Source organism: Bombus pyrosoma, linkage group LG12 (assembly GCF_014825855.1).
Source record: "Bombus pyrosoma isolate SC7728 linkage group LG12, ASM1482585v1, whole genome shotgun sequence".
NCBI classification, from domain to species: domain Eukaryota; kingdom Metazoa; phylum Arthropoda; class Insecta; order Hymenoptera; family Apidae; genus Bombus; species Bombus pyrosoma.
In genome coordinates, this window is record NC_057781.1 from 8,424,425 (window position 1) to 8,478,991 (window position 54,567).

Sequence of the window (54,567 nt, forward strand, 5' to 3'; positions counted from 1 at the left end):
TGCGAAGTTAATGAATTTCGCTGACGACCCTCACTCGCATAAGAAGCGAACGAAATTGAATCGAGCAACGGGTACTAGCAACCGTATCGTGACCACAATGCGTAGTCGCGGTGATCGATTAAAACTGTAAGGTAATTAGCAATTAGCGGGCTCTTCTGCTACGGCTAGACAGGAGGAGACGACGACTGGTCGTTAGGTCCGCAGGGGTTTGCATAACGAGCATGCCAAGAGTTAAAATGTCAGAGGGTTGAGGCACGTGCGTACGTCGATAACCCTAATAAAGTCGTTATTGCATTACCTCGAGGTCCGTCACTCGAGGAAACTCTGCAGCTCTGTCGCTTCTACTTCTTCTCTCTACCGTCCTTCCTATTTCTTTCTCTTTCGTTCTTCCAACAGAGGCCATAGACAAGGGAATCGAACTCGTCGGCCGGTCAACAAGATAAACTAGTTTATTTCAATGACCGCAACGTAGGTAGCCCTCGTTTACTGTCTCGTATTATTTAGTGGACGACACGCTCCATGGTGGAAGACCTCCGATTGGGAATGCTGCAAATAAGAATCATGTGGCTGGTTTAGTAGAAATTGAAATACGTTCGATGGAAACGTGTATTGCAAGCAGGATATCGCGCGTATGATTGCTCGCGAAAGTATTGGTGCGTAGCTCGCCCATATGATTTTTTTCTTTTTTTGGATATATTGGATGTTGAAATTTCATTGGTACTCTAATCACACGCAACTGTCGTGACTATGTTGGTAAAATTCTTGACGATCCCGGGAACGTATATGGAAGTTATACGGGATATCATATGGTTAGCACTGGAACTATCACACCAGTCAAATTGACTGGTTTTATAATTTTATTTTAAAATTCCTACTTCATGTTATATTTTTTCCACAATGATGTAATGACTTTTGTTTCTTATGTATGAAAATAATTTTGTATCAGGGCTACTTATACCAATACCAGTGAAAATGACCGGTACTTGTCAAAGTGTAAAAGGATGCCGCAATCTGTTCATCGAACCCCAATTAACCAGTTTTACTGCAAATTACATAAATAAAGTCTGTCGGCAGGGAAGAGAACATATCGCGAATGAGTTTTGGGAATGCATATTCGTTTCAAATATCTTGACGAGAAAAATAACGATAGGAAGATCTGAGGAAATGAAAGTAAATTTTGTTCGATATCACTGTCGCTACTGTAATTCAAAACAATCGACATTTTCTTCTTAATCCGAATTTGAGAAAAGGAATTTAAATTCCATTTAAAAAACCGAAGGGACTCCAATATCTCGCTAAAAAAGCAAGGTAATAAGAAAAACAGATTAGAACACTGTACACCTCCCTAGACACCGTGCAACTCTTGTTTGAAACGTTTTTTCCTACAACAAATAACATACGAGTTATTTTAAATGATCGTGTCGGGAGACTCACGTTCTCTGTACGTTCTCCAGTTGGTTTCAAATTTCCCTGTTTTCCAGCCACGAAATTTCAATATGTTTCGCACGTAATGCGCGCAACGATACATTCGTAAAAATTTCTCGCCCCGAATGTTCGAACAATTTCACCAGCCATTGAGTGTAATATCACGTTGTATCAGGTTTGTCTCGATTTCGTTGCTCGCGATAGACGATCGCGTCCGAAAATTGTCCCAAAATTGAAACCCAATGGATCGCTTATCCCTTGATTATCGCAACGATATATCGCCAGCCCTAAACACCGATAAACACGTTACACTACGAAATACAGGGATTTCTTTTCGTCTGTGGCGCCGTCGATTCCATTGGACGAGCGTGACGGAAATTCGTCGTCGAGCTAGACACGTTCGGTTCGCGTGCAGAGCGTTGATCGAGAAAATTAATTGCGGCGCTGCGAGGGAATTCGCCTGTCGCCGATGCGCGCCACGACGACTACAATTAAATATCGCGAGCGTTCGATCTGCCGGCACGCAAAATCCCGCACATTCGCGTTAATTCTAATTAATATTCGCCGCGTAAAGAAATGCCACGATCCGCCAGAAAATAGAACGGTGAACTTCCGACCGAAGGATTTACCGGATGATCGTATCTCGCGATCGAGATATTGAAATCTCTGGCTTTGGTTAGCGCAACTTTTATGGAAGAGAGGGCAGGCGGTGTTTCGTTTGAATTCGACTCGTTGGCCGCGGTTTCGCTGACATTTATCAATGGGCGAATCTCTCGGTAGAATTAGACGGCGGATATTTACGCGAACCCGCGGTCCTACGAACGTACGGCGTGAAAAATGCGTGCACCGAACTGTTTCATCTTGTTAAACGTTATAACGAGCGCTATGAATGTTTTATATTCATCGTATTATACGCGTCTATTCTGCATCCTCAGATTCTCCATCTAAATGTAATTTTTATTCGCAATATTACGACGAACCACCGCTCGATCCTTCACAATGGGTTAAGAAAAACAGATATAGAGGCTGGAAGCAAATAAAATAGAGAACCCGATGAAACGCAATCTGTGATGAAAGAGAAATTTAATAACTGCGCGTAATAGATCGAACGATGGATGCGAATAAGAGCAAGACGCGATATGCAATGTACGATGAAACGCGGATCTAGTAACTCGCGTTTCTCGGTGCACATGGTCCTCCACGTCCACAAACTTCCTGCATTACAGGAACGCGTACTGGTTATATATCCGGTTACACGAACCTCGGTTCGTTTGCTCGCCGGTCCAGTCACATTGACTCGGAAGTCTGCAAGTAGTTAGAGGGGAAAAAGAAATAGTTTCCCGTGCTACGCCACTGCACGGAATATTGATCGACGGGGTGCAAAGAGATTCTTATACTCGACACCAGTCGTCAGCCAACCCTTACGTAGGCCCTCGCACGCTCGCGGCATACCTTGCAAGACACCGCCGATGGAGTCACCATGGAACATTAATTTTTCGGCCGTATTTCAACCTCGCGGCTAACTTTGTCAATCGCGACGGGCATAATGGCCCGTGGAACTCGATGATCCTGCAGAGGGCCATCGACGATGTTGAACAGAGAATTTGCCCGGCATACATTGAAAAACGACAAGAACGTTCCGATATCCATCTTATCAGTGCTACTTTACACGAGAACGCGACGCAATTGATAAATGGTATAGTATCGTAAACTACAATAATTAGTTTATCTTTTATTATAATTTTATTATAATTTCTTTTATTATAATTAGTTATAATAAATGAATTAAACAGATGCTAGTTAAACAGAAAACAATGGTTATTTAACATGAACTAAACCAAACAACGTATTATAATTAAAACAACTAGATAATTAATTAACAACACAGATTCAACTCTCTCTCTCTCTCAACAACGCTAACAACACTATCTTGACAACGCAATACACGCTCTTTGGCTTCTCGACTCATGCTGCTGTTAATTCGTTTATGTCTCATGGCAACCTCTTGTCTTTCGTCTTAGCCTCATATCTTTCTCAGCAACCGCTTCTTTATGATTTGCACGACACCCCCCCCCCGGCCCCTCGTCCACGATACTACAACAGTTTTAGGCGAAGTGATCGTTATTGTAATAACAATCTTTTTCGCTTTTCCTGCAGGATCACGATGTTCCGCTTCCACTCGGATATTCCACGTACCATGGAGTATGATAGAATAGAAATATAGTAAATTCCATTTGTATACATCGGGCGTCCGGGCGAATAACATGCAAAAGCGTGCAGGACGCGACTCGTAGAAAGATAAGAGAAAATATAGATAATAAAAATATAAATACTTTTCGCGTATTTTACGGACTCTAAGACCTTTTTGTAGCACTCGTTCTAGGACTCTTTTCGCATCCACCAACGAGGTTCGCTCCGTATTTGCCGTTGGCGAGAAAAGTTTCAGGGTCGCAAAAAATCGTAATTTTGATTAATGACAGTTTGCTGTCTCGTTAAACGCGCTTCCGTTCCCAAGAAGCGAAATTTTGCAACGGAAAGAGCGAGGCTTCCGCGTCGAGGCCACGGTCTCCGTACCGCCCCCGGCTGTTATTAATTTTTTCAATTAAAAATGCCGGCAGTGAAGTCGGCTGCACCCGTTGCGCAAGAGTTTTTAACGGGGCGCGTTTCGTTTCCAGCTCGCGTGAAATTTCTACCTCGGCTATCTTGCCGTTTCTTGTCGTTATCCCTTTAAATTTTATGCAATCGTAAAATTTAGCCGGCAGAAACAGCGACCAAGGAACGCGCAGGCGAATATTTTTCCTTCTCGTCGTCACAGTTTGAAACAACAGACCTCCGGTGATAACGCGAAATGATCGAAAATTGCGAACGAAGTGTTGCGCGTTATGGCAACGTTCGCCCTTAGCGGATTGATATTACCATGATGATGATAGCTTCCTCCATTTTTCACTAGAAATTAGTTAAACGAAAGTGTAAACGAACAATCAATCGGAAATCGAACATCGGATGCTCTAAAAAGAGTGGTATAAAAAATTCTCCAAGAATGTCGCAACAGAGCTGCGACAATGTTCAAAAAGATGCGCCAAAAATGTTCATTGTTCGATTCTTCGAACGTTCGGTCTACTATCCGCGAACGTTTGGTCGCGTTCGTCGTGGAAGCGCAGAGCGACCGCTCGAACGGTGAGATGAAATATTCCTCTCATTAAATATTTCTCAACTTTCTGTCTAAGATCGTCAAGCGTTCGGCCATTTAATCGGAATGAACCATACGATACGTCTACGTTGGTTGGAATCGTCGAACGAAACCAACGATAACTTCGTATCCGTTGAACTGTGAGTAACCAACGAGTAATATAGCGTTAACAATCGTTCGGCGAAACGACGATTTCGAAGATGACGAAGCGGAAAGGGGATTTAATATTTCAGCAGGGCTGGCGTGTAACATCGAGGGACATCGCAGAGGCTAACAAAACGGGCTACGGCCGAAAGGTAAAGCGGCTTGGTTTCTGTCGCACATATTTGAAAGAGCAAAAGGGGTGGAAAGAGAACAAGATACAACAGTCGATGTTGGTTCGCGTCCAATGTTCATACATCGCTACGAATATTATGCATTGCGCGTAGATATTCTATTGGAAACGGCTGGCGTGAATATGTAGGAAAGCACGGCATCTCCACTTCAGGGTGTCGACCACCCTTGCATCCCCTCGACCGTGGCAAAAGTCCCTCGTGAGCTTGCAGTCACCGAAATAGCTACGTTTGTCAACTTTCGAATTTGTTACGTTGTACGATGCTCGGCTCGGCGGAGAATATCTTCGCTGGATTAATTGTTTTTATTTATAAAAGAGACGCTTTTATTCGACAAAAGAGAAAATGTTTCGCTTCTTTTCCTTCGCTTCGTGAAATCGTATTATAAATTCTATCCACTCGCTGCCGGGCGATTGGCTGCCGAGACTATTCTTCTATTTAAAATCTTAAATGGATTTATCGACTGTCCACAGCTCCTTAGCCTTATCAAAGCCTTCCACACGCACCATTCTCCGGTTCTTTCTTCTTATTCTACCGTCCATCCTTCCTCTTCAGATTTGTTCACGTAAACGCTGTGTATCGGTTGTGAGCTAGACGACGCTTCGTGCAATGAAATCAACTCGACCAACGATCTCGGAAAGAAACTGTACGAATCCTTAGCTGAGCCGAGCGTAGCTTTAGTACACCCTGTATATGTCCAGGTGTTTGTTTCATTGTCTCGCAGCGACTCGTGTCTCATAGCCCCGACGCTTATCTCCCTTTTATCGCGTAGAAATTTATTAATAAGCGAATCAAACAAATTAAACGATGGTTGAATAAAAGCGAGCCTCTCGTCCATCCCGCTGCGAAGGAACTTGCTTTGTGAAATTTTAACGAATACCAGCGACAAATCCTCTTGAAACGTTCGTTGCGTCATCTTTCGAGTAAGCTTTAAACGTTCGACTTTCTTTTCCTTCGTACAACGAAGTCGCAGAGATATGAGAGGAACGTAAATTCTCCATTTACGTTGGATTTGGAAGAGAAAAAGTTGCCGACTAAAAGACCCTACCCGTTTCCCCTCCACTTGATGAAATTAGGTATATCACTTAAACCTTTAATTCGTCTCACTCTGAAAGAATTTCATTTATTCTACTCTAGAAAATTCCGCTTCTCTCCTTTACGCAAATTGAAAACATTGAAGTTTCAACAAATACCGCGATCCAGCCCTTTCAACAGTCGTCTTTACGCCGTCTTTTGACGTCGACCGAGGTTACGATTAAGCGTTCAACCCTTTTTCTCTTCGTATAACGAAATTGCCAGGGACACGAGGGGAGGTGGAGAATGTAAATCCGCAGAGTGAATAATAACTTAAGCCAGCGGGCAAGAAGAAACGCCAGTTGTATTCATTAAATCGTTCTACTTCCGTGCAATTCGTTCTTAGAACGTGTACCATGGTTTGGCAGCCGCGTAAAAAGATTCTGGGTGAATCCCGCAGGATCTGATGCATATTCGATCGGTACCGGCATTTGGGACGTCGATCGATCGAACGAATCTCGAGGACAACGACGACGACGACGACGACGACGGAGGCAATTGGATCCGGTGAATGCGGGAAAAGGTGAAGCGGAACAATTAGATGGGTAAATCGGACTTCGAAGGAGGAATGTCGAAACTGGTAATCGGGGAACACAGTTTATTTTCTCGATGAGGAAAAAGTGGAGGAAAAGTGGCGCACGATGTAACCGATGAATATAGAGAAGATGAAAATAGAGGAAGGAAATTGATTCGATCGAAGAGTCTTCCAGGTAGTAGTCACAGAATATCATTTCCTTCCTTCGCAAGTAGAATGGTAGACGCGGCGATGATTGAAAAGTGGTGCAAGAGGGGAATAAATTAATCGAAATAAATGTGAATATTTACGTACAAAGTTGTTAAATTTATTAAAATTAAAATTATTTAAAATTATTAAAATATTTTCGTGTAATAATATTCGTATAATTAGCTAATACGGAGGGACGAGTGTGTATTGGGTTGATAACTAAATGATTGCGGATTTTGTCATTAGTTGGTATTGACAAACCCCGCAATCACTTAGTTGCCAATAAATGGCAAAATATTAGGTGTAGAAACGAATAATTGAAATTTTTCAGTGAAGCTGATTAAAGAATAGCGCGGCAGGTTGTTCGATCGAAATATTCGCCGTTGCTCTGTATTATAACTTTAAGCCATCCATAACTTATCCATCGTCGAATCAACGACGAACTTTATCACGAAAAAATTCTACCACTGTACCGTCTAGACCGCATGTAGTCTTTAGACAAGATCCGATCGTCGAGTATCTTCTCCGCTAATTGGAAGAGGGTTCATCGGATAAGGCGTGTTGCATCGATCGAAACAGGTAGTAATCGGAAGGAGTAATATCCAGTGAATAAGCTGGCTGTCGCAAAACTCGTTATGATGTACTCTGTCGTAGCAGCAGTTCGAGGCTTAGCGTTATCGCGCAGCAATTTCATAGAACGTCCTTCTTAATCAGTAGCCTGACGATCGGATCTTGTCTAATTGTAAAGACACGCGATATTCTTCCGTGATTCTCTTATAAAAACCAAGAAGAAGTACTTGGATCGAAAAACGCGCGGTATTTGTGTTTTAAATAAACGTTGAATTTCGCTGTAAAATTGGAATTGTTCGTTCGTACGCCTAATACATAATCCTGAATTCATTTAATTGTATCGCGTACAGTTTATCTCTATTCCTCTCCGTAATACAGAGTTTAAAAATACATTTCTTGCACTTTGGAGTTTTGTATAAATATAAAACAGCTTCGGAATTTTTATTTCAAATGGTAACAACGAAATAAGTTACAAATTAAATCTGGTATAAGCGCTTGCACTGGTTGCACGCTCAGGGTTGTAATTGCACGTCATACGGCATAGTACCATTATGGAAAATCGTAAAACTATAGTGGAAGAATAATTTATAAGACACTCATCGGATCGACGTTACAGATCTGTGTCCTAACGTTGTCGATAGACAACGTTACACGGAACAATGACCACGAGATACTAGAAAATCTGAGACATTGCTATATCGGGAGATGAGCGTTAAAGTGGCTGCAAAACAACGTAAATCTACGATAACATAGAACATTATAGAACAGTATAAATCAGCCACAATTTCTTACTACCTCGTCCCGTTCTTCTGGAACGGTTCACCGACCGAGATTCAATTTTTATCGCCTCGAGTCACACCGTAATCGTATATCACCGTCGAATAATACGTATACGAGTGATCTGTAAATAATACGTGGAACTTAAGCGTGGTACAAATTGCTTTCCACCGGTCGGCCGAGCGGCTTTAGCGGACGTGCAACCTTTCGCCAGCACAAAGCGCCTCCTCTACCGAAGAAGCTTTTTCCGCCCCGTGCTTTCTTTACCGCCTTGCCATTTCGACGGCTTAAGGCCTTCCGATGCGGCCCTCGACCAACGACCTTCTAACAAGATATAATATTTATATCAACCGGTGAAATATTCTCCCCTCGTCGTTTGTAAATACGGAGGCCGTTTCGTTCAACAGCTCGGTAATTTGGTCCTGGCCGCGATAATGGCCAAAGGTATAATAATTCCGAGTACGACACGGTAACTTTGATGGTAGTATAATATACCAAGACTATTGTGACTCGTCGTTGGTTTTATGGAAATGCAATGCCATGTGCCGCTACAGATTTAATTCGATGTGGTAGTAAGACGTTATTATGTTCGTTAAACTCGTGCTACGTTCTTCCGGTCATAATCGTATTTTTCGTAACGTCAAAAAGTATCTTGAGCTTGGACGAAGTACGACGGAACTATTATTATTCGGTACACATGAGTCTTCTCGTAGCAATTTTGTATTAAATTTCGAAAGTGTTTTTGTTCGTTGAAATAAGAGCAACATTGAAGTGTAGAAATTCCAGCGTCATAGGATAAATCGACGAATCGATCGGCGTGTCATACTACGCGATTCTTCCTTCCAATTTTGTATTAAGCGGTGAAAGTCTTCTTGCTTAGATTAGTCAGTCAGTTAGTTAGTTAGTTAGAGTTAGGTCGATGAATCGGATGATGATATTATACAATACTATTTTTCCTTCCAATTTTATATCAAACATTGAGACTCTTTTTGTTCGTCGCCACAGGAACAGCATCGAAGTATATAAATTCCTCCGGTCGTCTGTAAAAATCCAACAGCTCCGCGATCCCCTCGAAACCATCGATGAAATACACGTCGTAATCAGTTCGATCCGAAAGGCATGGCGTGATGGAAAGTCGTATTTCCGGTGCTGGCATTCTCTTGCACGTCCTTCTTCCCATTTACATTTATATCGACATTTTTCATTGTTTCTAGGTGTGTACGATCAGCTACCCAGATGGACCTCGCGTCTCTTCTTCACCCTGATGGAATTCATAGATATTATTGGCTTGGCAACCAAGTGATTGCGGAATTTTTCATTACCACCTAGTGACAAAATCCGCGATCACTTGGTTGCCAACCCAATAATATCGTCTTGAGGTGGTGTTGGATGTAAGTGCCCAAAAAATACTCTTGATGTTCAACAAAAAAGTATTTATTTAACAATTAACAGTCAACAATCAAGAATCAACGATCAACAATCACGCTTTTCGAATATGTTTGCTTCGCTAGACCCTTCGCACTTCGCGAATGAATCTTTTGTTCAAAACCAAACGGATTCTTTTCTTCGTTGCCCCTCGACGTCCCCACAACGCACGCGTTTGTTAGACGTTCGCGACCGTTGCCGCGTATGCATTTTTCCGAATATTCGGCGAAAGAACCGTAAGGCTATCGATGGTACATTAGGCATGTGGGCCTTACGCTTTCGAGGTATAGCGCTTTGTGTCGTGAAGACATCGGAAAGTTCCGTCGTCGAATGCCGCCACAGTCTTATTCGAACGTACCATATTTTCTGCCAAATAGCTTATCTTTGTAATCGCGTCGAATGTATCAAAAATAAGTGATCAGTGCCGCGTTCCATTACCCAACTAACTGTCTTTTATACCGCACCGCTCTCTATTATACCACTATATCGTGCGCCGCAGGTTACTTAATTTTGGTCGCTCATAGGAGGACTCATAGGAGGCTCGGTGATCCAATTATCGTGGCGCACCGCGAACGCTGAAGCACGGATGACGCGACACCCTCCGACCATCCGTTTTCACGTCGAAGGGGAAAACCAGGCTCGCCGCTACCTACGTTGGTAACGATCCTCGAACGTAGAACGGATGATGTCTCGCCATAGGCAGCGAGGATTCCATTCCGCTGACGGATATCAATTCATTTCCTGCGAAAGCTCGCAACTGCCGTATTAAATCGCCGTATCCGAATGTTTGCGAATCTTTCTTCGCCTTTGCTTCGCAATTATTCTCTATGGTTTGTGATCTCTATCGACCTGTTTCTAAGTGTGAATGGAAACTGTCTGTGCGTGTACGTGTGTGTGTGTGTGTGTGTATTACGATACCGTTAGGTTGAACGAGATAGTCGTATACAATTTAGATTCATCGCGATACGTGACGATCCGAGAGATTGAAAATGAGGAATCGCTCACGCGAATGAATTACACTGTCTCTGTGTTCGATGCTTCGTATAAGAAGGGACGATATCGTCCGCAATTGCACGATCAATCTCCTCGTTCGCCAATGAAATCGTAGCGTGTACAGGGCGCGGCCGAATAATGCACGTACGAACGAGCATAAGGTGTGCACGATAATAACCCGATGAAAGAGTAAGAAAGAGATGTACAAGAAGATTTTTTCATCCGAAAAAACCGAGCTTGAGGTTTGATAATTATCAGCAAGGTATGGGTAAGCAAGGGACAGGAGATAATCGTACATGCGAAAACAAGTGAAAAATAGGGAATTTAAGGCTTCGCTTTCAAGATGATAGAGTACGATAAATTCCCAAATTTAATTCTTTCTCAAACCAAGCAAACAAAAATACATTTTCCACTTATCCTCGTCCGTAGAACAACCTCTTGCCGATTATTTTTACTCTTGTCCGGTGTGGAATCGGTCGTGTTCAAGTATAGTTTTCAAATCCGATTTCATCGGAGACTGTGTTCCGGATGAAGTCACTTCATTCTATGTTTTCTTCTTATCTTTGCATAATTAATCGCCTTACGGCCGCCTGTACATTCCGCAACACTCTCTACACCTGTAACTTCCTACTTTATCGATCTCCTGAAATTGTTCAAACGCATTTTCGCAATGCGTATACCCTGATCAAGACCCAAAATCTATTAGTCGATAGATCGAGACAGCGAATCGCGTAAACTGGAACGTAGAAACGCAAAATATCTATCAGTCGGTCGCTGAAAACCTAATAATAATACACTCGCATCTGCTAGTGTGCATTCGTCGTTAAAAGATTGAAGCTCGTCTGGAATTCTTTGAAAATGACCAGGATATAGAGGAGTGGCGACATTCGCAAGAGAGAGGGTTGCGATTGATTTCCTCGGAGCAATCGGATAAATCGGACGACGTCAGTGGGCGGAACAGGCCGCGACGTATATTCGATGCGACACACAATACCGCACAGTCGAGCGTATTCTCGATGGAAAATAGAAAGCTCGCTTACAGGCCAAAAGTGAAACGATCTAGAAAACTAGGAGGCACGCGCGATAAGAAGGAAATCGTTGCTACGTGACCATCCCCCTTGCTCTACACGCATCCAACGTTCGAATCGGTCGGGAAAATTATTGTAATCTTCGGCAGCGCTTTCGATACCGGCGTAACCGGCCCGGCCCTGTGTCGTCGAACGCTCGATAAAGTAAGGATATTCCACTTGCTATTTATTTTCGGCTCGATAGGCAAGAAGGAGAATGCCGCGCGAAGCTTTTTCATTCTTGTAGCTGGCGGGAACGATCGAAAGGTGTACTCGTAGAAAGGTCTCGGTGATGCAAGCTCCTCGTTCCATTGGCAGATAGTAGGAAAACCTAGCGGATTTGTATTTAGATTTTTACGGATATTTAGCTCAAGGAAAGAAAATGTTTAAAGAGGCGGATGAAATGGGGGTAGCGGAATGAAAGTCAATTTTTGCGGGTACACGCGTAACTTCGTAGGATTCCGTGCGCGTGTATAGTTGTGCAGTTAACGTCTCTGTCAAATTACGTCGATCTGGACAAATACTTAGCGAGAAACGAATAAATTCTGAAGATACGCGAACGTTGACATATTCCACGGAGACAAACTTAAACAACGCGACACTTTGTTCTACCGAATAGGATTGCACGAGGATACAATTCTCTTAAGTCGTGCAATTAAGAAAGAACGAAGAGAAACAAGTAACGAGTATAAGGATCGCAACGATGTGATTTGTTACAAAAGGGTTAATTTCACTGTTAAAAACGTTATGTTCTAAAATCGCGATAAATCTGTAGAGATGCTACTCTCCGCGTATTTAAACGATCATCGTCGTGCGTAATACAGACTCGTTAAATACCAATTTAAATAAGAAGGCGAGGGAATGAAATAGGGGAAAAGGAAGAGACACGTGAAACGTGATAATATTGCTGCAACGCGGACCGTATCAGCTCGTGAACGGAAAATATCGAATATCGATTTAACCGAAGGCTCGAAACCTTGGCATTGAATTCACCAGCCTGGCTGCCTCTTTTGCCTTCGTTCTCTATCTCCTCTTTATTTTCCGGTACGCTTTTCACGCGTTCCGCTTTTTCTTCCCTTTTCATACGCGCCATTGTTAGACTAGACTAGACGCTCTGAAACTACTTTTCACCCGGGGGGCTGCAACCTACACGCTCACCGCATCGCAATATCAGCCTATATTTTGTCGTTACGCCATTGTGGCCCCTGCTGCAGCTCACGAAACCCCGGTATCCCTTGTTTTCTTTTCACCTACGCTTCGGCGAAGCTTCGTGATTCTTCTTAATACCCGGGATCATTCCGTTGCCTGGTCAGAAGGCTTGGTTCCTGGCTTTTGTTTGCCACAGACAGGATACGGACGTTTCAACGATCTAAAAATTGGAGCGCCAGACGAAAGGGATAAAGAGATCGCGCGATTGATTCCTAGAGAGGTACGACGATGATTAATTACGTCGTGACGATTCCGCACGTCACGGACCACCTGTTCCGATTTTCTCGCAGCGATGTGCCTTTTATGCGCCTCCTATCGTCCCTTCGTTACGCGCGTTATGTTCGTCATCGAGAATCGATAAATTCTTCCCAGAAGGGAATCTACGCACGAGATTCTTTCACACGTAATGGATCACTCGCAACGTCAAGAGCGGAGTAGCATCTCACGGGTATTTCTTGCTCTAGAGAAAGAAACCACGAAGACGGACAAAAGAGAACGCGGAAATAGGAAGAAGATATTTGTTTAAAATCGCGACCGAGAAGCACCGCTCTTCGATTCTACCTGTATCTTTCTTATTTTCGTAGAATATTCGTAGATAGGTGAAATCTGTCGCCTTGAAATTCCAGTCTTAGCCGGAATCCAGTCGGTCGGATTTCAGACTCTCGCGACCTTCATCGAGCCACGTATTTCCGATTCTTCGACTTTCGCATATGTTCGCGCAACGTCGTATCGTTAACGCGCCGTGAGTTAGCGGTTTCTGTCTCGCGATTTTATCTTTTATTTCTTTCGAGCGACTGCCTGTATTTAAAACAAAATTACCGTGAACGTCTGTAGAGCTTCTTCGCGGAGCGTCTTCGGCAATTGCCTTGGTACTTCGCGATATTACTTGTTACGTCGCTGCCTAATCTTTCTCCGTTTTCATTATTCGTTACCGTGTGCCACGTCCTTCCTTTGCTTCGCCACTGCATGTAAACGCGTTCTACTCTCCACATTCTTTTCCGTCAAGCAACACGTGTCACGTTGCTCGTGCTGCATGTGGTGCAGTCCAATAATCGAACTAGCTAAGCCAGCAGTCTAAGTAACGTAAGAGGAATACATCTCTGAAATTTCTATTAGTCACTGTCGTCTTTAATTATTCGTCTGTGCAGTCCACCTGTCTCAACGTATCGTTTCTCACTACGAACTACGAAGGGTTAAGGGGATGTCCTGAATTAGAATGTTCTAAAACAGCGTTTCTTTGTGATTTTTTTTAGAAGGGAAAGGAAGAAATCAAGTTATCGAATTTTGAGGCGTGGTTTTATATATGTTTAACGAATACAAACAAAATTTTTTTAAAGTAAAAAAAGAATTATAACAGATTTCTAAGCCTATGTTTCATGGGCGTCTTGTCGTTGCAGCCTTCAATCGGCGTGAAAGAACCACCTCGTAATTCTTGACTGAAATAGAAAGCCAAAAAGGGGTTAAATTATTACATATTTTTCTTCTGGGTGAACTAAACAACGGCAGAAAATAATGTGAAATTAAAAATTTTGGCGGGTATAAAAAAAATGTGCTTCTTTTTTAAAAAAATAAACTTTAAGGTGCTACAACAATTATTTAAATAAACTTTTTTCTGTCTTTGTTTAGCTCACCCAGAAGAAAAATATATAATAATTCAATCCTTTTTCGGTTTCTTGTTTCAGCCAGGAATTACGAGGTAGATCTTTCCCGCCGATTGAAGACTGCAGCGACAAGACCATGAAATAGGCTTAGAAATCTGTCATAATTTTCTTTTCTTACTTTAAAAAGAATTTTTTTGTATTCGTTAAATATATATAAAACCATACCTCAAAATTCAACAACTTCGTTTCTTTCTTTCCCTTCTAAAAAGATCACAAAAGAACGCTGTTTTAGAACATTCTAATTCACGACACCCCGTTAAAAAACACAATCGAAATGCGGAAAAGCGTATCTCGAACCCGTCACTAAGTAGTAAGATCGTTGGTAAAGCCGACGCCGAATATTCGCGACCTACTTGCCATCCATCCATCCGATACGTGGCACTCGTGCGAAATTTATTCGCAATCGCGAAGGCGGCGGACGGAACACGAAAACAGGATAAGCTTTTGGGAGAATTCGCGGCACAAAAGCGTGGCAGATTACGCGGTGAAAGCTGCAGCGTAGCTTTGGAACAAGGTCCGCGGATATACAATAACGAAGTAAAACCTAGTTCGCCAAAGCGTGTTACGTTCCCGCAGCTGAGCTACGCGTCTCGTTACTTCTATCCACGACTACGCTCTGTCGTGTCTTCTCGTCCAAGCGTACGTACAGTCGGCAACGAAAATATCGTGGACAAGTCAGCGGAAACTGGCCACCAGCGAAGCTTCTCTAAACGCTGCTTTGCCTGCGTCGAAAATGAAAATATATTCGTTTCCAGCGTTTGCTAGATGTTAATTCGCGTAGAGGAAAATCTTGTACCGAACCGTACGCTCAACTTTGCGAATTTATTTATGCGAATTATTGCGAATGTATTTATCAGAGCTTCCGGTTTTACACGTAGCTCCTTACAAATTCTATACGACTGTTTCAGCTACGTTTACTTATCGCTATACGAGCTTTGTCCAACAATTATACTTTGGTAACTTGGTAATTGGCAAGAGAAATTGTACGAAGCGGACTGTAATTCTATTTGGATATTTTCGTAATAAACAAGAGAAAAGAACGAGAGTAAGACGATTTTGAAGATGTATTTTATTACTTAACCAGTTGGCTGTTTCTCGCGAGTATACTCGTCACGCGTAAAAAGTAGCTAGAACTAAGATATATCCGTAAATTTTAAGATGTTTCGAATATTTGCAGGCCGAGAAGAAATAAAACGAACAAATATAAAGATATAAATAATTATTACGAGAAAACCCTATACAGCTGTTTTCTTTGTCCTCTGCGACACATTCTAGCTGCACGCTTTTCAAAGAGGTTGCAACAGCTAACTGATTGAGACAATGATAAAACGAAACCTCTAGTTTCTTCCGATTTTGCCCAATGGGCTGGATAAGACCCCCATACGATATTACCCCTAATCTAAACTAACAACGATAACATCGAGAATGATTAGGTTCCTCCATTCCCTAGCCGATACGGTCCCCGTATGCTCATCTATTACACCGTGTACGTACACTGTAACCAATCTTCTTGCAAAGAAGCCCGCACCATATTCTTCCCGACGATATACGCAGATTTACCGTTTGATTTAGTCTTTTTCTTCGCCAACTTTTCCTGTTTTCGGCTGTCGTTTGTCATCCTACGTTCGAAGGTTACTCGTCCTTCTTGCTTTTTCCCAAAAGTAGCGAGCAATTCGTTTTCGTATCGAGGCGATTCCCATTTTACCTGATAACAAATCGATCACGAAACTCTGTCGACGAACGCTTGAATATGGCAGAAGAGGACAATTACCGAACAATTAATTATCAAGTCGTTCCATAAGTAAATTCAGTAAACAGACAGTCGTTGGTTTTCGCATACCAGATGAAAGTCAAAAGTTTTGTAATCCATCGGCCCAGCCTGCGAAACTTTTCGCTTCAGTTTTGTAAAACTCCGATAGCGACGACTTCCGCCGTCTTAAACTGAGCTCTTAGGAGAAAACCGCGTTACTTACGGGATGATCCAACATACAAGTACGAAATAATAAGTACGTTGTACAGTTTTGTACAGGTTTCTTCTACCATAGAACGTACGAATAAATAAAAAATAAATAAATTAAGTACACACGACACTGGAACCAATTCCATCAAACTTCGTCGATACTTCTTCCCACCATTTGGCCATTTATTTTTGTCTCCGACTGTAGGTGTATCCGCGCTACGGTTTTTTAGCTTTTTCGCCATTGTTCTGCGTACACACAGGGGAATCCCCGCTTCGTTCCGACGAGCTGTTCCGTGTTTTCTTACGCCTTCGCTTTCTCTCTGGAGCCTCGCCGTGTTATCGACAAATTAAAAGCTCGCAACCTTCCGCGACTCTAGACGCGTCATCGCGGCGGAATCAACGCGGAAACGCAATCTGAATACGATGAAGCGTAAGGATCGTTGGCAGGATCAAATGATCGTGAGGTGTTTAATGCTGCAGCCAAGGGCCACGCCGAAGTCTCGTGCTGCGTGTTCTGTTAATTTCGACGAGCCACGTTATTACCGCGCGATCCTCACGATGAACATGTACAAAATGTAAGTTTCGTTCTCGATCTCGTAGAGAAAAGTATGGAAATCCAGCGCACAGCTGAAGTGTTGAACGTCTTCTTGGACTGCAAAGGCTGGGTTAATTGTAATTTCTTAACACGTAGATATTCCACGTTTGTTTGCTTCTAAATTACACACGTTTACTTGTGTGTTATTCATTATTAGTAATGGCAAACTTTATTATTATTATTAAAGCTAATAATTATAACACGTAGACTGTTACACGACATTTTTATGCTTTGTCTATGGGCAACGATATTTCATTTTTGTAAATGTTACTGTTTCCAGCTATTCGAAATTTGTTGGTTGATCGACTCAATCGTTACGAAACAACATAAAAAGTCCTGTCATCGATGAATACTGTCGTGAATATCGATGAATATAAACGCGTTTGTGATAAATCGAACGCTATGCGCTTTCATTAACGCTTTATGCTCGATGCACCGCTTGAACGAAAACGCATAAATTAAAAATGCCTGTTAAAATACTGAAAGCTTACCAAGCTATCAAAATCTGTCGAAACTTTCAAGACTTTCGAGCTTATCAAGACTTGCGCCACTTATCGAAACTTGCAACCACGTTCATAGTGATTCGAATTTTTCGTCGCACCTAAACGATATTCCAAGTGTTTCAGATTCCATCGCTGACTGGATACACGAGCCCCAGGATGTTCCAGGCGAAAAATCGTCTACGAGAAAGAAAGAAGAGGAAGGAAGACACGGAGGAACGAGGAGCAGCAGAAAAGAACAGAGCTCGCGTCGCCTGGAAAAAGAATAAGGGGATTAGTTTTAATTGGAACTAACGCGACTAGATTCTTGTAAAAATCGTGGATAATATTTGCATTTATCCACGGTAACGATACCCGTTAGAAACTCGCTGGAATTTTTACAATGATTTAGACAATGGCAGTTACTTTTAATTTAACGCGCATTTTCATTGTCTTCTTTCTTTCTTTTTTTCTTCTCTTTTTTTTTGTGTGTGTGACAGAATCAGAGATTTTTAGGTTTCGTTCGTTTTAAATCCTCTTGTATTTGTCTGGAGCGGCGTTATTATCTCAAAATTATATGTAGCCGAGTAGTGACGTGTATGTGGATGGTACGCAACATGCATACGAAGAGTGAGGAGAGTGAAACGGAGAGGATGAAATGGGACGAACGAAGGGATGATCGTGTTAGCGTGTTGCGTCTGGTACGTAAGGAATGTGGCACGAGACGATATAAAATTGCGTCTCGTTAAGTTGTATGCGCGAATGTTCGTGTTGTGTTTTAACTACGTCCATGACCAGCGTGAAGAATTAATCGTACGATCGATTAAACGTGGTAGGATTGATAAATAAATATGAAATTATAAAATGAGATAACAAAGAATTCTGTGGATAATTTTGTGATCTTTCTTCTCTCAATTTCTATCTTCTCAAGTGAAAAGATAGACATAAAACGAAAGGAAAATAATTTAACCAATTGACATCAAAGGATTGCACATCTGAGAGCGCGTCTGTGACTTTTCGCTGCAGCATCCGATGCAGAGTAACATCTGACCATCGCGCAACCTCGAACTGCCTTCCTTAGGGAGAGACGCCTCGGGACGTGTTCAGAATTCGTCTCTGCCACTTCTCAACTCGCGGAATAGATTCTGTTTCTTTTCTGTATTCGAAATTTGTAGCTCGATTCCAGCTACATATTTCACTTAAGATTCCCTGGGTCGTTACGATCAATCGCATTACCTATTTAGAGTATTATAAATAAAATATCAGTTTCAAGCATAGTAGTAAGTTAAGTATTGTATAAAAGCACAGACTGTTCTATCTACCAAAATTAAGGGACAATTTATTATCCGTCATTAACCCGGAATAAGTGGTGCGTGAAATATGCAAATGCTATTCCACGTGTATTCCGCATTTATGTTTATTCATAGAGTTCTCAACAGTTTTTACTTTACGAGAGAGGAAAAAGGGTGAATTACAGATGTACACCGGATATATTTTATTCTCTGTGTCTAGTCCAACAAAAGATCATTGCGTGACACGTTTCATCATTTGGGAAAAATAAAGACTCTTGTGTAAAAAATTAGAATTTATTCTTATATTTATAATAAATTAAATATCATAATACGTTAATTAATTCTAAGCCAATTCTTCCGCGGTTAACATCTACTGAAAGTACTTTCACCTCTACACGCTGACCTACCGAAACCACCGAATTCTTTAACCATTTCGTTGGTATAAGCCCATCTTTACCCGCTCCTATATCCACAAACGCTCCAAAGTGTGTAATATTTCGTATCACACCCGTTACCGATATCCCCGCGCTCAAATCATTAATACTGAGCAAACTCTTTCGAAAAAGAGGAGTACGAGTCTTTAATCGTATATCCTCGTCCTTCTTCATGGATAAGCCTTTGACTATCACCTCCATAGTCGTCTCGTTAGTATCAAGCTTTTGGGCCAAACTAGCGAACCCTTCGTCAGCACACGATTTTACTTTTTCGATAAACTCTGTAGTTCCGAAATTCTCCAAGTTACAATTACAATATTTCAGGAAACGTTCGGCTATTTTGTACGATTCAGGATGGATCCAAGATTGATCTAATAAGTTATACGTCTGCTTAGACTTCTTAGCAGGCTCGCGTTTCTCAGAATTATCATTCATTGAAGTCTCTGGCAATATCCTAATGAAGCCAGCACATTGTTCGAACACCTTGTTCCCAATTCCTTTCACATCCAGTAATTGTTGCCTATTTTTAAACGGTCCAAATTCGGATCTCCATTCTATAATTTTATTTGCCCTGGATGCGTTCAAACCTGCAACTCTTCTTAAAAGACACTGAGATGCGGTGTTCACATCCACACCTACAAAGCTCACAACCTCTGAAACAACCTGTAGTCATTTTTATAGTTGTTATTGAATTTGTCAATTAATTACTTTATCTTGAATTTTAAAGCTATTTAATTTTATATTCACCTCGTTTAATGCCGCTAACAATTGCTTCTCTGGTAAATCATGCTGATACATTCCCACACCTAAATGTTTAGGTTCTACTTTTACTAATTCAGCGAGTGGATCTTGTAGACGTCTCGCTATAGAAATAGCAGAGATTAAATTCGTGTCGAGGTCCGGGAACTCGGATTTTGCTTCGGGACTACAACTGTAAATCGATGCTCCGGCTTCGTCAACTATCGTGTACGAAACCTCGATCGATCCGAATGCATTGGACTTAATTAACTTGTTTAGAAACATTTCAGTTTCTCTGCAAGCTGTAGCATTGCCCAAAGCTATAATTGTAGCCTTATATTTCGTCACTAAAGCTACCAAAACATCGCCAGATTTATTATAAGATTTTTTTTCATTTGTGTGTGGATACATTACACCTGTTTCAAGTACATCACCCTGCTCAGAGATTACCGCTAACTTACAACCGTGCGAAAATCCTGGATCTATAGCAAGTATGATCTTTCCTCGTACAGGTGGAGTGAGAAGCAACTGTTTAACGTTAGTTACGAAAACTTCTACAGATGCTGTCTCTGCTTTTTGTTTCATTTCGCTTCTCACTCTACGTATTACTAAGGGTTTTATCAGTTTTGTATAAGCATAGTTAATACTGTCGTTTAATAATTTAGAATGTAATTTAGATGCTGTGATAGCTGCATTATATTGTTTACAGCAGTGTGCTTTAAATCCCTTTTCAAAAAAGTCAGGAATGGTCATTTTTACATTAAGAAACTTTTGCGCTTCCCCACGATTAATAGCTAATATCTGATGAGGTTTAATATATTTTGTGTTTGCATTAAAGTCATAATATGTTTCATACTTTCTGTGAGCATCCTTTTCTTTACTATCTGCAGATTTACTATTGGTTTTACATTCTGTAATATGGATTTTTATCGCAGATTTGCTTTCAAGCTCTTTGACTTTATCAAAAACAGTTTTATTCTTATTTATAATATCCGCTATAATATGTACAATTCCATCTATAATCTGTTGCTCAGTTTTTAATCCATCTTTAGTGGAATCAATAAAAGAAGATAATGGAGGTAGTGCCTGACCCTGTAACACAAAATCACTTACAGATCCCAAACCTAGCTCTTTTGCTCTTTCTGCTAAAGTTCGCTTAGATGCTGGCTTAAAAAAAGAATATATATGTTCTAAGTCGTCTAAAGATTTGGCAGATACAACAGTGGAATGAATAGCAGGAGACCACTGTCCTAATTTGTCAATAGACTTCAATATAGTATTAGAACGTTGTTTGATAACTTTAGCATGATCGAGACTTTCTTTCAGTGCTCTTAACTTATCTGGCTCCATGCCACCAGTCATATCCCTCCTATATCTTGCGATAAATGGGATTGTATTGTCATTATTAAAAAGCTTTATAACATTTTCTACTATATGTTTTTCAATATTGTTCACTTCGCTAACATAATCTTCAACAGTCCATTCTTTCAATTCTGTAGATTTTAAAGATATATCTTTTAATACTTGTTTAATATTTCCTGCGTCAGAATTTTGTATTTCTTCTTTTTTCATCTTTACATTTTTATTTTGTGTCTTTTTATTCAAATCTACTGATTCATTTGTGCTATCTATAAGTTCTGTTTTTATTTTTTCTCTTCCAAGTTTTGTTGCTATTTGTTTACTATTTTCACTTAATGAAAGGGTACTCCTGGTACTATTTGTAATTGTCTTCCTCTTTTTCTGAGGTGTTTTCGTGGGAACATAATTTTCATCATTTGAAACATCTGCAGGTTCATCCTCAGAATCACTTGAAGAAATAATTATTTTCCTTGCTCGAGACACTTGTCGTATGCTCCTTTTCATTATGACGATTTTTATAAAACAATAACAAATATCTAAACTACTAGAGAAAATGAACATTTATTTATAACTTTTGGTAATCGTAAATTAAAAAATTCTAGGTTAATTATTAAATGTACAAAACATATTTATACACATATATGTCATATAATTTCTTTTAATCTCTTACTTAACTACGAATAAGATTGTCATAAAAAACTAGTAAATTGCTGCAACTTTACTTGATAATCATAATAATCAATAGAATTTTCCGAACAAGTTCAAGTACATCTTCCAACTAACCTTTGAAAATGTGCCTTGAGTTAAGGCGCTTGACGAGTTCGTGTAATCGGAAAATTCTCAATATTTTTCGAGATTATACAAAAATTACAAATGAGATTATGAAATTATAATGAATAACTTTTGTAATTTTTCAATTATTATATTTTATACAGATTTAGTATAAGATTTCTTCATATATTTCAGGTGATTTTGCTTTATATACTTAGCTAAAACCTTCATATTTATAAAAATTTGATAATTATTTCTTTTCTAAGGCACTTTACTTAATAATGATTTGTCTCAAAGGATGATTTGCGTTTCTGTAATATTAAAAACATATTAAAAACATAGTAATATTAAAATAAACATAATAATGTGTAATAATACCGGAATACAGCTACGTATTTTGATATTGTAAATTTTTATACGATTCAAATATATAAACAATATATCATGGCAGAAAAATTTCGATCGTTCATCAAAGTATTAAACAACGAAATAAATAAACATCAACTGTTTAATGCAAGTACAAGAATTAGTAGCGTCACTGGAAAGGCACAAGAAAAGTTGAACAATATACAAAGTGCAGTTGCTGCAAAGTACGATGTTCTTGCAAAGGTATTACATTTTATTTATTCATTAATAAGTATAAAAAATTATAATGTACATATGTTTAAATATAAATCATTTAAATTTATTTATTCCAGCAAATCAGTAATGATTTAACAATAATCCAAAATGTAAATGGACCACAATTAGCACCAAGTCCGTTACCAAAGAAAGTTGTAAAATGGTGGCAATGGTATCAACAAATAACAGGTTTGGACAAGGTTGAAATAGCCAAACAACAAGTGATCTTTGCGCAAGATAAGTTGTTCAAATGTCAAGATGAGAGAAGACAATTGAATCGTGAAGCAATGTTAATAAATGATAAATTAAAGGAAGTATATTCAGAACTTATTCAAATCAAGAGGGATGATCCAAAGTATGTACAATTGACAATAGTGGAAAATAAAAATCTTCAAGACCAAGCAAAGATTATGACAGAGCTTAATTTGTTAGAGAAAGAGGAAAAAGAACATTTCACATTATTAGCAACTGCTATTAAAGAATATCATGATAGTCAAACAATGAATGCTCAAAAGCATAAATACTTATCTATTGTTGCATCTGCCCTATTAGCAGTCGTATCATTGGTAGCTTCGATAATATATAACAATATAAGGGTAGCAAATATTCAAAACATTTTATCTGAAGCACAAGAAAAGAATGAAAATGTGCTCAGAAATAGTTTTCTATCATTAGAAAATAGTTTAAATACAATCCGTACAACAATAGAAAAGAATAGCAAACCAAAAGTAGTCATGGTTAATGAAGAATTAGATAATACTAATATTACAGAATTGCAAAGAGCTTGTGTTGTATTTGGGGTATGTATTGTTGGCATATATATACTGAGATCGGTAATTGGTTAAAGGTTACCTTTCAATTCATAGTAATGAATTTATTTGAAATAATTTTTTAGTAACAGAGATTTATTCGTTTATCAATATTTTATAAATAAATGTATAATACATGTATATATTTAATTATGTAATGAAATAAAGAATACATTAATATATGCTTTTAATTGGATATATTGTATGATGTTTTGTAGTATTTTGTTATCATGTTATTTAGTTGCATTGTTTTTTGTATAAGAAACCGAGGCTATAATTTTCTCAGAAAAATACACATATATATTTGATAAACTGGGCAAATACAATGTGATATTTTTATATGGACAATCGTTTAACTAATTTTTATCTGCAATAAATGATTTTATTAAAAATAAAGTGAAATTGTTACGTGCTAAATATTAAGCAATTTAAATTTTAATTATCTGAATTATTTTATGTATTCCAGGATTTCCATTCCATACCATCTGGTAGCTTTACTTCAACTTTTCCTTTGCTCACTTCTGACCAATTTGTGCTTAACACTGTACCACCAGACTCTTGCTATATATGTAGAAATATTACAGTGTTAAAATCGATACAACATATTTGTCAAACGTTTTTTGAAAAGAAATACTCACAAAAGATTTATTCATTGCACGTCTAACTTCATCAGATCCACTACCATATATCTGTTGGAATAAAGCGTAGAGAGCAGCTTCTCCTATAGGCTTTTCTTCTGCTTCTTGTTTCTCAATCTCTTTCTCTACTTTATTCCAATCCCGTGTCTTTTTGGTAGTTCCAGGATTCTCTGGTGGTTGATTTCTAGCTTGTAAAATTTCTTAAAAAATTTAAATCATTTTAATATGACAATTCAAAGCAGGTTCTGTTTATACATAATATTTGGATCTTTGGTTTACCTTGAGGTATGGGTTGTACTTTATTTTGTGCAACAGGATTTCCTTCCAAAGTAGACCATGTAATTCCATCTTGTTTTTTCAATTTAATTTCTATTTTAGATGGATCAACTTTGTATGTGCATTGATCTGGTATTATTGCATGAGCTAAATCTAACTCCAAGCTATATTCATTGCCTGATGGTAACTGGGCAGACACACTCAACTAAAACCAAACAAAGAATAAAATATACAACTGATATTCAACTAAACAATAACTACTTTCACGTAAATATGACCGACAAAAATGCAAAATGCACTAGTTGAAAAAACATTATATACATTTTACACTTTCACAAATGAAATATTTACCGTACTCTTCTCGTAAACAACTTTGACATTTTGTGCGCTTTTCGCAAGAATCGGAACTATAACATGACTTTCTGTTTGATACCAATCGTGCCTTATTTTTGGAACTGGCATCTGTAAACGTTAAAAACTTTTATGTTACGTGTACAGTATTGATGTATTAACTGCATTTCTTACTTCATCATTATTCACTGCTGTTGGAGTTTCTTCGTTACCCATTAGGTCGATTCTTCTCTAAAATATCAAAGACAGACCATTAAGAAATTTAACACAACATTCACATATATCGTACTTCTCGAAAGTTCATATGAATAGTATAGACAAGGAACATAATACAAAAGAGATGCTAATCATAAAAGAGAGCAAACTATAAGGTGTACCATCTTATCGGTTTAGAAAAATCGAAAAAAGATTTTGTTGTATCTGTTTTAGGTTTTTTATGTATACTAATAAATAGACTGTAGATTTTTAGGCAAATTCATATTTTTAGGGAATATAATTAAAGAAGTAGAATTTCGGTAAAGTAATTCTGTAATTTGACTGATATGGTTGTGTTCTAAAATAAGTTTATGTCTTCATGGATCTCTTAGAAATTAAGTCAAAATGGTTGGACTTCCTGTGAGATAAATGAAAAGAAGCCAACTTCCGGCGACGCTTCAATGTTTTCATTAGTGTTATAAAATTTAATGTAGACAAATGTGAGGTTAAAAATCATAAATAAAAATCAAAGTTAAACAGTGATTTATAAAAATGAAAAAATCGTTCAAGGGGATTATCGATGATGTAATTATAGAACCATCCAAAGTTCAGCCAATCATTGGTAATTGCACTTTTATTCATTAAGAAGTATTTCGATATCTGAAACAATTCGTGTGTAAATTATTTTTCGAAAAATAATGGAATCGTGAAATCATATTACTCTTATAATCGTAATTGCCATTTGTCGATTGCCATTGTAATCCTTCGATTTGTTAATTTATAATTCATATATTACATGTATTCATTTTTAGAGAAAACATATATAATTGTTTTATAGTTAATTTTCAAAATGGAGAGCTCAAGGATGAGGAAGCCAAAAAAATGTCGTGTGGATTATTTTACGATCAAAACAGGAAGAGGACGATGCTGGCTATGTCAAATGGACAGATTGTTTATAGAGGTTATAAACCAGATACGAGCCAAGATTTGATGCGTAGTATGCTTGTTCTTCATAACAGAAGGACAGGAAAGGTAAGATTGGTTCAGGTTGAACGTTGGCAAGTGACTCCAGTTTTGGAAAAACCAGCAGTGGAAGATAATAAGGGCGCAGAAGATGAAAAGATCGCTAAGTTGAACAAACAGTTTGGTTCAAAGAAAGTAAAAAGGAGGACAGAGCAATACGAAAGATTAAAAGTGAATGTAGAATCTGTTAAAGAACAGCTTGAACAAACTGTATCTAGTACGGAATTGTCTTTGCAAATGTTTTATGATATACACATAATCTCGTGCTAATTTTCCTAAGAATAGAGTTAAAATTCATTTTCATTACAGATGTTGAAATTGACAGAATGGACTTGTCAATACAATTGCCAGATAACGAGTATATTACAAATACCACTTTACCAGAGTGTAATAGAGATGCAACTAGTGTAAATGATGTATATAATATTTTTGATATTGTGCCAAAAAGTACATTGGAATCTTTGTACGATAGTGTTACAGAAATTTTAAATGGCAATTCTGATAATATACAAGAGTATGTTTATTTCGAAAAATTACTATCTTTCTTTATTATTTTATTGTATTCTAATATATACATTTTTGATTTTTCAGAAACTCAAAATTTTTCACTCGGACATTATATCATGTGAAATCTGATCCAGATAGTCTTAAAAAGGCTGCGCTGCTGATTTATGTTCAATCAGTTGCAGCATGGTTAAATATGCCAATCAAGGATGCTAAAAAACGTGGTATTGAAGTTTGTTCAGCTTCTCAAGAAATTAATTCACATATAATAGACACGTACAGTGTTCAGAGTAAACATGGGAGGTATGTGCAACAGACATATAATAATCATGTAATAAAAATGTTTAATAATTCAATAATTAATTTTTAATATTTTATAGAATGAGACCAACCAGTGTAAAAGATAAGGGAGTAATACACTGTATGATCTTAGCATTGATAATTAACAACTTTACATTAGATTTGGAATTATTTGCAACCATATTCAGTCATCGTATGGGTCTAAAAAAAATGACAGACCTTGCTAGAATTATTGGCGCTTTACCTAACAAAGAGAACAAGAAACTTATTACTCTAAAAGTTCCATTGCCTACAGCAGTATCTGTTGTAAAAAAAGGAAAAAGGAAATAGTTATACATGGGTACAAATTTTCTGTAACTGTTTTATAATTGAATTACATTTAATGTTTGTTAACTTTGTATAAATGGAAACCAAATTTATATTTAATTGAATAAAAATTCGTTTATTATAGTTCGACCATACTTACTATTTTAATGCTTCAAACTTTCCATGTTACAGTTTTTTCACTCTTCCAAAATATTTCCGTAACTCCTACAAAAATGCGAATTCCAATTTCAATAATCAACATGAATTACCAAAATTCAAAAGAAAAATGCAGATCAATAATTTTAGCGATCAAATGGCGAACGGCGTAAAAAGCAAGAAAGTTCCTAAGTTGAAAAAGGAGGGTGAAGAAAGATGTAGAAAGATAATTACATTCGAATAAACGATAGGCATTTTAGAGAAGAAGGAAGTAGAGGAAAGATTTAAATTGATGATTAAACGATTTTGATATGATCCTAGAAGATCTAGCTTGCATTAACGGAGGGTAAGGTCGAAGAAACTGGCACGTTGGCCGGCCCTGAGCAACTCCCAGTAATGTGGGTCGTCGTCTAACTGTTCCACGTACCGTTCCGTCGACTCTGTGCCGTCCATTAGTCAGATTCAACTACTCCTTCTCTTTCTTACCTCCACCACCCGATAGCCGTACACACACGGTGGAACATCACCTCTTCTCTTCCTTCCTCATTTTATCGACACCTACCACGTACTGAGGAATCTTTCTACAATCGGTACACACTGAGAAAACCTTAGAAAGTTTGTCCCTGTTCTACCGAGCGTGTTACATTTTTTGATGAAAACAAGAATCGGATTTTTTGTTCCGTATGTAGCATCAACATTGGTGCATCTTTGACCTATATGTTATTAAGGTGTGATAAACTACATAAAATTATTTTTAAGAAAATGAATTATAATTTTATGTAAAATAAATTATAATGCATCTTTAAAAAGTTAATTTTAGTAGCGACTTAGGAATTATTATTATTAGAATATTATTAGGATTGAATAATGAAGTTTATAAACAACTACCAAAACAACAACAAAGACACAAGAATCATACATCAGAATGTAAAGAAAGGGTAATCTAATAAAATATCAAAGGTTTATGACAATATTTCTGAAAATCAAAATCACTTCAATTCAGTGATCTTTATATTTGGTGATACTTTCATTCCGACAGGAGAATCTTCCGGGATTATTTTTTTCCTTCTCTGGACTTTCGTCTTGCTCTTGTACAACATTTTGTCCACGTTCCTCTGAAGTTCCACCTCTTCGCCTTACCGCCACCACTTCAGCCGTCTTCCTGCTATCACCTGGTTGCCGAGGTACCTCAGTCGACGTGTGACCCTCTACCAGGGCTGCAAGTTTTCATGGTTTCGTCGCACGTTCTATTCACCTTCGTCGTGTCCGCGTTTTACGATTGCTTTGCTTGTGACCAAAAGACCGAGAGTGACAGGTTCAACGGTAATTAGAATTGAAGTACATGGAGTTTTAAGTGCTTAAAAACACTGAAGGTCGTTCTGAGACCACTGGGGTGCATCCGCATTCATCTCATCATTGCATCCAGGTATTTTTTTTTATAATGTATTGCTTTCCTTTTAACTACAAAAATTCATTAACAGAAATTGCGTTTAAAAAGAAAAAGAATACTTTTTGTGTTGAATATTTTTTTATTGTTTTACCTTTGTTATCTTTTTATTTTAAAACTAGTTTTTTTTTAAATATGTCTATTTAATTAATGCTTATTGCAACAGACAAATTGTTTAATCAAGTAATGAAAAATTGTAATAATACAATTATTTTTAAACAATAATATTTAATTTTGCTTAATGAAACTACAAGTTTTTCTACAGATTATTCATTAAATTAAAAAAACAAATTAAGTTATTAAATTAAGTAGATGAGAACGGAGTATTATAATATTTCGTTACAAATTTCACGTATCCAGCGTACAATTAGAATATATACATATATATTCTGTAATCATGATACCGTTATAATTAGGCCGAGTTTACGCTGTATTAAACGTTCCATGGAGGAGCATAAATGCACGTGATAAGAACCACGTTGAAACGCGTTAAAAATTGAGTTTGAAACCGGTTACTGTCATTGCGTTTGCAAACGATTCATTTAAAAACGAAGGAAACCTCGACTACACGACGGTCTATTTATAATGTTATCTTCCGTACGTATAATTCAATTGATGATCAAGGTATAATTAAGTACAATTAAATTAAATGAAGATTAAATTAATAAAAGAAAAAATGAAAGATTCATTAATGACAAGAAGAGAAAAACAGTAAAGGTAATAAAGAAAATCCTGCATTGTTGAAGACTCCGTTATGGTCTTAACAGCCGTGTCAAACAAGATCATACGAGATGAAAAAGAAAAGTTGAGAACAAATTTTTTATCAAAGATTTTATCATCTTTTCGATCGAAAACTTATGATAACAATAATAATATTCACATACATAAAACAAAAGAAGATGATTACAAGAAAATAGGTGAAATAATAGAAGTTCATATACAGCATCTAGAAAACAAGCTAAATTTAAAGAGAAATTCTTAAATACAAAAATAATGATACAACTATGATAAAAGTTCTAATTGTTAAGATAAGAATAGATTGTGGGTTTTTATGTATTTATGAGAGTGTATAGAATAATATAATATACAAAAATATATAAAATACCCAAAGTATAGTACTTACTATAACATTTAATAAGTAAAACAGTTACCGACATCCAAATTTCATCTTTACAATTATATATATATATATATGAATTTGCATAAATATCAGCAGTTCGTTGATACAAATACACGTACAATCATGTAATACACCGTAAACAGAAAAAAGGTCAACGAAAATTCTTTACTGAAATAATTGATCAGAGACCCTTGAACGAAGTCAATAATCATATTCATCGAGATCACAATGAACCATTGATAGAAGTACGATAAAAGAGAAAGAGGTCGAGGAGGAATGGTAACGATGAATATTATTACGGTTCCCTTCGGTGTCGTTGCTCATGGAAAAGCTGATGATTCACGAACCTGATGTAGCCGAAACAACTCTCAGGACTGAAACCCCAAAAACAAGCCGGTTAAAGTGGGTCATCCCGATGAACAGTACACACGTTTCTGTTTCGTGTACCAGTCACCGAGTTAGGAGGCGGTCACGGTCACGAACATGCTAAAGACGAATATTATGACCACCGAGGGACCTTGGACGATGATCTCACAGGCAATAATAGATTGTTTCAGGTTGTGTTGCGATTTATCAACTAGGTGGCGATCAATCAGGTTGCAACTGTTCGGTCGAGGTCGCGAACCTTGAACGATATTAACGTTCAAGGTGGAGGTAGATTAAAGATGTCTATTAAGCTTGTGTTTAGTAGGTTTGTTTGAACTTTTTAGTATAAACGAAAGAGCATGAACTGTAACTTAGGCGAATGCGTGATGAATCTGTTGTCTCTTAAAGCGCTTGGTGCTTGTGTTCTGTTAGTCTAGGGGATGTATTTTAGTCAATGTTTCCTATGAAGTGGAAATCTGTTTCTGTCCAATCCTGTAACTGTCGAACTGTCATGGACATACATGGTATCAGCATACATGGTCAAGGGTGCGTAGAGTAACGTCCAGTTGATGCCATCGTCCTTTCTCTATTGTCGAGTTTTATCGGGTGTCGAGGTTTATGCCATGTCTTATGTGCTTAGGATGCCAATTAACCTCTCGACGCGGTTCGAGTTGTAAACCTTATAATATGTAGTGTGGAAAATTCCAATTTTCCAAACAATAGCAGATGTGCCGTCTATACTGCAAACTGAGGACCACCCAAAACCCTGAACAGATTGTTAAATCTATTTGAGTTCCATGCTTTTATCCACCCACGCATTAATAAAGATGACGGTTCATTTGCTTCCGACTCTTCCTGCTCTAGTTTGTTAACACCACAAAGCAATTCTAATTATAAAAGAATATTATTAAATCTCTTTTATGCCGATGCTTCTTAAAGGGTTTGTAAGTTTTAATTATAGTTTATTTATTAGAAAATGAGATTTTATAATGAAGATTTATAATTTTTTATGATTGATCAATTTGTGGTTCATGAGAAGATTTATAACAGGGATGGTACAAAAATAGAAGTACGTTTGGGTCAATTTGGTGAAAATAATATATGGAGTGTCTAAAAGTGATTTTTAATCACTTTCAGTATTTCCTTACAAATTTAAGTTTACTATAGAAGATTGCCACTGAAGTAGAGAAAAGAAGATATATTATTTAATTCCAAAGAAGTGCTATAATCTTCATCAGTAATATGTCGTTTAATAAATCTACTAATAAAAAATAATTAAGTAAAAAATACAAGAACAGATGATAAATTACAAATATTTAATCATCGTATTATAATTAATATTTGATGCTACTATAAAATATTTAGTCACAAATGTTCTCCAGAAAAGATGTCCCTGATGGGTCGGCGGATGTTCCTCGAGGCACCAGTTCCGTTTCGTCTGTGACAACGAAAGCTTGCTCGAAAGTGCGAGTAACAAAATGCTAATGCCAAATACAGCGATCGAGATTGTGGCACAACCTCGACAAAAGCTGCTGGAATGCTACGGGAAGAGCACGAGAAAGAGGAAAAGAGAGAGAGGACGAGAGAACCCGTTACGCGTAGGAACGCGATTCCGCTTGATGAAAGATGTAGCAACCTGTTCCTGTTTATCATTCTATTGTGCTGATGATTTTCTCCACGGTCAGAGGATCCGTTAATTACTGGCCAGAAGCTCAATGTATTGTCGACGATGAACGACTTTGATTTTCATTTTGCAAATAATTCCTGGCAGTGTCGTCCTAAATTTCCGGGTCTGACTCGTGGACCCTTCCTTGACAATTACTGTAAATTACAAATTATTATCAATCGCTCTGAAGTGAATTATTGAATTATTTAATTAAAAATACGTCATTTAGATGCAAGATGGAAAGTTGAATTTCTTTCTGGCAATTGTGAAAATGATTCGAATTTTGAGATTTTAAATGGATTAAAATTTATTACCCAATGAAAAAGAAATAATTCTAAGTTGAAGTTTGTAGATGCAGGTATATGCAACTGAACGGTTAATTAATTAATTTGCATTTGTTCGCATTGTTCTTGTTTGGCGAAGGTGATGCAGACATCGGTGACGCGTTTACAGTAATTTCGGTGATGGTATGACGCGACAAATCCGGAGGGGGCGTATCATGAACTGTACGTGTATCCCGCATGCACGTTTCACTACCGTGTCCAGATATATTAAATGTGGGACACAAGGGACGGAACTGTTTTCCGGCCTTTTACTTTACCATCCGTCATACAGACAGTTCAGAAAACTAGCAAGCATCGTGGATTTGAAGTTTCATAAATATGTATAATAATGGAGTACTAGAAAAACAGAAACCGAGCATGTTTTTAAACGCTTACAACATTCATTTCTCTAATTTGTATAAGAAAATGTAGAATTTCAATTTACGTAATTGGATCTTTAGAGATACTATGTATAGAATATGAAATCTAATTTGATACTCTAACTTTCTACAAGTATAATAATATTTTCATTAATAATAGCCATAAGACTGCTATAAATAAGAATCGTAGAGCCATAATATATAAATACATGTATTATATTAATAAATACTACATGTAAATACTAAATATAAATAAGAAAAGCAAGCCATGACCAACTTTTACCTGTCGCACGTATTCTATAATTAAAGTTAGTAAAAATGTATAAACAAATATTTTCACATAGAACTAATATCCTTCATTTTAATACCAATATGACACGGTTTCAGGTATGCGAAGAACAATGCGATTCGGTCCATGGATACTAATGGTCACATTGACCTGCGTGACGGGCACCTTGTCGGAGTATTTGATGGGAGGCCATATGGACAACAGTCCGCCAAAGTCCTTACTGGAGGAGATGGAATCTTCTCCAAGTTTGGCAAGGACGGCGCAGCTGGGTGACCTTGACCTGGATCTCGATGCAGAGGAGAGCACCGCTGCGCTGTCGACGTCGGACGACGAAGAAGCGCCGCGTTATCATCTTCCGTATCCTTTCGCCTTCAACGGTGGCAGACCATTTTCGCTCGAGAAGGATCCTATCACCGGTAAAATTGACTTCGAGAAGGCGCCGCCAGTCAAAGCCCTCAACTTCAGCACTCGTTATCAAGAAAACGTAAACGAAGATGAAAAGGTGAACAACAAGGACTTAGTGAGGGAGAACGAATCTTATTTAACGAAAAAGAAGATGGAAAACAACAAAGAGACCGATGATGTTAGTCCAAACGAGATTAATCCTTATTCACCTAATTTTCATGATTTTCTTAATCTTCCTGTTCATTATTCTTCCGACAAGTACGGCAAGGACAAATATCCATTGATATCAAGTTCCTATGCAAATACAAAAGTTCAGAGTGGATCAAATAGTTATAGTACTTATAATCACAAGCCTTATCATGGAGAAACTGTAATGTATTATCCTACCAGAAAACCGTATATGCCTAAGACAACTTCGACTACAACAATGAGAACGACTCCTAAACTAACCCCGTCGACTACATCTAGAGCTACCACCACTTCTACGACTTCTAGACCCACGACAACATCGACGACGACGACGACGACGATGACGACGACTAGTACTACTACTTCTACTACGACATCTAGTCCTCTACCACCTACTATTGTTTCCACTTCGACGAAAGCACCTGTTGTAACAACCTGGAAGCCTCCTGCCTCCACTCCCAAACGATTTACTGATCATCTGGACGATTACGATGATATTCTTCCAATAGAGAAACTTCAATCCTCTGTGTACAGTAATGGTCATCAAGGACCAAATAATATAGTGCAGCACAATCGAGATCCTCAGACGATGCCTCCTATAAACCATGAAGAGTATATAGATAGTTACGAGGATTATGAAATTGGAGATGGAGAGGATGCGAAGGATTATGTCTCGATGAAAGAGACGACCAATGAAATTGTAAAAGCTAGCACAGTGCCTAGCACAACGTCGACTGTTCATAATATAACCACAACTGTTGGAACTCCAGAGACCACTCCCGCAACCACTACGACAAGTACGCCAGTTCCATCATCGTCTGCAATATATTCTTCACCAGTGTCTCAAGAAAGTATCTTCCACAGTAACTCGCTACCGTTCCAAGCTCTTCCTTCGCGTCTAGTAACGTCTATGCCCTTGGACAACGAACACAGAGTGCCATCAGCGTTTGAAAAAGATAATCGAAAACATGGTATTGCGGATAATATTATTATGAACCAGAGATATCGTCCAAACGCAGTTATTAATCAGAGACCAACTGGATTAGGTGGAGGAATTCTGGTAGAGAGCACTAGCAATATAGTGATACCACCTGATCAGGATACAGTATCCTTTGTCCTTGGAAACAGACAAAACGTCGAAGGTGGATATTATTCACTAGGCACTGCAATTGGAGAGAATCCTTATGGCGGTTCTACTGGAATCGATGCTTCTTTCCGACCTTTATATGATGTCTCACCAGACAAAAGCAATTACGATCCACAATCAGATTACCGAGGAACAATTGGCCTGTCCTCAGTATCCGTACTGGAGAATAATCCTACTTATGCTGCTCAAACATGGAGGCAACCTAATCTTACTGGAACTCAGAAGCTGGCAAACGAGATAGAACCTTCTAGAACGCAGAATTCATTCGTAAAAGGCACAGTGCTTATGGAACAGCCAGAAGATAAGAAGGATGATAAGGACGTTAACTACGTGGTGTTTCCTAAAGATGAACCTAAACAACCAGTTGAGGAACACATCGTTGTTATAAACGAAGCTGATGGCACTGTGCATGAAATAACACCTTCTTCCACAACGTTGAAACCTGTAAGGGTAGATCCTCCAGTTTTAAATGAAGATCACCTGCCACAACTTTCGGAGAACTTGACTCCGCCGGCTGAACGACCAAAGTCGCCACCACAGTTCTATTATCATTATCATCACGGAGGTACGATAAGACCGGATCATCCAAGACCTCAAAGATTGCCTTTGCCACCTCGTGGGAAACAACCACCGTCTCCTCCCCTTCCACCACCTCCTCCTCCTTCAGAAGCTATGGGAATAAGAAGACGTCCTTATCCTCCCGATTCTACTTTGCCAAACATTCTACCACAATTCCGTCCAAATGCTAAAACGTCTCATGGACACCGTGGATCAGAGGCGATTGGAACGATTCCAGCTGGTCAAGGCTATCCCACCAGAGTGAGACAGCCTGTTCAGTCTCATCCTCCAACCAGAAGACCTCTACCACCACCACATCCATCTTATCTTCAGAGATTAAACCCTCCTCCTCCTCCAATTCATGCCGTTAGGCTTGCCGGCGCAGCTTCCGCGAAAGCTGAGAACATAGTGCCTCCTCGAGACGTGGAATCCACGGTCAAGAGGTTTCGCCTTCCATCGATACCAGCCACCTCCAGAGGGGAGGACGATGTTAAACTGGCGCACCGTGTACCCACTCAGAAATTGCGGTTGGAAGAGGAAGAACGGGCAGAACGTTACTCAGAGGAGCCGCCTCAGGTGCCGCCAAGACCTCCCTTATTTCCTAAACGAAGAACTGCTGATCCGCCACACGTAGCTACTCTTCAGATGATCCAACAACATGGCGAATTCGCGGAGGATATTACAGAACCAAATTTGTCCTCTATGGATGAAAATACAAATGACGAGCCGGATAGAATAGTAACTGAGCAGAATGCAGATAGGAGAAAGTTTGACAGCCATGAACCAATAGCTGAGCCACCGGTTTACGTAGTCTATCCTGTGAATACTGCTGTGAATATTCATCCTGACGATTCCAGAGAGAAAGATGAGAGCGTAGTTGTTGGAACGAGAGGACCACATAGACCCCTTCCTCCAGAGACACTGCTTCAGGATAATGAGGATCAAGAAATGGATGAAGAGCCAAGACCTTCTGTTCATAACGTCTTTAATGGACGGCCACTTGCCTCAGACTTTCCGTATCCTCTGGAACGTCCTGACCCTTCCATTCTTGTCAATGGAATGAGGGAAACGCCATTATTGGTGCCCAGCGATCAGCGACAAGAAGAAGATTCTATGCAAGAAAATACAGAAGAGAAGGACGAAAAAGATTCCAGCGTGAACGTTATACCATACTTACAGGATTTCGTGCCTTTCCCAGCAAGGAAGAATGAGGTTATCTCAGCTACTCTTCATCGTTTGCCAACCTTGCCATCTTCTACGCCAATTGCTTATGTTTATACTCCAACAGCTCAAGCTTCTCATCGTTTAGACATAGATATGCGTGATGAGGATAAATCTAAAACTGAAAATAGTGATCAGAAGCCCATTCTGTTGCCTTCACAGCAACCCTCTAGTTCCTCCAGCTCTGCGCCCTCTCCACAGAACTTCATGGCGCCGTTTGTAGCAAGTATCAGTGCAGAAACACCTTCAAAGAACGGCTGGAGCGTTGTCGTGGTTGAACCTACCATTAGTAGAAAATCGGATGACGATTCTTCCGAGACCACTTCGAATGCAGAAGAGTCTCAGACAGAAAAAACTGAATTCGATGCTGAGAACTTCAAACCACAGCTCTTCGGTGGATTCAAACCGATTTACGAATTTCCTACGCAGAACGAAGACCGGTCAGAGCGTAAAGAATCCAGCGAGTTGGAAACAGAAGTGAGCACGCATTTTCAAGAGTCTGCCAATTCGACAGTTTGATGAAAGCATGTGTTTATCATGTAGAAATATTAATTGAGCGAAAATAGGCTTCGTTTCGAGTATTTCGTTAATTACTATTACGCTCCTCTTGGCATTGCTGTCTTTCTGTAGAATGAAAGATTTGAACCAATCTTAGTTGGATTATTGAAGTAATGCTGATTGGAACACTTGTTTTGAAAAGGGAAGTAAAGATCTCGAAACTATGTGCACTGGTGACTGGGACAATTCATTGTCTTCATGGGGAGTTAAACTATACAAGTCTGAATATTCACATGATCTTCGATAATTTTGGATCATTGAATTCGATGAGAAGGGTTGGATGCAATGGGGTGCAAGCGATACAGTCCGAGTTAAATACTAACAGTTTAGTAACAATCTTAACTACTTCATGTAATGCAACATGTTAGAAATCATCTTGTAGCAAAGAACAAAATGTTATTAAATGTATTTGCACCGCTTTGCATGTAATCCTCTTGATTACAATGACTACAAGGAATCATCTGCAATATTTATTTTATTAAGAAATTATTATATTTATATTAATTTATCTATTTTATTTATAGACTATATAGTAATTTGATAAAGTTCTATTGTGTTAAATTGTAGAAACCACCATATTTTGTACATCTACTTCATACATTATCATAGTCAGTCTGAATCTATCTAACGAGTCAGTCTGAAGAATGTATACTACATTACTTATTTTCTACTTTCTCATTGATGATCGCAATTATATATTAAGCAATTAATATAATAAATTACTCCTAAATTATTTATTGCATACTCCGTTTATTTATATTAATGCCCTCCTAAATGCTTCATACTTTGTACAATGTGTTTAATACAAAAAACAAATGCTCTCTGGCTATATACTATCAATTTTACAATAACAATAATACTGCAGCGCTTCAAACGAATATAAATTATTAATTTCTAAGGAAGACTAAGAATTGACATGATTGAATGAACTTTATACAACATGGAAAGTAATATAAGTACTCGCTTTCTTATAAACTAATATCAGAATATCAATATATGATAAAAAGGATGCATTGCAAAGAATGCATATATCATAAACTTTCTTAAAATACAATAAAATAAATATACAATAAAATATTAATTGTTTTGTGCCCTTATTGATCACTTATAATTACCAAACTACAATTACTAATTACATTAAGGCAAGAATTTGTTTTTTTATAATTAATGATATGGAAAATCTAGTCAGCTGTAACAATTTTTAGTTTATGTCATAGTCATTTACTTCTAAATATGAGTAATGTAGTCCTTTTATCGATTACCAAAGAGTCGTAAATCCAATTTCAACACAACGATGCCTTTTTCGACTTCATGTAACTGAATACGTTTCTGTATTGGCCCACACGAATCTCTACTATCTCTCATTATGTCAGCAACTCTTATTTCTGCTCGGCCGAGGAATTCTGTGATAATATTTAAAATATTTTGTTACTCTGAAATTCTTTTAGTTACGTTTATATGAGAAGTATAGAATTAATTTTACCATCTGGACTATAATAGCCTTTATCGAAGACCGTGATACATAAAGTATCCTCAAGTAAATCCTTTACTTGAAACTGCATTGATGTATCCCATAAAGGGCAATCAGTTCCTGATATGACACCCGTTCTCTCTTCTTGTGAGCCCATACTCACTTTACAAAATGTATTGCACTTTCCTATAAAGTTCGATATCTTATTATAATTGTTATAACATTAAAAAATTTAATTTTATATAGAATAGATTACAGTGCTCATACTATTAATAAAGCATAAATTGCAAGTGTAAATTGCAGTTGCATACATACAGTCTCCCATACATGCGTAATATAGTTAAGAAATGAAGAAGCAATAGAGATAGAAAAGAAAAGTCTGTCCATGTATCAAGTCTCAAGGTAAAACTTCCATGCAAGCAGAAAATTTTACCTTTTTTCAACATAATTAAATCTTCAGCTTCCACAATTACTAATCGAAGTCTACCCTGGGGTGGTCTTCTGCGAACTACAATCATGCCAGATCTTTGTTAGTAAAATCGCATTGTATAGTTAGAGAGTGTAATTGCGATACGAATCCGCTTCGCTCGATGGTTTTATTTCGTAGTGAAGCTTATTACGCTTCCTTTCATCGTACGCTTTTACAGAAAAATAAAAAATAACAACCAAGCAACCATAAGCAAGCACAAAGCACATGCACGAAAAGGCAAACAACTTAAGCACACACAAGTTTAGCTTACCAGGTATTGTCTTTAAATTGAAACCTTCAAGCACTGTAACAAGAATTCTGCCACACGCTCCAAATTGCGCCTGCTCTGTTTACTCACACATATTATGCGTTATTATACGTTAAATTTATTGTAAGTATTTCTTATACGTTACATTATACTTATGAAAGTTACTATTACAAGAACGATACAAAAATAAACACGGAGTATACTATAACTTAACAATAATATGTAGCTAGATATAACGAAAGTATGACTTACTTGATCTTTGTCTTTGCAAACGTGTTTTTTCGTTCTCCATAAATATTTTTCTTGCTTCTGTAATTCTTCTGATCCATAGTGAACATTCACTTGGAGACGGTGCTAATAATATTATTGGCTTTTTTTGGTCTTTTAGTCTCAATATTTTCGTTGAATTTTCTGAACCTTCACAGGAACCTAAACTAATATTACCATTCATCTCTGAATCACCCAGAAAAGATAATTCGTTTAAAAATATTGGCTACAATAAATAAATATTTCTATTAGTACCGTTATACTGCTATTACAGTAATTTACTATAAGATACCTTTCTATACATCTTGAATTTTTGATGTTCGTTTCTCTCAAATGAAAACTGTTGTCCACTGGATAAAAACTTTCTGCTGAGTACTGGTTGAGCAAACAGTAAAAAGTCGTTTGTGAGAAATCCAACAAGTTCTTTTCCACTTTTTGCCTAAGAGGCATTAAGGCATTATAAAATTGTTATTACATGAAAGAAATGTGGTCTCTTAGATTTGACCTACCTTATGAAGTATACCAAAATGAAGAAGTTTTCGTGGACCTAAAGAATTGGTTAAAGAATTAAAGATAAGTTGTTCTTCAAGACCATCACATGCCACATGTGTTTGCAACCATTCTAATCTATCACTATTTTCTTTCTCTCTAACTCCTTCGTTTACCTACAGTAAAATAAATCAAATTAATATTAAAACGATAATAATCCTTTTTCTTTAATTGAACAGTTGATATTTTAAAAATTTTACCTGAGTACAAAATTCTTCTGCTTTAGCCAATGCTTCTTGGAGATATTGCCTATCAGGATGGTCAACTGGTGTGTGCTCTAAAATCTAAAACAATAATGATAAATTGATGTTAAGATGTTTATACTTTTCTGAAATCAAGGATAGAAAGATGATAGATACTTTGCCAATAATAAGAGGATACTTTGTTATCCTTTGCATTGGTTTTATAAGGAAAGAGCTCAAAGGCATTCCTTTTGTACGTGGATCTTGCTGACAAATTTGAGCAACTTTGACAAATTCTGGCATAGTTTCAGTCAATCTCTGAAGATAGACAGCAGCGGATATTTGACAGCTACAGAATCTTATATATGCTGACATTCTAGGTATCTAAAATATACGAATATTAAACTATGATATAAAATTAATTATAAACAGTAAAAGAAATTTACATTTTCACATAGAATGTCTCCAATCATTCTTACAATCCCTCCTTCGCTATTATCTCGTCGTATCCGTAATGTTCTGAAAAATATTTATTAAATAATTAACCGGTATTGTAAATGTTTTTTGAATTATGTTTATATAAAACGCTACCTTAAGAAATTATCGTTACACGCAATAATATCTCTCCAGTTAACAAATATTTTATCTACTTCATCCACGGTTAAAACTAAACTTTCAATGAGAGGTTTCTCGAAAACCTGTAAAAGAATTTTTATTTTTAAATAAATTTAAATATAACACATAGGAAATTATTTTATATAAAAAATTGTTATATACTTCGTGAACAAGTCTCATGTCTTCTATATATGCTTGTTCAGTTGTGATAAGTTCTTTTATGTATTCTTGTCGCTTTCTTTCCATGGAATCCAATCCAGCCACTAGTAAGTTAGTTGTCATCTCATTAGCTACACATAAAATGTATGCAAGGTTTTTTCAGTCTCTTCTTATTTTTTTTTTTTTTTTTAATGTACTTTAGCTAATTTTAATAACTTGCTCCAAATAATAAATGAAGTTTTTAGCAAAATTATTACATACAATTTTGTAAGAATTAAATGTTTGAGAAATGAAACTTAAAAATCATAAGAAAATATTCTAAGTATTTAAGTTAGTCGTCGGGTTTCACTGAGTAATGGAGAATTGTTGTACTCAACAATACTTTACAACAGACAGATACTTTATTTCAATCAGCATTTTTGCGAATACGTCTGTATATTATGTATGGATATGTGTACATATGTATAAGAACGGCGTGTATATGCATATGAGAAATTTCAAATATATCCACATGAAGTGTGAACAAAAATCTGTAATAAATACAGAACGATTTAAACTTGTTCACACTCATACAGTGTCCTTCACTCAAAAGTATACCACACACAATTTGAGATTCATAATGAGATTCGACGATACAACAAACAATATGGATATTTTGCAAATAGTAACAACCTTAAGGATATAGCACTACACAAGTATTTTTCTCATCTAAGAATAACCAGTTGCATAACTTGCTTTACACATTGTCAACATGTTTAGATAAAGATTACAAGATTATGGGCGCATCTAGAATATTTAATATTAAGCACACAATGTTTAGTTCCATGATCAGGCATATTTATACACTTTTTTTTGCAAAGAGTTATATAGAACGTGTAAAAGGATTAATTAGTGTATAAATATGCTGATCTACTGTGCGCTTTTGCGGTGATTCGAAACTAGTTATTCCATCAAATTCCTGAATATTTCAATGGAATGAATATTGAATGTAATACAGTACATTCAATGATTTCTTCTACTAATTATTTTGTATTACTTCGCAAAATTTGTATAAAATTTTAAACACTACAAAATTAGGAGTAATTACGAGTAAAAATAGTAAATTATTTCAAAATAATAAAGCAACATTTAAGTATCTCAGCACAGAGATTCGTAAACTTATAAGCAATAAATATAAATAAAGAATAAGTAAATAACAATATATTTGTGAAATAACATTTAGGTACCCTATCCTTAAATAATCTAAACTATTATACTCAGGGGTAAATTGATGGAAAAACTGGTTTACGACAATATAACATTACTTAACAAATCATTCTCACCACTGGAGATAATATCTACCTAACTTTATGATTATTATTAATGATATCTTAATGATGATTTAGGCTCTATAATAAAAGGCTGTGAAGAAGGAGCACATCATCTTCCATTATGTTATCAGACAAAACTCAAAGCAGAAAACAAATAATAACTATACATATATAGAATAAATAAATAGGAACAACGGATTTGGTTACAACTTATTGAATTCAAAAGAGAGCAATATTTTAATTCTCTTTGTAAACATTATGCACAGTATTACTACATCTCTTTGTGATTCCTATACTTATATATAAAATTTTGAATTTAAACAGAAGTTATAGACTGTGTAATTGTTCAAAAATTTCAAGGCTATGTAAATATCTCCTATACATTGTAACAAACTCTTCACCCGTGGCAAAGAAAAGGTTAAATGAAATATTCAACATTATGATTTAACAACTCCTTCTCCCTTTACATTGAAGACAAGCAGAAAAATAATATTCTGTTGCCCATATTGTTGCTCTAGGCCTCGGCGCAATATAACTGTACAAACCATCTGTATTGCACACCAAATAACGTACTAATGCTAATAGAAGAGAAGGGAACAGAGACAGGCAGCAGTTAAACATTTTAAGAAACTTCACTCCCAGGGACATTAATTATAAAGTTCTAATACTACTAATAGCACTTGTACACGTAATTTTTATTGATCTAACACTTTAAGCCCTTTAATTATTTAATAATGTTTCTATATTTTTATTTACACATAAAGCTGTTCAAATGTTAAATACATAGAGTAGTATGAATGTTTTACAGATAAATACTTCGATGTTTATTGTCTTTGCCTCTAGCAGAAAATGCTTCTGTTCTACTATAGCTATATCTTTGAATATAATCGCCTTTTTGAGGATTTTAAAAAATTTTCTTTTGGGCCAAAAGTGCTAGTATAAACAGAAAGTACGTTTAATGTCCTCTAAAAATTAAACTTCTTAAATAAATATATGTTGCTTTTAATTTTTATTTGAAATATTAAATACTAATGGATTCTATTCCAAATGGTTAAAGAAATCATATTCGATTTTTAAGCTCTGTTCTAAATTAAAGTAGAGGGTTGAGGTAGGATTTGGTGCACATGTCAGGTGGTTGTAATAACACGATATTAACTATTTACTCAATATTTAGCGCTCTCCTTTATGAGTATAGGTATATATATATATATATATATACCTGCGCAATGGTAATTGCGTTTGTAAACCATACATAGAGATTCAATAGTTTAAAGGATAATGGTCATTAAAACATATGGTAACAATTTGAACGATAATGAAAATAAAGGACCGAGTAGGACCCTGAACCAGAAGAAAAAGACTCGCAATAATTCGGAGTAATATAAAAACGAAGAACCAGCCCTGAGTCTGTCTTTCCCTTCTTTTGCTTTCATTTCTATGCTCATTGTCTCCACCGATGAGACTTGTTGGTTGTAACATGTCGCGTTCAGTGTAGAGACTGCTATCATTCTTATTGCACTCGAGACGCTTTTATTTTAGCCTGCAATGCTGCGGTGCTGCTCTGCTATCCTTTATGCTGCATGTTAAGCAGAGGCGAAAGATAACAATTAGTAAAAAGGATTGTTTCCAAGTATTAATGACAGATATTCAAATTCCTTGAAGTAGCTATTTCGCTTTATGATACTACTACTGATATTATAATTCAGCTTAAATAAAATAATAAAGCAAATTAACAAAGATTATATAGATGAATAAAATGATAATAAATAATAAAAATAAGTAAAATAAAAAATATGATTATAATGATTATTTATATTATAATGATAATGTTTATAATTTGATATAATATATGCTAAATAAAATGTTTTTCTTATCTAACTCTTTGATTACACTTAATGATATGATATTTATAAATAGGGATAAATTTAAAATTTTGTACTAAACATTAGATAATATTATATAATTTTCCTTTAATTGTATACATATATATAAAATCCTATAAACATTTTATTGAAACGAAGCAGCTACCTCAAACGGACAGACGGACGGACAGGCAGGCATGCAGGCAGACAGGCAGGCTGTATAATAGAGAAAGTACGTTTCTTTGATAACTGATTCCGCAAAAAATTACCCGTTATAAATAGACAAAAGATAAAATAACGATTATTGTAAAGTACCGCTATCTTTGATATACCGCTTTCCAAGCCAAAGTGCGGAATTTGAACGCAGCCATATCAGAGGAGGAAGCACACATAACATCCGTAGTGTATAATAGTGAAAGAAACACTGTTCCCGTATAATTTTTTATCATAAATTAGAATGTAGTTTTCATAGACTATAAACAATGAAAATCAATAAGTAATATTTATATATCTAACTTATCAAAGAACTTGTCAAAATATTCAATAACTATCTTATTTATGCCTGTAATCTATAGTTAATTTCAAATTAATTCTATAAGTTAATAGATAAATATTATATATATAAATGACTATAATATGTAAATAATAACGTATTTAAAAGCAGATTTTTATGATATTTTTATAAATATAGAATTATACAGTATGAAAATATACATTATGTGTAAGTAAATGAAATAGTATTCAGGAAATTACTATTTTACGTGGTCCTACTAAACGACCGTCGTATTAATTTATAAATTGCGTTATTAAAATTTTGAAGACTGATACTGTCATAACATCGATTTATATCTTATAATGATAAAATTTGAAACCTGACGGTCGTCCGTCTATCCGTGTATTATAAATTGCAAATATGGTATAGCAATTATATTTGTTTCATATTATTTCAAATTGTATTGCGCTAGTAAGTTACAAAACTGTTTCAAAACTGCTCCTTATTAAACCACTTATGATGGACATAAATTATATTTCAAATTTTATAAAAGAAATGTAAAACTTTGAAATAAAAAAGAATACTTACACATAGGAGATACATAATTACTAGGGAAAACGCCAGACATTCCGTTTAATTCGCCTTTCCACCATGCTGCTTCATCCTTTGCAAGTACGGTTATAACATCGCCTTTCTCGAAACTTAATTCATCCTCATTTTGAGCCTGATACGGGTACAATGCCATAACGCGTTCTATATTGGTAAAACATGTTACTGATATGTTCCTCGTGTTTAGTGCATATAAAATGACATTACACAAAGTTAAAAACTACTCACCAACATTTGGATCTGTAGGAGAGTCTTGATATCCATGAGAAACAGGTGTACTTCGATTGCTACTACTGGTTAAAGGTTTAACATAAGAAGCTGGGAACCAACCAATTTGTCTTTTTTTACCACGTGCCTAAACAGTAAAGCAAGAACATACAAATATAATACAATTATAAAAAAAAAACATTATTTTATCATAGTTAATTTGGAAGGACTAATAAATTATACCTGTAATTCTCCTTCCCACCAGCCACTATCTGTCTTCTTACGAATCATTATTAATTGCCCCTTTTGTAAATCTAACTGCTCAGAACTAGTGGCTTGGTAAGGTGCAATAACTTGTACAATTTCAGGTTTCCTTCCTCTCTGTTAACAAAGCCTTTATGTTATAAAAATATACTATATATTCTACTCATATATATATGCTATAAATATTACAAATATATATTATTATTTATGAAGCCATAATATATGGATATTAAGCACAAAATATAAGACAGTACTTAGCAGGTACACTTTATAACAAATAAAGTACCTTATGATACTGCGATAACGGGACATCAGCAATAAAAAAAAAAACAATTGAATTTTATTAAATAACCAATATTAAATATTCCTAAATTACATATATGTCATAAGCACATATTAATTACCTGCTGCGCAGCCATTGCGGAAAAATCTGGCAATTCTGCTCTATCTTCCGCGGCTTGTCTTTCATCTTCGAGTTGCTCAGCAGTTTTCTCTGCTTGCTAAACATGGGATATATGTGCATCTATCTTTATACCTTACAGGCTAATTATTAATGCGTACAAAATTAAATCTATAAAGCTTTTAAATACACAATAGCTTTTTACAATACAGAGGAAATATATTCTCAACATAGTTAGGAAGTAGAAGCATTAAAATCAAAATATTACGAACCAATGTTGCCTGAGCAATTGAAGTAGCTGTTTCATGATTACTTGTGGTTGTGTCCTCAGTTGTTTCAGTAATCGCGGTTGTTTCAGATACGTTAGTAGTTATAGAGGCAGCCTGATTAATGTTATATATGTTAAAATTCTAAAATCTTGTTTTATTTCTTATGCATATTATCACATTGTATAGCAAAAGTTGAAATCAGTTACTCAAACTTCACTCAATAAAATGGAAAGAGAACCGCCATTTTACCTGATCTGGAGCATCACATTTTTCTACATAATTGGCAGGAAAAATTCCACTCCTATCTCCTGTAGTGCCTGTCCACCAATCACCTTCCTTTTTAGTGACTAATATAACTTCTCCTTGGTTGAAAGTTAAGTCTCCAACCTCGGCGGAATCATATGGATATAAGGCTACGTAGTATTCATTGAGTCCTTCAACTACTGCAGTTTGATTAGCAGAAATCTCCTTGACATACGATTTAGGGAACCAACCCTTAGCTCCATTACCAGATGTACCATACCACCAATCCCCCTAAAGTGTTAAAAAATGCATTAATGTAAATGTATATATACGCTGTGAATATATCTTTATACTAACCTGTTGTTCATCTACTTTAATAATATCTCCTTTTTCAAAGAGAAGATGTTGCTCTATTGTAGGACGATAGTGATACAAGGTGGTTACTTGCATATCACAAACTACACCTAATCCAAGAGTAGGTATGATAGGTTCAACAGGAGGAGGCTCATCGCCGAGTGATCCGGCATCAGATACATTCTCAGGAACTTCAGCAATCCCTCTATATTAAATAAACATAATAGTAAATTATATATCTTTTTAACAATTAACTACAACTTCAGTTTAATTAACTAACTCTAACGTTCTCTTCTCCACACTGTCTTGTTGTACGAAAGCATTATCATTTGCGCTGCCAACATCTATTGGTTCTACATAAGATTCCGGGAACCAACCAGTATGACCACGAATTTCACCAGCCATCCATCCTGGTTCTGCGTTTTGAACAGGCGGTACCTGTTAGAAGAATAATTTAATTTTTATATTCTATGTTCTTCATATTATTCTAATATACGAATATAGTTTTATAATAATACCAAGATAATATCACCAGGTTGAAACGATATTTCGTCTTGATTTCTAGCTACAAATTCGTATAAAGCTCTATATTTCATAACCCCTGGAGTAGTTTCTTCCACTGCATTAGTTGTGGTGGTATCATTAACAGGCCATGCAGAATCGTTAACTGCCGCTGAAGTATCATTCCAACCACTATCACCCCATGCAGATGTTGTATAATCAGTACCAGTTCCAGTACCACCACTTGCTCTGAGTTCTAAAACTTTTAATTTTTTATCTTCGAAAGTTAAGTAAAGATTCTTACAGTCAGCCACTAAAGTTTCCAGTTGCGTTTTAATATCTTGAAGCTGGCCATTATTATTTTCTATGTCAGCCATTTTAGCATCAATCTATTAATATTAATTTCATATTACAAAATTACAGCACTTTTAACATATTATATATTACACTGTATTTTGATATACTTAAGTATACCTGCTGTTGTAAATCAGCAATTTTATCCTTCATTTGTTTCAGGGTAATTTGCTTATTATCGAATGCCATTTTGATTGCTTCTTGGCCCGCCGACTCCATAGCTGTATTTAGCTTATTCTTTGCTTCGATTCGAGCTTTCTCTTGACTCAAGGCTAGTAATCTTTGGTTTTGTTCTCGAAGTTTATTCTTTAAAGCAGCCATCTCTTGTAACTGTGCATCACGTGTTGACCGCATTCCATCAATCGTCGTTTTTACTCCAGATACACCAACTCGAGTGTCACAGATTTTTTGAGATAGTTCTTTCACTTTATCGTTCTACGTTGTAACCAAAATATTATATAGATACTAATTACTTTATTAATAATGTCTTCAATACTTACAAGTGTTCCTAATTCGATAGTTAATGTTTGATTTCTTGCTTTCAATTTTAGTAAGACATCCTGTTCTTTTTGCCTCTGAGTTTGAAGCTCTTGTGATTTCTGTTTTTCCCATTCTAATTGTCGTTGTCTTTCCATCTCTCTGTTAAAAAAATAAATTTGCATTACTGGAAATTTTTAAGATCTTTATAGATGCAAATATTCATATAAAATTTCATTTACTTTCTTGCTGCTTCTCTTTGTTCTTGAGCTCGTTTTCGTTGTTCTTCCTTTTCCTGTTCAATCTCTTTCTGCCTTTGCATTTGTTTCTCAATCTCTGCTTGTCTTCGTCTTTCTTGTTCTAATCTGTATAATATTTGCTCTCAGTCAATATAAAACACTTTAATACAAACGTTCACCTATCCAATTTCCAGGAAACATTTGTTTACCTAATTTTCTCTTGTTTCTCAGCCTCTTCCCTTTCTTTTCGTTCACGTTCTTCTTGTTCTTTACGTTGAATTTCTAATAAAGCCTTGCGTCTACGTTCTAGCTCCGCTTGTCCTTTCTCAAAGTTTTCTTTACGTTTGTCTTCAAAAGAGGTCTGTAATATATAATACATATTATTATACATAATTATGAAATTATTTAAACATAGATAAACAAAAAAAGTGAACTTACTTGTGGCATACCAGCCGATGGATCTACGTTTTCCGTTCCAGTTTGTGAAAGTGTTAAGCTACTTTGTCGTTGACGTCTGAATGCAGGTGGTATAAGTTCAATTGGTAACGTGGTAGGTATTTTTTCACCAAGCTTAGCTATATCACATAAATGCATTGCTAATACAAATTCGTCGCAACTCAAACGACCATCCGAATCCATGTCCGCTAACGCCCTAGTAACACATTTATATTCTATAGAAATGTTAAGAATTATCCTTTCGATTGTTATTGTTTAATATTTGTTGTTATATTATTATACCATATCTGTGCCAACACTTGTTGAGGTAATTGTGACTGCACCATAATATTTCTGGCCTGAGGACCAGATAGAAATCCAGATCGCGCCCTGTCCCAGGTATTAAATAATTGAGTATATTTCAATTTTGTTTGATGAGGTACAGCCCATTCCACAGATTGCGGAGAACCTACTGAATGCTGACTATGTTGTGAATCAACCGAACCCACCCTATCTATACTTGGTGGACGTGCAGTTGTGCTTAATGGTGTACTTGTGGATACTGGTGTTTGAGCAATTACACCATTCACTAACGTACTTGCTGTGGTTGCTGATACTAGAGGTAAACCTACAACTGGAGGAGTCGATACTACACCAGTTCCTGAAAGAAAATGTAGCAAATAATGAATCATGTCATGTAACAATAAAACAAGATACTTTATGATTACAAAACTTAAATTATATATACCAGTGGATATTGGTGCAATAGACGGTACCATAGTAGAACCACCTGCAATCATACTAGTACAAGATAATGGTTGCATAGGCATTGCTTGTGCCATACCAAAAGCAGCCATTGGTGTTGGAGTTGTATTTAAAGGTGCAATTGATGCTGCTGCAGACATCCCTGTTTGAAAAAAAACATGTTTATTAAATATATGTTATCTGCTTCTGAGTGATATTAAAAATACTATCCGATGAATGATTTAGTTAATAATGTTAAATTACTAATTATCATAGTTTATTATCTACAGTAGTGCAGTATTTCTTATATTAGAGTCTTAGCTTAAGGTATAGGAAAATCAAGATTTAAGAATACCATAAAAGAATATTTAAGTTACATTATTTATTAGTTAAATTAAGTAAAAATAACAACTATGTCTTTCTACAGAATTTAATAAAGTATACCTGAAAACTCAAGATCAAGTAAATCTGTAAAAAAAGGAATAAAACATCACTCACAAATCAATAAATTTTCTGATTCAAATATATCACTAGAAACTAAAGATCTAAATAAATATTTAAGAAATAATGAAGAAACAGACTGTGGAAGAAAGAACATATGGCTTTACCCATGGTAGATGTAGTCATTGGTTGTACAGATTGAACAACAGGAGGAACAATAGCCGTGGCAGAAACAGGTGGAACTTTGACTGATGAAATCCCGGTAGCGACAGGGCTATTGGGAAATGAAGGCGGTGCTGGCTTTGGTGGTGGACCACTAGTAGCAGGTGAAAAATTTGCCCCTAAAATACATAATTACATTTTTAAAAACAATCTCATTAAAGAATTAATTTAAATAAGATGTATAAAATAAAAACATGATATAACAGCAAAGCAAAGCAATAGCAAAGTAATTGAAAAATAAAATAATACAAATTACAGCTGCAACAACTGGAAAGATTAGTAATAAAGGCAAAACTAATTCATAATTATGTGCATTTTATAAAAAGTATGTATTTGATGCTATTGGATGATCTTTTATTAAAGTAAGATGTTTATTGCAATAATATATAATGCAAAAAGGAATCATTTCTTTATATTAAAATTTAATTCTAAAGATATGGGGAACTATCTAGATTTACATGCAATTTTATCTTTTAAATAAATGGATAAACTACTTCTCAAATCTTCTTTGCACTTTGAAACATACCAATATTTGAGGGTGGTGTAGGTCTTTGAGAAGCACCACCACTAGGAGTGGTGGTAACAGTAGTGGTAGTACTTGTAGAAGGCACGATTCCTTTTTTTTTTTTGCAGCACAAATATTATATTATTGTATACAGAGTTGCATAAGTGGGCAGTTATATATATATATAAAAGATATATATAGAGAGGAAAAAATAATAGAGTAGAATATGTATATGCGTAGTCAGTGAACAAAGCCATTGTGCAACATTGATTATACATATAGTGTCACATATAATATACATACTGTATTGTGTGTTTTTATAATGAAATAAAAACATAGACATAGACGTGAAGCATAAAAGTATATCTTTTGAAGATAAGTGTTTGTGTTGTCTTTTAGTGATATGTAATTGTGTAAAATACAATGTAATACCATTTTGATAATGATATTGTACACATTACTATATATGTTAATATTAAATAATATGTATTATTTACATTACAAAGTTAATTATATTTTATGTTCTTAAAATGATACCAATGACATATAATATTTTTACAAGTTAGATCTAATAAAATATAAATAATTATTTAGAATATAGCGAGTTCTTTCATGCAAAAATGAGTCTGCATTCAAAATATTAATGCATATACAACAGCACATTATAACATTATATTATTGATAATATCAAGAAAAAGGAAAAAATATGCCTTAAAGAAAAATCATAATATTTTTACAAACTTGAAAGAACAAAATAGAAGAAAATTCAGACATAATCATTCATATGTAAACATCCACTTCTTATAACATACCCACAGAGGGTGGTGCAGGTCGAGCAGGTGGCTTTGACGCTGTGTGAGTTGTGGCATGTGTAGTGGCAGCCACATTCTGTCTACTTTGTCGTGATGCTGTGTAGTATGATGCATAAGTATAATAATGCTACATAATGCTGTTTGTTAGATAAAATGTATCTTTTTTCTTATTTTTTTGGATCTATAATATCTATAGTAAACAATGGTAGTAATTGAAATAGACCCTAATTCTTGATAATGGAATATTTTGCTGTTATGATATATATCAATCATAAATTCAACTGAAAGATGATTTGTATTTGTTGTGAAATAGAATTCTTAGCAGTAGTGTAAGAGTTTTGATGAATACTATGAAAATTTATATTTCTTTCACCATATGTACTCATTTATATATGCTTTAGATACTTGAACATACAATTTTTAGAGTAATCACCTGGTAAGGTCATTGGTGAAACAGGCCTAATATTATGTCCTGGTAATGGTCCATTTACAGGTGGTGGTCCTATAAGCGGACGTGGAACAGATCCAGTCATAGGCATCCCACTAATTAAAGGCTGTACTGGAACTTGCGGTGGAGCAGATAAATTTACTAATGAAGCAACATTATTCTGTGGTAGAATATTAGCAGCTCCGTTTGTTAAGTTCGTAACATTACTATCACCTAAATATTATCAAACATTAAAGTTCAGGACTCATAATTGAAGTAATCTTGATTATTTACTACCTTTATCATACTTACTGGCAGAAAGTGACTTCAAACTCTGTATTAAAGCTGAAGGCAAGGCTTTAGGAATTTCAAAACCACGTAACTTTAAATTAATTAATTTACATGCAATACTAAATTCATTTATGTCCATTTTTCCATCTGCATCTGTATCTGATAAAGCCCTATATAATCATGTTTTTATGATATGTATGATAATTTCTGAAGATATTAAATACCAGAGTGATGTAATAATAAAATGTTAATACCATATTTGTCCAAGGATGACAGGTGGAAGCTGTGATTTAAGTAAAAATTCTTTTGCTTGCTCTCCAGTAACAACTCCATTGATTGGTTTTAAAGAATCAAACTGCTCTCTATATCTTGCACGTTCTCTGGGTTGGATTACCCAAGGATCCATACCTAAAAGAATTGTCATCTCCTTTTTTATCTTATAATATTCAAATAAACGACTTCTTTTGAATGAAAGTAAAAGTATTTGTGAAATGGTCTAATACTCAATCAATAACATCTACAAAATCAGAAATTTCAGTTCTCTCCTTAATTCAGTTACTGTCAACATGACAACTAAATAGGAGCATGCTTGTCACTAGGCTTGGAAACAAAGAAATAATTGACTTACCCGGAGTTTGAGGGGTGGCCATCTCTGTTCACCCGTAGGTGACCACCGAATTAAATCTGTAATTAAATAAATATATAACTTTTATAAAAATTATTGCAGAAATCGATGAGAGAAATTTGTAATTTCAAGGTTAGGTCATGGTGACCGAACTGAGCGAAAGTGATTCGGTATGTACCTCACGAAAGAAGAATTGTCGAAACGCTATAAATTTAGCGTAGATTCAATCACGAACAAACCCAATTAACTGAATACTACGAGTTCATGAACTTGAAGATTGATCGAGACCCTAACGCACACGTATAAGAGCAAGATTTTTTCTCACGCCAGTTACACAAACATACAATAGTGAGCTACTTTCTTTGGTTATGAGACCTTTTTTACAATTTTACTAAAAGAAATTCATGATTGCATGTCGCGACGTTAGCGATCCTTTAGTAAGAAACAGAATCAGACAGATTTCTTTACTATACCGACAGTACGCGGGTCGGCCCACACTACTGACGTACATACGTCACTTTCACGACCTCGGTTATTTCCGTAAATCTTCGGGAGGAATCGATAGCTCACCCGAAACCGCCTCGTTCATTTTCGGCAGAAATCGCTATTTCCGCAACCCTTAGTTCGAACGTTCAAAATTCCTGCACTTCATTCAATAGAAGAAATCCTTTAACACGTATATCATATTTATTTGTTGTATTTATTTGTTGTTATTGATACAATGTTTGATTAATGCTATAATTTAATATATAAATATTGGTGTCGATATAATGAAGTATCGTATTTCCTCGAAATTTACTCCATTAATCTGGTCGACCTTGTTAAACACATATGCCAGAAAGAAGACTTCACAATTGAAATTAAACAATAGATTCAGCTAATAGAATAATAAGGTAGTAATCTAATATTTTACGAACAAGTTCAGGTCAAAAATGGTTAAGTAGAAAATTCTACACGATGGTTCAAATGTTATTACATTGCATCAAACGATCAATATATTGTTTACTCGTTTAAAAATATAATCTTACATCGTTACACTCGAGACCGGAAGTATGAATAACCTATTAATTACCATCAACTACTTTTTTTAAACAGGTATAGAATCAATTGGTCCATTAATATTTGCAAAGAAGGAAAAGGAAATATGTAGTAACTATGCAAAATACAAAATTGAGAAGAAGGTAGGAATAAGGAAATCTTACTTTGTTTTTCTTTGAACAACTGGAAATGACTAATACATGAAAGAATTTGAATATTTAATATTAAGATAAAATTAAATAAATAATAAACATTTGACATTTTTTCGCTTTTACCTCTGTGTTGTTTTGTGCTTAAATCGAATATAATTGGACTGTTGTCCAATACATGTACGCCTGAAATATTGTATTAAAGTGAGATTTCAATTTACCGACAGGGTTCCATATTGCCACCTTCTCCTCTACATGTTCGAAATACGCTACTTTCGTTCAATGAGGAGTAATGTGAATTACACGAAGTTACAAGTAGCCTATGCTTAACACGTCCTTGATTGTATCTGTTTCATGCCCACTCTAGATAGGTGCACACGACCTGGAAATTAC

The 54,567-nt window shown here is 36.2% G+C and overlaps 6 protein-coding genes across 35 annotated transcripts; 3 read left to right on the forward strand and 3 right to left on the reverse strand.

Moving 5' to 3' along the window:
- Positions 1 to 19,053: 19,053 nt before the first annotated feature.
- On the reverse strand, positions 19,054 to 21,912 carry LOC122573748 (S1 RNA-binding domain-containing protein 1). The gene is made up of 2 exons (XM_043740551.1): positions 19,955 to 21,912; positions 19,054 to 19,870 (listed from the first exon to the last, which is right to left on the reverse strand). Exons 1-2 carry the CDS (start codon positions 21,863 to 21,865, stop codon positions 19,097 to 19,099), a joined length of 2,685 nt encoding a protein of 894 aa, XP_043596486.1. The 5' UTR covers positions 21,866 to 21,912; the 3' UTR covers positions 19,054 to 19,096.
- A 197-nt stretch (positions 21,913 to 22,109) lies between these two features.
- On the forward strand, positions 22,110 to 24,066 carry LOC122573763 (mitochondrial potassium channel-like). Of its 2 annotated transcripts, none has more exons than XM_043740596.1 (3): positions 22,110 to 22,270; positions 22,342 to 22,684; positions 22,774 to 24,066. In XM_043740596.1, exons 2-3 carry the CDS (start codon positions 22,520 to 22,522, stop codon positions 23,539 to 23,541), a joined length of 933 nt encoding a protein of 310 aa, XP_043596531.1. In that variant the 5' UTR covers positions 22,110 to 22,270; positions 22,342 to 22,519; the 3' UTR covers positions 23,542 to 24,066. The 2 variants fall into 2 exon arrangements, with proteins under 2 accessions (XP_043596531.1, XP_043596532.1); XM_043740597.1 differs by having other exon boundaries at positions 22,111 to 22,270; positions 22,373 to 22,684.
- LOC122573764 (protein SGT1 homolog) lies at positions 23,686 to 25,103 on the reverse strand. 2 transcript variants are annotated; one of them, XM_043740599.1, is made up of 6 exons: positions 24,945 to 25,103; positions 24,771 to 24,881; positions 24,423 to 24,624; positions 24,144 to 24,343; positions 23,988 to 24,066; positions 23,686 to 23,872 (listed from the first exon to the last, which is right to left on the reverse strand). In XM_043740599.1, exons 1-6 carry the CDS (start codon positions 24,984 to 24,986, stop codon positions 23,862 to 23,864), a joined length of 645 nt encoding a protein of 214 aa, XP_043596534.1. In that variant the 5' UTR covers positions 24,987 to 25,103; the 3' UTR covers positions 23,686 to 23,861. The 2 variants fall into 2 exon arrangements, with proteins under 2 accessions (XP_043596534.1, XP_043596533.1); XM_043740598.1 differs by having other exon boundaries at positions 23,686 to 24,066.
- A 140-nt stretch (positions 25,104 to 25,243) lies between these two features.
- On the forward strand, positions 25,244 to 27,428 carry LOC122573759 (DNA-directed RNA polymerase I subunit RPA49-like). 4 transcript variants are annotated; one of them, XM_043740586.1, is made up of 6 exons: positions 25,244 to 25,587; positions 25,804 to 26,205; positions 26,298 to 26,502; positions 26,580 to 26,795; positions 26,873 to 27,132; positions 27,291 to 27,428. In XM_043740586.1, the coding sequence occupies exons 1-5, from the start codon at positions 25,518 to 25,520 to the stop codon at positions 27,120 to 27,122; spliced, it is 1,143 nt and encodes a 380-aa protein (XP_043596521.1). In that variant the 5' UTR covers positions 25,244 to 25,517; the 3' UTR covers positions 27,123 to 27,132; positions 27,291 to 27,428. The 4 variants fall into 4 exon arrangements, with proteins under 4 accessions (XP_043596521.1, XP_043596522.1, XP_043596520.1 ...); XM_043740587.1 differs by lacking the exon at positions 27,291 to 27,428 and having other exon boundaries at positions 25,778 to 26,205; positions 26,873 to 27,253; XM_043740585.1 differs by lacking the exon at positions 27,291 to 27,428 and having other exon boundaries at positions 26,873 to 27,253.
- Positions 27,429 to 28,206: 778 nt separating this feature from the next.
- LOC122573743 lies at positions 28,207 to 37,241 on the forward strand. Of its 13 annotated transcripts, none has more exons than XM_043740534.1 (3): positions 30,192 to 31,131; positions 31,227 to 32,864; positions 32,944 to 37,241. In XM_043740534.1, exon 3 carries the CDS (start codon positions 32,946 to 32,948, stop codon positions 36,882 to 36,884), a length of 3,939 nt encoding a protein of 1,312 aa, XP_043596469.1. In that variant the 5' UTR covers positions 30,192 to 31,131; positions 31,227 to 32,864; positions 32,944 to 32,945; the 3' UTR covers positions 36,885 to 37,241. The 13 variants fall into 13 exon arrangements, with proteins under 13 accessions (XP_043596477.1, XP_043596469.1, XP_043596471.1 ...); XM_043740536.1 differs by having other exon boundaries at positions 31,570 to 32,864; XM_043740535.1 differs by having other exon boundaries at positions 30,192 to 31,127; positions 31,238 to 32,864.
- A 139-nt stretch (positions 37,242 to 37,380) lies between these two features.
- Positions 37,381 to 53,500, reverse strand: LOC122573737 (intersectin-1). Of its 13 annotated transcripts, none has more exons than XM_043740500.1 (38): positions 53,166 to 53,500; positions 52,991 to 53,046; positions 52,617 to 52,770; positions 52,384 to 52,532; positions 52,078 to 52,305; positions 51,645 to 51,740; positions 50,854 to 50,943; positions 50,273 to 50,446; positions 50,109 to 50,132; positions 49,669 to 49,827; positions 49,224 to 49,581; positions 48,924 to 49,137; positions 48,695 to 48,846; positions 48,489 to 48,611; positions 48,270 to 48,408; positions 47,890 to 48,204; positions 47,433 to 47,804; positions 47,201 to 47,352; positions 46,918 to 47,119; positions 46,567 to 46,851; positions 46,321 to 46,431; positions 46,053 to 46,148; positions 45,935 to 45,943; positions 45,628 to 45,765; positions 45,406 to 45,532; positions 45,157 to 45,321; positions 40,907 to 41,034; positions 40,721 to 40,827; positions 40,576 to 40,648; positions 40,307 to 40,513; positions 40,148 to 40,231; positions 39,908 to 40,063; positions 39,691 to 39,837; positions 39,384 to 39,624; positions 39,135 to 39,209; positions 38,828 to 38,902; positions 38,407 to 38,580; positions 37,381 to 38,326 (listed from the first exon to the last, which is right to left on the reverse strand). In XM_043740500.1, exons 2-38 carry the CDS (start codon positions 53,010 to 53,012, stop codon positions 38,175 to 38,177), a joined length of 5,673 nt encoding a protein of 1,890 aa, XP_043596435.1. In that variant the 5' UTR covers positions 53,013 to 53,046; positions 53,166 to 53,500; the 3' UTR covers positions 37,381 to 38,174. The 13 variants fall into 13 exon arrangements, with proteins under 13 accessions (XP_043596435.1, XP_043596434.1, XP_043596442.1 ...); XM_043740499.1 differs by having other exon boundaries at positions 47,195 to 47,352; positions 53,166 to 53,499; XM_043740507.1 differs by lacking the exon at positions 51,645 to 51,740 and having other exon boundaries at positions 47,195 to 47,352; positions 53,166 to 53,499.
- Positions 53,501 to 54,567: the final 1,067 nt, after the last annotated feature.

Bases quoted from the DNA above. Each gene is read 5' to 3' on its own strand.
- LOC122573763 (XM_043740596.1), top strand. From the start codon at position 22,520: ATGGCAGAAAAATTTCGATCGTTCATCAAAGTATTAAACAACGAAATA. The intron at 22,685-22,773 runs GTATTACATTTT...TATTTATTCCAG, and splicing joins AGTACGATGTTCTTGCAAAG to CAAATCAGTAATGATTTAAC.
- LOC122573759 (XM_043740586.1), top strand. From the start codon at position 25,518: ATGAAAAAATCGTTCAAGGGGATTATCGATGATGTAATTATAGAACCA. The intron at 25,588-25,803 runs GTAATTGCACTT...ATTGTTTTATAG, and splicing joins CAAAGTTCAGCCAATCATTG to TTAATTTTCAAAATGGAGAG. The intron at 26,503-26,579 runs GTATGTTTATTT...TTGATTTTTCAG, and splicing joins AATTCTGATAATATACAAGA to AAACTCAAAATTTTTCACTC.
- LOC122573764 (XM_043740598.1), bottom strand. From the start codon at position 24,986: ATGGGTAACGAAGAAACTCCAACAGCAGTGAATAATGATGAA. The intron at 24,882-24,944 runs GTAAGAAATGCA...TAACGTTTACAG, and splicing joins CAGCAGTGAATAATGATGAA to ATGCCAGTTCCAAAAATAAG. The intron at 24,625-24,770 runs GTAAATATTTCA...GTTTGGTTTTAG, and splicing joins TTGTTTACGAGAAGAGTACG to TTGAGTGTGTCTGCCCAGTT.
- LOC122573743 (XM_043740531.1), top strand. From the start codon at position 30,709: ATGGTATCAGCATACATGGTCAAGG. The intron at 30,734-32,943 runs GTGCGTAGAGTA...ACACGGTTTCAG, and splicing joins ATCAGCATACATGGTCAAGG to GTATGCGAAGAACAATGCGA.
- LOC122573748 (XM_043740551.1), bottom strand. From the start codon at position 21,865: ATGTTCATTTTCTCTAGTAGTTTAGATATTTGTTATTGTTTTATAAAA. The intron at 19,871-19,954 runs GTGAATATAAAA...AAATGACTACAG, and splicing joins TGTTAGCGGCATTAAACGAG to GTTGTTTCAGAGGTTGTGAG.
- LOC122573737 (XM_043740499.1), bottom strand. From the start codon at position 53,012: ATGGCCACCCCTCAAACTCCGG. The intron at 48,205-48,269 runs GTAAGTATTGAA...GTTACAACGTAG, and splicing joins CTATCGAATTAGGAACACTT to AACGATAAAGTGAAAGAACT. The intron at 41,035-45,156 runs GTAAGTATTCTT...TTTTATGTGTAG, and splicing joins TAATTATGTATCTCCTATGT to CTAATGAGATGACAACTAAC.